The sequence below is a fragment of the Dendrobates tinctorius genome, unplaced genomic scaffold (assembly GCF_039654945.1).
Source record: "Dendrobates tinctorius isolate UK_male_01 unplaced genomic scaffold, ASM3965494v1 ptg000035l, whole genome shotgun sequence".
NCBI classification, from domain to species: Eukaryota; Metazoa; Chordata; class Amphibia; order Anura; family Dendrobatidae; genus Dendrobates; species Dendrobates tinctorius.
The window spans coordinates 67635298-67690976 of record NW_027361703.1 but is presented as its reverse complement, the minus strand read 5'-3'; the positions used below and the strand labels follow the sequence as shown (position 1 = coordinate 67690976).

The 55679-nt window shown below is 44.9% G+C and overlaps 1 protein-coding gene across 2 annotated transcripts; it reads right to left on the bottom strand.

Annotated features, from left to right (window-relative positions):
* Positions 1-5277: 5277 nt before the first annotated feature.
* On the bottom strand, positions 5278-40867 carry SYPL1 (synaptophysin like 1). Of its 2 annotated transcripts, XM_073573586.1 has the most exons (6): positions 40628-40867; positions 40471-40542; positions 30306-30424; positions 17453-17654; positions 11472-11654; positions 5278-7611 (listed from the first exon to the last, which is right to left on the bottom strand). In XM_073573586.1, the coding sequence occupies exons 1-6, from the start codon at positions 40643-40645 to the stop codon at positions 7486-7488; spliced, it is 720 nt and encodes a 239-aa protein (XP_073429687.1). In that variant the 5' UTR covers positions 40646-40867; the 3' UTR covers positions 5278-7485. The 2 variants fall into 2 exon arrangements, with proteins under 2 accessions (XP_073429687.1, XP_073429688.1); XM_073573587.1 differs by lacking the exons at positions 40471-40542; positions 40628-40867 and adding an exon at positions 30558-30751.
* Positions 40868-55679: the final 14812 nt, after the last annotated feature.

Genomic DNA, 55679 nt, shown 5'->3' with positions numbered 1-55679 from the left:
CAGAAACAGAATAGAGTCCCTGGAATGGAGGCTAGAAAGAAATAACTTGTCTAGAGGGGTCCCTTGGGAGTATAACATTACCCGCGTGGTCACCACGGATGCAAGTCCTTCCGGTTGGGGGGCGCATATGGAGGCAATTCTGGTCCAGGGCCTATGGGAACGGGATCAAATACAAATGTCTTCTAATTTAAAAGAATTGACAGCGGTAGCACACGCAGCTAAAGAGCTCCTTATGTATCTACAGGGCCATCACGTACGAGTTCTCTCGGACAATCGAGTGGCCGTGGCCTATATCAATCACCAAGGCGGAACTCGATCCAAAACTCTGATGAATGTGGCAGGACAGTTGTTCCAGATAGCGGAGCGGCATTTTTTATCTCTCACGGCTCTTCACATAAGAGGGAAAGAAAACGTCGCGGCAGATTTCCTAAGCCGCAATCTGTTAAAACAGGGAGAGTGGACCTTAAACACCTCCATTTTTGTTCAGATCATACAGAGATGGGGTCAACCAGAGGTGGATCTATTCGCCACCAAAGAGAACTCAAAAACGAGACAATTTTGCTCCCTAAACCCCAGGGAGATTCCTCTGGCAGTAGATGCGCTACTAATAAAATGGGACTTCAGGCTAGCCTATGCCTTTCCTCCCCTATCTCTACTTCCTCTGGTGTTGAGGAAGATCAGGAAGGACAAGGCAAGAGTCATAGTCATTGCCCCGTTCTGGCCCAGGAGAGCATGGTTCTCGAACCTCAGGATCATGTCGATAGACGATCCTTGGGTTCTCCCGGACATCCCGGACCTTCTGTCCCAGGGCCCGGTCTTCCACCCTCAGGTGGCTGGCCTACATCTCACGGCGTGGAATTTGAGCGGTCACTCCTAAGGGGTAAAGGTTTCTCCCCAGACCTAATTGACACTCTACTAAAAAGTAGGAAAGTGGTGACAACTAAGATCTACGTCAGAATTTGGAAAAGATTCCTCCAAAGCTCAAATATAAATAATGACGATTCCGTCCCTATAGGCCAGATCTTGGAATTTTTACAAAAAGGGCTGGACCTGGGTCTCTCCACCAGTACCCTTAAAGTACAGGTATCTGCCTTAGGGGCCCTCTTTAGCTGCAGCATCGCTGCTAATTACTGGGTCAATAGGTTTATCAAAGCAGCAAGTAGGTCCAGACCAATAGTAAAGAATAGACTCACGCCATGGGATTTGAACCTAGTCCTCACAGCTATGACAGAAGTGCCATTTGAACCCATCTCGGCAGCCTCTATTAGGAGCCTGTCCCTCAAGATAGCTTTCCTGATAGCCATAACGTCAGCCCGTAGGGTAAGCGACATTCAGGCATTGTCCAGGCGCCCACCTTTTCTTCAGGTAAAAGAGGATAGGGTAATACTTAGACCTGACCCAGCGTATTTACCAAAAGTAGCCTCCAGCTTTCATAGGTCGCAGGAAATAGTCCTCCCATCCTTCCTCCCTAAACCAACTAATGAGAAAGAGAAGCTACACACTTTAGATGTTAGGAGATGCCTCTTAGAGTATCTAGCGGCTACCGATCCCTGGAAGGACAATGCCCTCTTTGTCTCCTACCAAGGCCCTAGGAAAGGTCTTAGGGTGTCCAAAAGTACTCTAGCCAGATGGATTAGAGAAGCAATCTCGTTAGCTTATACCTCAAAAGGTAGAGTAGCTCCGGAGAAATTGAAGGCGCATTCCACCAGAGCCATGGCGACCTCGTGGGCCGAGAGATCGGAAGTCTCCATCGACCAGATTTGTAAGGCGGCCACTTGGTCCTCTCCGAGCACTTTTTATAGTCATTATAGGCTAGACTTGGGTGCTTCTGCAGACCTCTCCTTCGGTATCAGGGTTTTGCAGGCTGTAGTCCCCCCCTAAAGTAGTGATTACTCTCTGTAATTCTCTCAGGTGGTGCTGTCATGGACGACCGAATAAAGTCTTAGTTACTCACCGGTTAACGGTATTTTTCGGAGTCCATGACAGCACCCGTATATTCCCTCCCTTAAATTTAATTGGGGTGTGCACGTCTATTTCTTGTATGCTCACTGGTGATAAAAGTTTATAATTATAAAGAATACTGTACATAAATCATGCATTAACCTTGGAAGTCTTCTTGTGCTCTGTAATCCAACTGATGCGTGGGAGAGGTGCCACCCTTTTTGTATCTGTAGGTTTCCTGTTCCTAAAGGGCGGCTCCCCGCTCTCAGGTGGTGCTGTCATGGACTCCGAAAAATACCGTTAACCGGTGAGTAACTAAGACTTTTTGCATCGCTTTATTCTGCGAGCTATAACTTTTTAATTTTTTCGCTGATGACGCTGTGACGGCTCGTTTTTTGCGGGACAAGATGACGTTTTCAGCTGTACCATGGATATTTATATGCGTCTTTTTGATCATGTGTTGTTGCACTTTTTGTTCGGCGGTATGATAAAAAACGAAGCAAAAAATGATTTATTTTTATTTTTTAAGGGGTTTGCTAAAGGGGTTACAGTTGTGGCCAAAATTATTGACACCCCTGCATTTCTGTCAGATAATACTGTTTCTTCCTGAAATTGATTGCAAACACAAATTCTTTAGTATTATCTCCATTTAATTTGTCTTACATGAAAAAACACAAAAAGAATTGTCCTAAAGCCAAATTGGATATAATTCCACACCAAACATAAAAAAGAGGGTGGACAAAAGTATTGGCACTGTTCAAAAAATCATGTGATGCTTCTCTAATTTGTGTAATTAACAGCACCTGTAACTTACCTGTGGCACCTAATAGGTGTTGGCAATAACTAACTCACACTTGCAGCCAGTTGACATGGATTAAAGTTGACTCAACCTGTGTCCTTGTGTGTACCACATTGAGCATGGAGAAAAGAAAGACCAAAGAACTGTCTGAGGACTTGAGAAACCAAATTGTGAGGAAGCATGCACAATCTCAAGGCTATAAGTCCATCTCCAAAGACCTGAATGTTCCTGTGTCTACTGTGCGCAGTGTCATCAAGAAGTTTAAAGCCCATGGCACTGTGGCTAACCTCCCTAGATGTGGACGGAAAAGAAAAATTGACAAGAGATTTCAACGCAAGATTGTACGGATGTTGGATAAAGAACCTCGACTAACATCCAAACAAGTTCAAGCTTCCCTGCAGTCCGAGGGTACAACAGTGTCAACCCGTACTATCCGTCGGCGTCTGAATGAAAAGGGACTGTATGGTAGGAGACCCAGGAAGACCCCACTTCTTACCCCGAGACATAAAAAGCCAGGCTGGAGTTTGCCAAAACTTACCTGAAAAAGCCTAAAACATTTTGGAAGAATGTTCTCTGGTCAGATGAGAGAAAAGTAGAGCTTTTTGGGCAAAGGCATCAACAGAGTTTACAGGAGAAAAAGAGGCATTCAAAGAAAAGAACACGGTCCCTACAAACATGGCGGAGGTTCCTGGATGTTTTGGGGTTGCTTTGCTGCCTCTGGCACTGGACTGCTTGACCGTGTGCATGGCATTATGAAGTCTGAAGACTACCAACAAATTTTGCAGCATAATGTAGGGCCCAGTGTGAGAAAGCTGGGTCTCCCTCAGAGGTCATGGGTCTTCCAGCAGGACAATGACCCAAAACACACTTCAAAAAGCACTAGAAAATGGTTTGAGAGAAAGCACTGGAGACTTCTAAGGTGGCCAGCAATGAGTCCAGACCTGAATCCCATAGAACACCTGTGGAGAGATCTAAAAATGGCAGTTTGGAGAAGGCACCCTTTAAATATCAGGGACCAGGAGCAGTTTGCCAAAGAAGAATGGTCTAAAATTCCAGCAGAGCATTGTAAGAAACTCATTGATGGTTACCGGAAGCGGTTGGTCTTAGTTATTTTGGCTAAAGGTTGTGCAACCAAGTATTAGGCTGAGGGTGCCAATAATTTTGTCTGGCCCATTTTTGGAGTTTTTTGTGAAATGATCAATGTTTTGCTTCATTCTCTTTTGTGTTTTTTCATTTAAGACAAATTAAATGAAGATAATAATACCAAAGAATTTGTGTTTACAATAATTTTCAGGAAGAAACTGAGTATTATCTGACAATTGCAGGGATGTCAATACTTTTGGCCACAACTGTAACTAATGGGACAATTCTATAGGGCGGGTCGTTATGGATGTGGCGATACCAAATGTGTACTTTTATTTTTTTTTATTTCCAAAAAATAAATTAGGGAAATTTTTTTTTTTTAATTTTGCGATTTTTTAAAAATTATTTTTACACTTTTTTTTTTTAACTTTATTACATTGTCCCAGGTGGGACATCACTGTCCTGTGACAGATCGCTGATCTGTCACATCACAGATCAGCAATCGGTCACAGGTAGTGCTGCAGGCTTCCTCCTTGCCTGCGCTTTGCAGGCAGGAGGAAGCCAGCTCCCTGCAGGCCCCCGTCGCCATATTGGATCCGGGGACCTGAAGGGAAGGAGCCCCCCGCAGCAGCGCTGCACATTGCGCTGCTGTGGGGGGCCTCAGGGAAGCACGGAGGGAACCCCCCTCCCTGCCGATGCTTCCCTTTAACCCCCGGTACACCGCGATCGTTTTTGACCACGTGGGTGCCGCTGATCGCTATGACGCAATATTCCGTCCATGGGAATTAGGTCCCAGATCACATGGTCGGAATATTACGTCCATTGAAGAAAAGGGGTTAAGCAGCCATAACCAGGTTTTCACTGATATGGAAGTATGAGGTTTGTTTTATGTGGAACAAAGTGTATTATGATAATGTCTATAATGCATTGTGGCATTAATGGCACTATATGTGTATATTCTATTTTACATAAATAGAATTTTTTCCCCCTTTATTGTTTACCTTTTCCAATGTAACTGGTGATAGGAGCCCCAGTTTCAGGGAAAAGCAGCCCACTACAGTGACAGATGTCACTACCAGAATTGATCAGTGCATGGCAGGACCCAGTAGCCAAGCTACTTTCAGGACCATGTGATAGCCAAGCCATACAGCAGCATCTGCAGAGCAGATGCTCCCATCTACTGCAAAGCGCATATTGAGCTATGCAGCAGGTAAGATAGAAGTGGTAATAAACCATGCCTGTCTTCTCTACGGCGGTAGGAGGACTGGATATGTTCCAGATGAAGTTAAAATTTCTAAAATCTAACAGTTTACAAGAGCGTGGGTTTAAATCCTGAGACTAGGTACCATAAATGTACAGTACTTGATTGGTTTATCCTGGTATGCTAAAATAATGGCAGCTCGCATTTAAAATAAAAAAAAGCTATCATAGTTCAATCACACATACACAACGGGTATTGAACAGTTTGTTTTAGCACTTCATTGTACGGATAACAAGAAAAGTAACAAATGAATCACCCATTTACAGTTTAACAGTGTTGTACAGAAGTAAAGTAAAGTTGGCAAATGATTATTGTAGATCTTTAGTATATAAAACAAAACACACTTAATGCACCTGTATTAAAAGAGTATTCTGTATTAGCAAATAAGCATATATTTTAATGCAGTAAATATTGTTTTTTGAAATAAACTTTGTAGGAATACATTGTTTTCAATATCTCTACTTGTTGTCATACAACAGAAACCATAACGGATCACTTCCAGGGAATAAAAATCTGTCTTGGTCACATAATGGAACATATAGGTGCACAGCCTGTTTCAGCAGTACAGAGGTAGTGGTGGGCATACGGCAGAGGTATGTGTGTGATGTGGACACATCCTAAACTGCGGTGGCTGTTAATTTCCCTGTAATCTTATTAACATACCACACCTACATTTTGTCACTACCTAAATGTATTGTAACAAACTGTGCACCTGCGTGACCATTATACAGGTCAAACTTTTGTCTACCAAAAGTAAATCTAGACTTATGTTAAGTAAACACAAACAGATACAATAAAGTAATTTGGAGACTAACACTTCACCATACAGTCAACATTTATTTGCCAGACTGGAATAACCCTTTAATTACTCTAACAGGTTATAAAGAAGTGCAAATAAAGAATGCATCTTTGCTTCTAAACAAGAGGAAAAAAAATCCAAAATGTGCTAAGGAAAAAAAGCATGTGCTCATAGTTATTGCAGAACATTCTTATTACAGAAAATAGTATTACAGCAGTTTGGTAATCTTAGTACAGTACATCAATGCAAGACGTTTGACATAGCTGAACCTATTTACATTAAGGCTTCACAAATTCTTAGTGTCACTTTAAGAACGTTGTACTTTAATCTTTGGATGCGGGCTAAGATTTTATTTTTTATAATAGCCATGTAAAAGACAAAAAAAAAAAAGTTTGCCAAAAGAACTATAACACTAACGCATTCACTGAGCCATCAAAATTCACTTCATACCAGAAGTAGATACAAGTGGTGTAACATGTACATTTCGCAGAAATTTTCAAATAAGTATTAGATTAGGATTACCCCGCACTGCCCTATATTTGGACTTTTTACATAACATATTCCTATTAACAGATTCTGATTATATATTTGGCACGAGACCAAATATTTAAAACCATATAATCAGTAATCACTTACTATTTTTCTTGACAAGTAGGACGGTATGCAAGTAACACATATTGCACACATTCTGAAAGCCTGAGTTTAGTAAAAAACAAAAATTGCATTCTTTGGAGGCTTTATGACATCAAAATAGCAATTCTCATACCTTTTATACTGTATTATTTTATCATTTGGTTGAAGCTCAATTAGTAATTAACAGTTTTCCACACTGTAGTGTAAGGAATTTGTTTATACACACTGTTCAATATTAGAATACAGGGTTGTCTCTTACTTTATGCTGGGTTTAGACATGCTGGCCATTGAAAACGAATGCCGACATGCAGGTCAAATTGGCAGGCGGCTACAGTTCCAAGCACACAAAACGATTATTCTGTGCGCATAGAACGCCATCGACAGCACATCTCGTTTACACAGGACGATGTGCTGCAAATAATGAGGATTTTTAAGCAAGCTTAAAAGTAATCTCACGTGAACAACAGTTTTGCTTGTTCGTTAGGATTTTATTAGACAGCTTGTATGGGCAGATAGTTGGGAACAAACTTTCCCTATAAAAGCTTGCTCCCCCAATTATAGACCTGTCTAAATGAGCACTAAAAGATGCTGTTGTATGTAGCATCATTCCATTTCCATTCCTTTAAAAAGGATTGACTTTATAACTTTTTTTTATTCATATACTTTAGATGGAAGTATTATTTGAAAGTAATGTCTCAATTACATTTTAGGTACTGAAAGTGAGGGGTAACTATTTTGACATTTTATATAGGAGGCAAGATTCACCTCCAAATGACCTTTACCATGAAGACGTACTATTTAATCACATTGTAAGGCTTTTATATAACTTTTATAAAACAAGAACAAATAAAGTATCACTAGCTCAGTAGAAAATTCCTAATTCTACCCATTTTTTTGGCTACTTGCACCTAAGACAAAATTGGCAAGTTTTTTTTTTTTTTTTTTAATAGATGGACGTTTGAACTTTCGTTACATCGAAGAAGGTGGTGGGCCTTGTTCAGGGTTGTCTGGCTGTGGTGGAGTGTGTAGGTTGGTTTCTTTATAGGCAAACCATGCATTTCCTGCCCACAAAATCAAATTCAAGAACCCAAAAGCCTGAAAAAACAAAAACATGCAATTAAAATCAGTTTGAGAAACACAGGTTATACGGCATGTAAGGTCAATATATTTAAATGTAATTTCATGCAAAAATTGAAAATCAGCACCAAGCCAAATTAACAGTACTTGTAACCTGACCTAACACTTCTTGTGTAGGAAATGCATGAACTGTTGATTGCAGATACAAGAAATAGGTCAATGTAATTTTTAGATAATTTTATTTTGCAAACTGAATAGCCACTGCTATTACATTCAAGTTTCCAGTGATCATCAGTGCAGTGGAGTCATTGTCCATTTTGATAGAGTCGGTATAAAAAGGACCACCTTCTAAAATATATAATAACGTGGGTACAGTAGTACAATACAGGATGTGCTGTAAAGGTTTTCATTTCAGAAACTTATGAAATGTCCTATAAATGTCTGTTCTGTTCCTGATCTAAGGATCTCAGCTTTTAGTGATGAATCTGTGTTGCACTTTATGTACATGCTCGGTAGTGAGGAGTGCTGAGTCAGAGTCGTGGAGTCGGGAGTCAGTGAAATTGAGGATTAGGAGGTTTGGCTTACTGACTCCACAGGCCTGGTAGTCACACTGGTCACTAGAGCAGAAACAGTTTTGTTTGAATTCAGGGATAGGATCAGCTGCTTATCTGAAAAGGAGTCAACGTATTGATTTTAATGGGAAATGCTCAAAATAACATTGAAAAACAAGAAAAACAACCTCATGTGCACTATAGGTGTGCTTGCCCTATGAAATCAATATGAAGACAATTCAAAGTTGGAGTGGTTTCAGAAGTGGATTTTGTAGCAGAATCCACTTCCAAATTCTTGTCAAAAGATGTGTGAACATACCCTTAAAATATATTTGTCGTGAACATACCCTTAAAATATATTTGTCTCTAAAATATACCTTAATGCTACATATATATACACATACACACACAGCGGTGTGAAGAGAAAAAAAAAAAAAAAAGTGTTTCCCCCTTATTTCCTATTGTTTTGCATGTTTCTCACACTTAAACGCTTCAGATCAAACAAATTTAAATATTATTAGACAAAGATAACACAAAATGCAATTTTTAAAATGATGGTTGTAGACACACAAGGGCTGGGGGGGCAGGCTCCCCAGCTCACCAACCAAAACTGCATGGACCAGGGATCGTCTTGTCAAATGCCCATTCTCCCTTTAACGTGGGCATAACGCTACTCAGACAACACAGGGTGAGGGTAAAACAGTGCATCAATGCTTTATTGAACCATAAAACAGGCAGATAACATGTAGAACAGTCCCTGCAAAATACCCAAAGATGGTGCACATTACAGAGTCTCACCCTTCCGCTGACTCTCTGGGATAATGGCAGCTGTTACTTCAGAGATCCCAGGGTTGACTACGCTGCCTGTGGCACACACAGAAAGGAGGTAATGACAAGCTTAAGATGATGACAGTCCATTGAGGTACAAGGTCAGTTGACTTGAGGGTCACAACCTGGCTTCTCCGAACATATCCATTGTGCCAGGAAACGGGCAAGTCCTAATCCTGACTTTCTCCAAACATATCCATGGTTCAGTATCTGTATTCTTCCAACTGGGGCAGAGGTCCCCTAGATTGTTTCTGGTAGAATGATAGACCCGTGTCCCTCGTGATGGACCCATGATGTATTGGCAGCTGTCTTGTAGGGTCTTCTGGAAGTTTGGAGGTCTTGGCAGAATCTCTGGCTGCCTCCCTCTCTTTCTATACAGAGGTATGTAACCTATTTTTATACTTAACAAGTGTCCATTATTCAGTATTTCAACTCCTGCAGGCCCTAGCAGTGCAAATATTTAAATAGGAAGGAAAAAAAAACAAACATTCTTTCCATCTCAACAGTTCATTTGAAGGCCTTCGAAAACAAAGTGGCAGATTTTCTAAGCAGGGAAAACATCTGGTCCTCCAGATTGGAACTAAATCCAGAGGTGTTTCATCAGCTAAACTAGAGAAGGGGTGTTCCACATATAGATCAATTTGCAACACAAAGGAATTCAAAATTAGCAAGTTTCTTCTACATAGACCGAAGAGACAAACCAGAGGGAGTATGCCCGTCTCAGAGTTGGGAAGCAGATCTTGTATATCCATCCCCCCCATTTCCTCTTATACTAAAGGTCCTGAGAAAGATCTAAGAGGATCGAGCCAGTTCCCCTTCTGGACAGATACGACCTACTGTGTGTCCCAGGGTCCCCTCCTACTCCAGGATACACACTTTCTACACCTGGCAGCCTGGATCCGGAGAGGCAGATCACAAGATCCAAAGGACTGTTGGACAGGGAAAAAAAACATGCAGGCAAGTAGAAAACCGGTAACTTCAGCCATCTCTGCCAAGGTATGGAACAAATTTTGCTCATATGTAGGAGAATCCATCACAGAGTCATCCTGTCCTGATATTCCTAAGATCCTAGAGTTCCTCCAGATAGGATTCGAGAAAAGCTTAAGGCCTTACAGATTAAGGATACAGATATCTGCCAATAGCACTTTTCTAGATTCCTGCTAGCAGGCAACCTGTGCGTTACGAGATTTATTAGAGCAGTTACCCGGTGGCAGTCACCGCTGCAAGACAAGTAGGGAAGATCAAGGCGGTCAGAAAGGGATCATTATCTACTGGACCCTTCTTTCCTTCCGAAAGTGGGAACTAAGGCAAATTTAAACAAATAGATTGTTGTAACATCTTTTTGTCAGCTACCAAGGAACGAGAAGGAAAGGTTATTCCACACTCTGGATGCAAGAAGATCACGGACACGAAGTTCTTCAAGCAGAAGTACCAACCTGACATGTAATTTGGTATTTCTCCTGTCGTGCTCTCATGAGGGACGCCCTAGGAAAATATAATCATAAAATGTTACAGTTGGAAGGGACCTCAAGGGTCAGTGTCCAACCCCCTGCTCAATGCAGGATTCACTAAACCATCTCAAACAGATTTCTGTCCAGCCTCTGTTTGAAGACTTCCATTGAAGGTGAACTCACCACCTCTTGTGGCAGCCTGGTCCACTCATTGAGCACCTTCACTGTCAAAAAAGTCCTCTCCAATATCTAATCTGTATCTCCTCCCTTTCAGTTTCATTCCATTACTTCTTGTGTTTCCATGTGCAATTAGAATTAGTCCAACAGGTAATTGTATTTCCAGGAGTCCATCATGACAGCACCATACCATTCCCTCCCCTGAATTTCAAATACTTATGTGAAATTAACACGCGTGTGTGGGAATGCAATAAAATAAAGTTTCATCCATCCTGGTGTGATGATTGGTAAAACACTGAGGGTAAGGTGGAGTGGGGGCTTTTAACCTCTCATGTGTTTCCTGTCACTAGAGGAGGAGTAGGACTACCTCCTGTCGTGCTGTCATGATAGACTCCTGGAAATACAAATTACAGCTAGGACTAATTAATATTTTCCCTTAATAGAGATCTTCATTTAAAAACTGCATTTTGTGTTTCCTTGTGTTATTTTTGTCTATTTTTTAAATTTTTTGGTGATCTGAAACATTTAAGTGTTACAAACTGCCACGCACACAGCTAAAAATTGTTTTTCCAATTAGGTTTCACTAAAGGGAATTAGGGAGAAACTTTTACACCTCCAAGCCATTTATATGAATGTATAGTTCTTTAAACGACAAGTTGATCTCTTTAGGATTCCAAAAGCAATGCTCTAAACCGCAAGAAAGTGTGTGTGTGTGTGTGTGTGTGTGTGTGTGTGTGTGTGTGTGTGTGTGTGTGTATGTAGAGGAAGCCAAAAAATACAAACTCCATATGGCTGCATCAATGGAAGGAGGTCACAGTCAGCAAAGTGAGGAGATTATCTCTTACAGAGTTATGATGTACAATATACATACCACGGAAATGTTTAGACTTCCCATGCGCGATTCAGATTCTGGAAAGCACTGGAATTTTGGAAGACACTGATGTGATGCAATATGCTCTGGGTTGGTTGCGATTTTAATATCAGTCAATCCTTTAGCCCATGCAGAGGAACTCACAAGCCACATAAAGGCAAAAATGACTGTTATGATGAAATCCTTAAAAAAATTAAAATAAAAAAAAAAAAAAAAGAATGATATGGTCCATACACAATTTTTTTTTTTTTTTTTAATTACAGAGCAAATTACACTACAAGGCAACCAGTTAACAGATTTATGTGGCTGAAGCCATTGATGTGTTTACACAGCTCAAACATTAGCTAGGAACTGAGGAAAGTCAAAGGGGCAGGTCCCCCGTGATCCTCTCACCCCTAATAAGCCTCTTAGTGACAGGGCCAAATTTTTAAAATATGACAGTTCTGGAATGTTTCAACATATCCCACCGCTTTTGAGATTTTTTCATGACACATTCTATAATAATGGTCAATTTGAGTCAATACTTGTATAAATAAACACAAAACATATCAGAAATTTGACAAGTCTCTAAATACTCGTACTAGCAATTTTCAAACTTTGAATGATTATCCCTTTAATTCAGAGTCAAACCACACAAAATAGCTAACATTTACATCAGGTCTACGTTACATCAGCACCTTCTGTAAAATGTTCTTAGATTTTGTTAGAATCTTCCAAGCTTTAACACTGTAGCAGTAATTTTTCACAAAAACTTTCAGCTTTTTTGGGGGACCTATTCAGTCTTGAAGTGACTTTGGGACACCTATATATTAAAACCCCCCAAAAAGTGACACCATTTAAAACAAAACAAAAAAAAAAAAAGTAATTAATGCAAAGTGGCATGACTAGAAAGAAAAGTTATTTATCCCCACCTAAATATCACTATAGCTGGCCTTTGCCAGGGCAACCAAAAGAACCACCATGATCTCAGGGTGCCAATGGGGTTACATAGGAGTCTCCACACTCAACCATCTAGATGCTACAGTCACTGACAGCAGCACTGAAGGGATTAATCTGACACTGTCCCTGCCAACTCTGATCGTGACTGATGCAGCTGCTGCATTTTCAATTATCGGGGTATGCTATTCACTTATCTCTCAGGTCAGTTTTAAGTCGCCCACACCTGGTATGAGATACTATATCACTTCCCTAAGCCACTCCCTTTTAATCAAATAGGAGAACAAGGAAGTAACAAGGGTTTGGAAAATGGTCATATAAGAAATGGTAAGAACATACTTCTGAATGCAAAGCTTACTTACCACTAACATCCATCATATAATCCAAGCAGCAATAAGAAGAAGAACGTAGATCATTAGTTTCCTTTATTGTATGCGCCTTACAGCACCAAACTCAATCAAGGAGAAAAAAAAAGACAAGCCATCTCCCAATATGCCCTCGTTTTCCAAGTGCCTATTGTGCACTATGCTGCCATTAGTACTACGAATATATGAACTGTCCTAACCCGCCATCTTCCTCACAATCCTGTGTTAGGCAGTAGAAAAGCGATTAGTGCTGGGGTCCTGGCGTGAAATCCCACCGAGGATAATATCTACAAGGAGTTTTTTTGTGTGTTCTCCCCACGTTTGTGTCGGTTTCTGCCATGTTAGAGTATGCTGTATTCCTCACACACGCCAAAGACATATTAATAGGGCATGTAGATTGTGAGTCCCATTGGGGATTCTGTGTTGAGGCTACTTAGACCTGAAATAACATTTTCAAATTGGATACAGACAAAAGTGGAGCTTGATGAAAGGAATAGCTTTTTTAGGAAAGCAGTGGGTCGACAAGGGGATACTCTGATAATTAGTAGAACACATTCCTTTGTACATGTATAATCCTTTAAATCAAGTATCCAAGAGTGATAATCATGTACAAGAAGTATAAAACTAACCACAGTTTACATTCTCTCAATGTTAGATGGGCATCAATACAGGATGTGCTTATTTTCTGTGACTTGAAACACATTTTAGGAAATTAAAAAATAAAAATGTCCAACTGGTGAACAATGGGGAGATTCTTGAATGCGCTGCAGAAATGCTGTATGGAAATGACTTGGGATACCACCATTACCTGGTAACAGTCAATGTAAAAAAAAAAAAAAAAAAATTCCCCTGCACCGACTCCAGTTCAATTTGAGTCCTAATTGGTGGCTGAAATATTTATCATATGCTAAACAGGTGCAGAAATATTTGGACAGTGACCGAGCCTTCATTATTTGGGTTCTACATGCCACTATTTAAAATCAAACAACTTAGATGCAATTGAAAAATAGACTTTCAGGTTTAATTAAAGGGGTTGAACACAAATAATCTGGGAAATGTTTAGGAATAGCAACCACTTTCTACAAAGCCTCCTTATTTCGGGGGCTCAAAAGTCATTGGACAAATTAACTTTACCAATAAATAAAATGTTTATTTTTACCACTTTATAGAGAATCCTTTTTAGGGTATGTGCACACGGTGCGCATTCTGCTGCGGTTCCGCAGCGTTTCTGCTGCGTTGTACAGTACCTTTATTTACTATGGAAATAAAAAAAAAAAAAAAAAAAAAAGCTGTGCACATGCTGCGGATTTTTCCGCGCGGTTTACAATCTGCAGCATGTCAATTGTTTGGTGCAGAAACGCTGCAGTTTTACACCTCATCCATTATGAGGTGTAAAACCGCAGGGCAAAACTGCAGGCAAAACTGCAGATAAACCGCAGGACTTCTGTCCTGCGGATTTACCTGCGGTTTTCTCTATAAAATCTGCACACCTAAAAAACTACGTGTGCACAAAGCCTCAGGCAATGACTGCCCGAAGTCTGGAAGCCATGGACATTACCAAACTGGGTTTCCTCTTTTGTGATGCTTTTCCAGGCCTTTACTGCAGCTGACTTTCGTTGTTGCTGGTTTATGCGCCTTTCTGTCCAAGTTCTGTCTAAGGCTAGTTTCACACTAGCGTTTATGAGCGCAGCGACGGCCTACCGGCGCATGACGCTGCAAGCGCCCAGCGTCCCCTATCTTTATCCTTTTGACGGTGCGCCGACCTGCGCCAAACGCAACCTGCTGCAGTTTGGTTGTGCCGGCGCACCGTCAAAAAGGCGCATGCGCCGCCAAACGTATACTGCGCATGGCCTGCGCCCCCAGTGATAAAGATAGGGGACGCAGGGCGCATGCAGCGTCATGCGCTGGTAGGCGGAGCTACCGGCGGAGGCGCGGCAGGGGGCGGGTCTTAGCGGCGGCCGTGCGCAGGCCGTCACTGCGCTCATAAACGCTAGTGTGAAACTAGCCTTAAACATGTGAAATACATGCTTAAAGGGGGATGAGATCTGGTGAATAACTAGGCATTTACAGAATATTACACTTGCTTGCCTAAAAACAAAAAAAAACAAAAAAAAAAAAAACTCCTGGGTTACTTTTGCAGTGTTTGGGTTATTTTATTGTCCATCTGTACTGTGAAGCGCCATCCAAATAACCTTGCTGCATTTGGCTGAGCAGAAAGTATCGCCCTGTGCACTTCAGAATTCATCCAGCTGCCTGTCTTCAGTCAGATCAATAAAAACACTAGTGATGTAGTGCCACTGGAAGACATGCATGCCCATACCATCACACTGACTCCACCATGTTTTACACAGCATGTGGTGTGCTTTGGATTGAGCCATTCCAAGCCTTCACATCATTCTGGTACAGGTTAATCTTATTTTCATCTGTCCAAAGAGTGCTTTTCCATAACTACGCTGGCTTCTTTAGATGATTTTTTGGCAACGCTAACTAACCTATTTTTAAAGCAGATTAATGGTCTGCACCTTGTGGGGAACACTCTGTATTTGCACTCATGAAGTATTCTTTATGGTAGACTTAGATTCTGTGACACCTACCGTATTTTTCGGACCATAAGACGCACTTTTTTTCCCCCAAAATTTTGGAGGAAAGTGGGGGTGCGTCTTATGGTCGCAATATATTTACATCCATCCATGGCTGGTGCCGCGGGGCTCTGTGGTGCGGTGGTGGCAGCGGGCTGTGCTCCGGTGCAGGGGTAGCGGCTCTCTGTGCTCCGTGGGGGGCTCCGCCGGCATTTCCTCGAAGCCCGGAGGCCCCCGCACATCAGTTGCTGGCTGCTGCCATGTTGCGGTGGCCTCCGGGAAGATGGCCGCTGGGAAGATGGCCGCTGGTCCGGGGACAGCGCATGCGCAGGTTCAGATCTCGTCCCGAGATCTCGGGAGAAGAGATTCAAATCTTGGCAACGAGATCTCGCCCGAGATCTGAACCTGCGCATGGGCCGTCCCCGGACCGGCGGCCACCGCAACATGGCAGTAGCCAGCAACGGATGTGCGGGGGCCTCCGGGCTTAGAGGAAATGCCGGCGGAGCCGCCGCCCCTGCACCGGAGCACAGCTCGCCGCCACCCTCACCCCACAGAGCCCACCTGCACCAGCACAGCTGCCCCAGCTGCCATCACCGCACCAGCCTGGACCACTGAATGACCACTGTGACCACTCCTCCACCTGTGCCGGATCGCTTCCCAGGTAAGCCGAATTCGGACTATAAGACGGACCCCCATTTGACACATTATTATTTTTTTCCCTATTTTCCTTCTGAAAATTGGGGTGCGTCTTATGGTCCGGTGCGTCTTATAGTCCAAAAAAATATGGTACTTCCTGGAGCGAGTCCTTCACTTGGGTGGATGTTGTGAAGGGGATTTTTTTTTCACCACGAAAAGGATTCTGTGATCATCCACCACTTGTCTTCTGTGGACATCCAGGCCTTTTTGCATTCCCAAACTCACCAGTACTTTTTTTTTTTCTTTTGCAAAATATACCAAACTGTTGATATGTCCACTCCTAACATTTCTGTTATCTCTCTGATGGGCTTCAGCTTTTTTTTTTCCAGCCCAATAATGGTCTGTTTCTCTTCCATTGAGAGCTCCTTTAAGTGCATGTTTCGAGTTAGAAAGAAACAGCTTCCAAATGCCACACCTGGAATGAGCTCCAGACCTTTTACCTGCTTAATTGATGACGGATTAATGAGTGGGTGAAATAGCCCATGCTGCCTAATATAAACATAAGGGAGGGGAAGTAAGGGTGCTGTTCTGAGGTAGTACCTGGAAACAGACTTCCTGGTGGGTCCAATTCGATTTTTCCAGTATGTCTGTCCAGACAGCATACCAGGAGTAGTACCAAAGAACAAGCACCAGGGTGGATTACAGCAAAGAAAAAGCAGCAGGGTGGATACAGAAGCCCTAAAAGGATCACAGTCCTGGGCAAAAACCAAGCTATAGAGACTGATCTGTAATCAGAAGAAAACAGACAATTCTAGAAATCTGCAAAGATAAATCACTGTAGTGATGCCTAATATATGTCTATAAATGCCAAGTATAAAGTATGAATGTGGTAGACAAATTATACAGCAGAACCACTTGTATTTAGCGAGGATGCGCCCACTAGATGGGCTCTAACTCTCAAATTAAAGGAAAAGAATTACTGGTTTTGGGCTGTACTAACTGAAATGATGATCCTTGATCCAATATAAAAAGCGTTTTTTTATTTCACTACGCGTTTCCACACTGAACTGGCATCTTCCTCAAGTGAAAAACCAACTGTACCCAGGAGTTGTGCCTAGAGAACTCGCTCAGGGGAGTAGATTACCTGGTTTTAATATATCATTTTATAAAAGGTATCATCCAATGGTTTGGTGTGCGCCGTTTCCCTACAGTATTTTTCGACCCTCAAATTAAAGCCAAGAGACAGTCCCGACTTTAAGCCCATAATGATTATTTAACTAAATGTTTTGGTAAACAGCTAAAGCGCCAAAACTTGTCCGTGTCCAAATATTTCTGGACCCAACTGTACGTATTATGCTCACGACTATGCAGAGGAATCATTCCATTATCTTACTGGAGTAAATGACTAATATAATTGCACTGTACATGTAATTTCAGCATTACATAATTTATACAAAATACTTACAATTAATGGCAGTTTGCTAGGGTGCTGGTAAAGATGTCTGAATCCAAGATACAAGACAAGTGCACCAATACAGTAAAGAAAAGCAAGAGCTGCAATTGTAACATAAAATTCAGCTGAGGAAGAAAAATCACCACTAAGGTGCCATTCTTTCGGTGGTCCTCCACAGAAGTCTTTAAGATCCTCAAATTTGACATTATTTAATCTATAGGCAAAACATAAGGAAAATGAGTATTGCATTTATATCGATATGCAAAAGATACTATTGATAAGTTTATTATCTGATTACAACCTACATATTCCAGATTAACCCCTTCCCAGCTGAGTTTTTTTTATTGTGCTTTTGCATTTTAGTCCTCTTCTTCCAAAAGTAAAAAAAAAAAAAAAAAAAAAAAATTTTTCAATACACAGCCACATGAGGACTTATTTTCTTTGTAGTATTCAATGACAAAATACATTTTAATATTCAAATGTACTGGAAATCAGGCAAAAAAATCCAAGTACTCTAAAAATGGTAAACAAAAAAAATCCCTGCAATGCTCAATTTTTTTTTCTTACGGCATTCATTGTGCTGTAAAAGCGACTTGACAATATAATTCACTGGGTCAGTACAATAACATTGATATATTTTGGGGGTAGAAATGATAGTTGGATGCTATTTTTTGAGGCGGAGTTGTGGAGACAGACTTCAGCATGGGCGTTTCAGGGTTTTTTTCTTCCTCTTTTCAGGGTTTGGTTTAATTCTTTTAATATTTTGATAAACTTTTTAAAATTTCTTTAGGGTACTTTAACCTGCGATTGTCTAATCACTTGAACCTATGTTCTGCAATAACACAACATTGCAGTGTATAGTAAAATCACAGTCTCCAATGAAGCCCAGCCACATGTTGGTCTTCATTGGAACCTTCAGTAGGCCTCCAGGCTGACATGGCAACCCATCGGCATTACAGGATCATGTTCCGCGGGAAAAGAGGGGCACATGGAATGAAACACTCCTGGTACACAAGCTTTAAATGATGCAGTTAGAGATCTGCATTTAAAGTGAAGCTGTCAACAGGATTTTGCCAAGTAAACTACAGACACTGTCAGATTGGCAGTGTTAAACTGATTAAAATGATACCTGGGGTGAAGAAATCAGTCCTGTGTAATCACTAAGATTTCAGTTAAATGAGATGCCTATGCTCCAGGGTGGGACTGTAGGCAGAGTCTTATCTTCCTGCTCTAAACCAGGGAAGTCAAGGAGAGACCTGCCACAGGCCGCCCAGAAGCACAAACATGTTCCTCATCATAGAGACAGACTGCTTGTGCCTAATCCTAACAGAGGCAAACAATTGATTTGGATACTATCTGGCCTCCAACCAGCAGACTTTTGGGGTGCTGGGGCTCTTTGACCTTTTCCGGCACCAGCGCACTGCAGTACTTAGCTCTGCCCTCAACAGGGCAGAGAAGTATGCTTGCTCAGGAGCGCGGTGCTGAGGAGACTTTGTGGATGACACAGGGACGTGTCGTCCACACAAAGCAAGCAGGAAGGCGGTGATCATAAGATGGGAGGCGCAGGATCAAGAAGAGAGACACCCCTCGGACCGGATTGCCCCGCAGGTGAGTATAAGTTATTTTTCTTCTCTTACAGGTCAGGTTGAGGGCTTATATATAGCATTATAGAACACTGTATATCAGCCCTGAAAGGTGATGGCCATAACTCATATCGGTCAAACATGGTGACAGGCTCTCTTTACATAAAATGACTTGCACATATTTTACTACTGACTCAGTCAATAGTATGAAAGTAAAACGTACATTGGCATCATTAGACATTGAGCATAGATATTCATAACAGGCTTTATACTGACAGGTAGCCTATTACATCTTGCCTTTGACAAGACCCAAAATACTTCTGTAATTGGCAAGCCATTGTCATGGTAGTGATGGAAAATTATTGCTGTGGGTGGGCGAAGGGGTTAACAGAGCGTCCTCCTTATCAGAGTCCTTAAAAGCTCCGGTCACTGTATAAAAACTGTGAATTGTACAGGCACAGCTCCATCTCAACCATCTATATGTATGTCATGGTGCAGAAGGGGTTTAGGAGGTAATTTTGAATATTAATGCATGGATTATGACCAATGAAAAAGACCAGGAATGATGCTTTGGCTAGTATGGCCCAGTAGAAAGATTAACACGCTCAAATTTACATGGTACTCACTGCAACTGAAGTTTGATCATGATGAAGCCAAAACCACACCATTCTCTTGGCCTTCAAATTAACCTCAGCTAAATGCATCTTTATTAATAATGGTTATGACATTTATTGGAAAAACAGGGGTCATTAAAACGAAAACGGTAATTAGACCTACCGGTAATTGTGTTTCCAGGAATCCATCCTGACAGCACACCTGGAGGTCGTCCTTCTCATCCGTAGTGGGAGAGGAAACCACGAGAGTTTAAAAGGACCCTCCCCCTACCATCCCACAGTGATTTCACAAAGTAATACCTCTGGATGGATTCAGACAAAATAAATTTTATTCAAATCAACATTTTCCATACACGTTACATCACAATTGCATGGCCATGTTTGTCGGGAGGGAACTAATAGTGCTGTCAGGATGGATTCCTGGAAACACAATTACCGGTAGGTCTAATTACCGGTTTCCAGGTCACCACCTGACAGCACACCTGGAGTAGTACCAAAGAATATTGGTCCTAGGGTGGAACTACCGCGTGGAGTACCTTTCTCCCAAATGCCAATTGTGCGGAGGCCACGTCTAACTTATAGTGTATAGAAAACGTACTGAGACTGGCCCAAGATGCGGCTCTGCAGATCTGTTCTGCCGAGGCTCCGCCCCTCTCTGCCCACGATGTGGCCATGGCCCTAGTTGAGTGGGCTCTAAGGCTCCCCGGGGGGCTCTGACCCTGTGCTATATACGTTGTGCTAATAATGGATTTAATCCACCTTGCTATTGTGGATTTCGATGCCTTTTTCCCCTTATTAGGGCCTCTGAACTGGACAAAGATTACTATCCTGCCTCCAAGGCCTGGTTGCGTCCAGGTATCTGAGCACTGTTTCCCTAACATCCAGGTTATGGTAGGCTTCCTCCTTGTTATTTTTAGGAAACTGACAAAATAAGGGGAGCACTACCTCCTGATTCATGTTCGAATCTGAGATCACCTTGGGGAGAAAAGCCGGGTCGAGTTTCAGGACTAACCGGTCGTCGAATATTTGTAAGTAGGGATCCTGAACCGATAGGGCCTGGAGTTCCCCTAGTCTTTTGGCTGACGTAACAGCCACTAAGAACGCTGTCTTCGATTCTTGCATAGATAAGGATGGACAGTTTGTCTCTTTGCACTGTCGAATTTCTGGAATATGCATAATTGTGGTGGCCCTCTATATTCCACCCCCATATTCGAAAAAGAAACTGCAGGAGATTTTTGAGTGGATTGGGGGGAGAGGGGATTGTCCAGTGCTAATATTAGGAGACGTTAATAATGTTATGAATGAGTTTTGGGACCGGGCGGGTACTGGGGGAAATTGCTCTAGGAAAGACAAGATGACTCCATTTGGGATATATGTTAGCGAAATGGATATGATAGACTTATGGAGAGTACGTAATGAAGGGAAAAAATGCTTTTCGTGTTATTCGACCTCGTATCACACTTTATCACGAATAGACTTAGCACTTGGTAATAGGGGCATGGACAGAATGGTTGGGACGGTGGAATACTTACAGAGACTTATCTCCGATCACAGGGCAGTTATGGTTAGTCTGAGAGTGGGAATGGGGAAAGGGAAGAGAGCAGGGGGGACAATCCACCCGGAATGGCTCAAATGTTTAAACATGGGAACTATTAAAAATGATATTGTTGAGTTTTTTCAGTTAAACGAAGGTACTGCGGATCCACTTATAGTATGGGATACCATGAAAGCTTACTTGCGGGGATTATTCATATGAGATATCTCGAGGCAGAAGACACGAACGAGGCAAGTAAATCAGGAGGCAGCAGATAGGCTCAGCAGAGCAGAGGAGGAAATGATAGTTAGACCTAATACCGACACCCAAAACGCATTAAAAGAAGCACAAGAGGAAGTAAATAAGTTATACCTACAGGGGATAGATAAGAAAAGGGCATTCCAAAAAGCATTGTTCTATGAAGAGGGGGAAAAGGTGGGACACTTATTATCAGTGATTACTACAGCGCAGAAACAACCCTCACAAATATACAAAATTGTCACTAGAGATGGGGCAGTCCATAAGGATACTACCGAGATTTTGGATTGTTTTAAGGAATACTATGTAGAACTGTATACTTCGGAATTGAGGGCCTCGGATCTGGAGATGGATAGATATTTACAAGAGATAGAATTACCTAAGTTAGATGATATTGATAAACAAAACTTGGAAGAATTATTTACTGTGGAAGAGGTAGAGAAGGCTATCCTATCATTAACAAATGACAGATCACCTGGATCTGACGGGATCCCAGAAGTGTACAAAGAGTTAATAGGAATTGTAGCACCCAAACTTAAGCATGTATTTGAGGTAGCAGTGGAGAAAGGGGTATTGCCAAGATCTATGAGGGAGGCTGTAATCGTGGTGATTCCTAAGGAAGGGAAGGATGCCTCATCCGTAGAATCCTATAGACCAATCTCATTATTGACATCAGATGTTAAAATACTAGCCAAAATGTTGGCGATAAGAATGTCTAGAGTTGTCCCAAAATTGATACATCCAGACCAATCAGGGTTCTTACAAAATAGATCCACCGCCATTAACCTGCGAAGACTTTTTTTAAATATTCAAATCCCAGCAGACAACAGGGGGGAAAGGGTGGTGGTCTCATTGGATGCACGAAAGGCATTTGATAGGGTAGAGTGGAAGTATTTATGGGCAGTACTGAAATGCATGGGATTTGGGCATAGATTTATCTCCTGGGTTAAGTTACTGTATGTAGACCCCAAAGGATTTATTAGGATTAATGGGGAGACTTCGGAGGCATTTGGGTTGTTCAGAGGAACTCGTCAGGGATGTCCATTGTCGCCGTTATTGTTTGCTGTAGCGATGGAACCATTAGCGATCAAAATTCGTAATTCCAAGGAAATACAAGGCTTTAGATATGGGGAATTGGAGGAAAAGATCGCCCTATACGCGGACGATATACTCCTGTTCTTAAAAGACGGCGGAAAAGCACTGACTGAGGTCATGGGCCTTATAGGGAAATTTGGACACTTTTCCGGATTGAGAATTAATTGGGACAAGTCATGTATCATGGGGGTTGATAGAGAGCTGGGAGTTCGAGATGAGGGGGGGATAGCTGGACACTTGAAAGTAGTTAAGGAATTTAAATACCTCGGAATATGGGTATCTATGCCTGTGTCTAGATTTCTCGAACTAAACTTGGACCCATTACTAGTTAAATTTAAAGTTAAGATGACAGCATGGTGTAAGCTAGTGCTATCAATAGTGGGGAGGACAAGTTTAATTAAAATGATTATGATGCCTCAGTTGATGTACGTCCTTCATAATGCCCCGGTTTGGATCCCAAAGAAAAAATTTTACAAAATTAACACCATTTTTAGGGAATTGATTTGGGGGAAAAAGCAAGCAAAAATTAAATTGGAAATACTGCAAAAGGGGAAGGAAGAGGGTGGGTTGGCGGCGCCAAATCCATGGATATACTTTGTAGCAACACAGGGGCAGCACTTTAGGGGCTGGAGAGAAGAGGGGAACTTGAGCGTTATGGGGAGAGTTTTGGCCCAAATGACCAACAAGAGAACACTGGTACAGAGTCTAGAAGCAGGAAACTTCGGGAGATTAGGGAAGGACATGCCCACATTTGGACTAATGCACAAGATATGGCAGCATATCAAAATTCTTAGAAGAGTTGAGGAATTGACGACATACACACCTATCTGGGATAATGTGAACCTTTCTGAACTATACAAACTGCGGGACTTTATTGATTGGGAGAGGAGAGGTTTGCAATATGTGTGGCAACTATTGGAAGGGTCTGAGATCAAGTCTTTTACTGTTTTAAAAGAAGAGTTTGGACTCCCATGTAGTGGGGAATTTCGATATTTTGGTCTCAGGCATGCATTACAAGCGCAGAAACAGATAATGAATATGACTGTACAGAGGGATGTGGTATTGGATTTTGTGTGTGCGTCCGGGGGGTACGAGAGGTGTTATTTCTACCATCTATAGAGACTTATTATATTCTTACTTGGCTGGGTCTCCCTTAACAGTAAAATCTAAATGGGAGAGAGAAGTGGGGGAAATAGTAGATGACACATGGGAGTCTATTTTAGAGTATATACCTAAACTCTCTTTGAGTGAGCCAGGTAGGATATCGCAGCTATATATTGTGCATAGAACATATAAGACTCCAGAACTTGAGAAAAATGGGCTTGAGGGATAATGCGGAATGTCCAAGATGTGGATTTGAACCTGCGGGAATGCTTCATATGCTTTGGTCTTGTCCACGACTATCATCATACTGGGAGGAGGTTATAGGGCTTGTTGAGAAGATATACCGATGTGTTATAGGAAGGGACCCGGTAACGTGTGTGTTGGGGTATGTGGAGGAGGTGTTGGTGGGGAATGCCTATAAGTCCATCATAGCAAAACTCTTATATATTGCCCGTAAGCTGATAGCTCAAAAATGGATCGATGCTGAACCCCCAACGGTTGGGGAGTTTGTTACTCGTGTGAATAACGTAATCAGATTGGAGGAGAGAATTTATAGAAGGCGACATACGGAAGTCCACTTTGAAAAACTCTGGGCCATGTGGTTACAGTGGAGACAATCACATTGAGAAAGTCTGTATTGCAGCTGGGGAAAGGGGGGAGGGAGGTGGTTGGGTTAGTTTATCTTCTTGACGGGGAGGAAATTGAATGTCGTGTAAATTTCTATATGCAATGGAAATGATTTGAAAGATGTGCTTGAATGTAATTATAACGACATTTGAATATAATAAAAATCTTTGGTTTAAAAAAAAAAAAAAAAAAGAACGCTGTCTTCAGAGAAAGGTTACCGATAGATATTTCTACCCCTAGCTGGTATGGCTGTCTACATAGCGCGTTAAGCACTAGATTAAGGTCCCAAGGAGGGACAGTCCTTCTTATCAAGGGCTTAAGTTTCTGCACAGCCCTTGAGAACCCGGCTATCCAGGGGTGAGATGATAGGGTTGTGTCATAGAACACGCGCTTAAGGCCGCAATCTGCACCCTCAGGGTGCTGGGTCTGAGGCCCTTTTCGAACCCTGCTTATAGGAAGTCAAGGATCTTCGGGATGTGGGGTTGGTCAGTTTCGACTGTCGCCTCTCCACAGAAGCTGCAACATTTTTTTCAAATTTTGTTATATATTGCTGCTGTTACGGGCTTCCTACTTGCTTGTAGAGTGGATATAACTTCAGCCGATAGACCCTTTGTTCTTAGGACCTGCCGCTCAGGATCCAGGCTGATAGCGTGAGGGCTTCTGGCCTTTTGTGGAAGACCGGACCCTGGTGAAGGAGGTCTTCTCTTTCTGGCAGAAGAATGGGATCTTCCCGTGATATCTTCCTGAGTAGAGGAAACCAGCTTCTTCTTGGCCAATAGGGAACCACCAATATGACCCTGGCTCTGTCCTCGTAGATCTTCCTGAGAACCCTTGGGATGAGAGCTAGAGGCGGGAAGGCGTACAGTAGGCCCGTGTTCCACGGCTGCGACAGAGCGTCTATCCCTGTTGGGTTTCCTGCCGGGTTTAGGGAGTAAAAGGCTCTGACCTTTGTATTCCCCTTGTATGCAAACAGGTCTATTTCTGGTTGTCCCCTGCGATCGCACAGGCTGCTGAATACTTCTTCGTTGAGCACAAAGGCCATTGCGGTTATTCTTCTGCTGAGAAAGTCCACAACCTGGTTGCTGGTGCCTTCCAGATGTACTGCTGAGATTGAGAGGACCTCTCTTTCCGCCCATCTGAAGATCTGGTCTGCTAAGCCCTGTAGCGCCGGGTGCTTTGGTCCGCCCTGATGGCGGAGAAAGGCTACTGGTGTGGTATTGTCCGAGAATATCTTGACGTGCCTGTTCTTCACCTGAGGCCAGGCGACGAGTAGTACCTTCCAGACCGCTTTTAGATCTCTGAAGTTGGAGGACCTGTTGCTGTCCTCTCGACTCCATCGCCCCTGATAATACTCCCCTCCGATGTGTCGCCCCCAGCCGTACAGACTTACGTCCGTGGTTACTACGATCTCTTGGGACTGAATCCATGAGACACCGGTTTTTAGGTTTCTCGGGACGGTCCACCACAGTAGCGACCTTCTGACCTGGGGGATTAACTGGATTTTCTTGTCCAGTGAGTCCTGCCTTCTGTCCCAGGCCGCTAGGACTGCCCGTTGTAGTTTGCGGGAGTGGAATTGACTCCATCTGACACAGGAGATACACAGAGTCATCAGTCCCAGAATCCTCATTGCGTCTCTGATCGACACACGGTTCTTTGAGAATTGGCGGATCTTCTTTGGTATGTTGGTCTGCTTTTCTTCTGGAAGATAGGACATTCTTCTTTCCGAATCCAGCATGACCCCTAAAAATTTTATTCTGGGCTTGGGTATAAGATCTGATTTCGACCAATTTATTATCCAACCCAACTTTTGCAGTGTGGCGATTGAGGACTGACAGTCGACTCTGAGCTGGGCTGCTGAATCTGCTACGATCAAGAAGTCGTCTAAGTAAGGGACCACCGTGATGTTTTTGGCTCTTAGACAGGCCACAACCTCTACCATTACCTTCGTGAAAACTCTTGGGGCTGATGCTAGGCCGAAAGGGAGACAGCGAAACTGGTAGTGGTGAACCCTGCTCTCCTTTTCGACCGCAAACCTGAGATATTTTTGGTGGTCTGGGTGGATGGGGATGTGGTAATATGCGCTTTTTAGATCTAATGTGCACATTACCATCGCTTCTCCCAGGAGTGGAATCGTGGATCTTATTGATTCCATCTTGAAGCGTTTGTACGATACCCACTTGTTTAATGGCTTGAGAGTTATTATGGTCCTGGTCTCCCCCAACTTTTTTTTTTTTATATCTCGAAGAGGCTCGAGTAGTGTCCCCTTCCCTCTTCTTGAGTGGGAACTGGTATGATTGCCTCCATTTCTAGGAGGTCCTGGATATCTAACCACATGGGGTAGGCCGCACAGAGTCGAGAGCTGGTCACTAGGAACCTGTTTGAGGGTAGGGAGCTGAATTCTATCCTGTATCCTTGAGAAATTACTTGCAGTACCCTGGGGCTGGTGGTAACCTCCCGCCATTCTTCCCTGAACCTGAGCAGTCGCCCCCCTACACTGGTGGCGTCATTTCTTCCGGGAGCTAGACCCTGGGCCGGAGAAGATGGTATCTCTGCTCCTATTTCTACCCTCACCCCCTTTGGGGTAGCTCCATCGACCCGACTTCCCCTTCCCTCTGTAGTCCGTTCTCTGATTGTAACAGGGTCTACGAAAGGGCTGATACCTCTTACGTTTCTCTTCAGGGAACCCCTTTTTTTTCATCTGACGCCTTCTCTAAGATATCATCCAGCACAGGTCCGAAGACTCTACCCCCTGAGAAGGGGATTGAGCACAGTTTATTCTTTGACTGCATGTCACCCGACCAACTTTTAAGCCAGATAGCTCTTCTGGCTGTGTTGGACAATGATTGGGTTCTGGCCGTAAATCTAACGGACTCTGCTGAGGCGTCAGCCAAAAACCCCGTGGCTAGTTTTAGTAAGGGAAGGGACTTTAGAATAGTTTCCCTCGGAGTTCTAGCTGACAGATGCTCCTCTAAATCATCTATCCATAGATGCATGGAGCGTGCCACTGATGTCGCGGCTATATTTGTTTTTATGACTGCCGCTGAACTCTCCCAGGCCCTCTTCAAGAGCCCGTCTGCCTTCCGATCCAGGGGCTCCTTTAAGCTTGAGGAGTCTTCGAACGGAATGGCTGTCTTTTTTGATACCCTTGCTACTGGGATATCGATTTTAGGGACCTCTTCCCAGACCTTGACCTCTTCTGGGTCAAACGGCAGGCGAAGCCTGAAGTCTCGGGGGATAGTCAATTTTTTCTCTGCTTCCTCCCATTCATCCAATATCATGGCCCGTATATGGGTATTTACTGGGAAGACCATTAAGGTCTGGGACCGCAGACCCCCAAACATCTCATCCTGTATTGAGAGGGTAGTCGGGGGTTCCTCAATCTGCATAGTGTGCCGCACTGCCCCCAATAGATCATCCGTATCGCCGGATGCAAAGAGATACTTTCTTCCTCTTTCTGGGTGCTCCCTGATCTCCTCCTCCTCCTCTGCGTCTGATTCGGACAGGATGTCCTCAGAAGACGTGTCTGACTCCCTCTGCCTCTTTCTGGATGCCTGAAAGTTCATCTGCGGGGCTTGGCACATGGCTCCGGACACCGAAGCTTGTACTTCCTCTCCCGGTGACGCGACTGGAAGTGACGTCCGGGTCGGAAGCCCGCCTCCTGGATGGCGCGCGCACGTGCTCTGTATGGCGCTTCTGGCTCTCCCAGGCATGGCGCCGTTACCGCTTACAGCGGGAAGGGGGAGAGGTGCGGTGATCCTCTGCCGGGGTCCGCTTGCGGGGCACGTGGAGTCCGTAGAGGTGGCCCCGGTCCAACATCGGTGGTGGCATTGGCGTCCGGGGTCGAGAGCCCCCCGTCGGGAGGAAGCGACCCCTTCTCCAGGAGCAGCGCTACACTGGAGGGGCTGAGGGACCCTGTGCCGGGTTTCAGCTTGCAGAGTTTTCCCGGTAGGAAGGGAAAGGCTGAGCCCCCCGATCCTGACCCTCTGTGCGGAACGGCTGGATCTTCCTCTCGTCATTCCTATCCGCAGTGGGACAGGAAAAACACTGTGGGATGGAAGGGGGAGGGTCCTTTTAAACTCTCGTGGTTTCCTGTCCCACTATGGATGAGAAGGACGTCCTCCAGGTGTGCTGTCTAGTGGTGACCTGGAAAATGGCTTTTCAGTTGCTGTTAACTTAAATAAGTGCTGATATCCATATTGGCAAGATCTTGACCACAGACACCTCCACGAGTGAATCCAGTATGAGAGAACTGGGCAGCCCCGTCCATTTGTCTTAGGACAGCCTGAATTCAACAAGGTGTTGTCAACATTCCTTGGAGATTCTGTTACTTGCTGACATAAAATCAACACACTGCTGCAAGTCTATGGTTCTGCCAGATCCCAAAATCTGCTCTACTGCAATGACTATACAAGCCAACTACCACACCATTAGGCCACCAGCAGCCCAACCATGAACACAGGACAGGGTGGATACTTGTGGTTTATTACTAAATGCTCACATTACATGAAATAAGAGTTTTGGCAGGTAGGGTCATTTTTTTCCCCAAAATGTAACTATAGCTTTGGAAAGGTGTAGATCTACAATAACTTCCTGTTTTGTTTTTTTTTTTAATAAAATCAGCTTCTGACACAATCTGATATTTTCTGATTGCAGATTTTGTTCTATTTTAAATACAGGAACATACTCTGATCTGCGCAAGGAATGCAGGGACGGGGCGAGTGCTTGCCATCATCTTTTGTAAACTGTGAATCCTTTGCCTTCTGCCTAAAGCTTTATAAAAGATGGTGACACCGCACACTAATACTGCCTGCAAAACTGCCAGGGAAAAAAAAAAACAAAAAACAACACCTTCAACAGAACAGGAGATGTCAACCTACAATGAAGATTAGACGTTGGTTCAAACTATATCCAAGCTTGAAGGGTTTGCCCACTACTAGGACAACCCCTTCTTAAATGAAACGTTCTACCCAGATAAAATAAAGTCTGTACTCACCTCCCGAGCCGGAACTCAGGGTCCCAGGGCTGTGATGCTGTGGAATGACATGTGATACCTGGCTCCTAGTCAGTGCTGGCATCACAGTCTTCGGTAAAACTGAATATGAAGAGGAAGTCCGGGCTGAAGTTGATCCCCGACTTCCTCTTGATGTTCAGTTCGTATAAAGGTGGAGACCGTGACTACGGCGCTGATTGTGCGCCGGCTTCACAACACCGCATCACAGCCCCGGGGAGCGTGAATGCGAACACCACGGGAATGGCACCCACATAGGCAGAAAGTATAGGCTTTATTATTTTATCAGGGTTGAACATTTAGTTTAAGAAGGGGGTTCTGCTAGTAGCGGACAGCCCCCTTTAAAGCAAAAGCATTGAACATACTGGCAAGCTGGCCATTTTTTTTTTTTTTTTTTTTTTTTTTAGTTTTAACGTTGCTAGATGTGCACAATAGGTGAAATGATCACTTTATTGTGTGGGTGGTTAGGATTCATTTTTTGGAGAAAAGATGGTGGGGAGAGTTGAGCTCTTAGTTTTGCAAAATAAAAAACATTTAAGATAAACAATATGTTATTGTATTCCATAATCCATAACCTTTTTATTTTTACACTGACTTGTAGGACGGCATATATTATTTTTTTTTAAGTTGAAACTTTAATTGGCATCATTCTCAGGTCTTTTATGACTGGGCTCATTGTCAAGTCTCTCCCTATTTCGGTGTAGGAGGCGTCTATGCAGATACTTCTACCAGTTTGAGTTCTTCTCAAAATTAAATGTTGTGCAAGCCCATGAGTCACACCCCAACAATAAGGCAAATTTACCAAGATTGGCACTTCATATGCTAGTCTAAAATCACTATACAGTGCAGCAAAGGGCGTTACACTGACATATTGTATGGAATAAAAATATATATGCATAAGAATTATCCGCCATGGACACGGTCACAACTTCGCCATGCGCACAAGGCCTTAGCTTGGGGCTGTTCCTAGAGCATTTTCAGGATATTTATTATATGCACACATCACAGCTGGTAAACCCAATACCAGTCTGACATTACTTACCTAAAAGGATACCCAAATGAGGCTTTGATAGTAAAGTTTTCAGTCTTATTGCAGTACAATCTTACACTAGTTTTTCCACTGTATCCACCACAAGTAGCAAAAGAGAAGATTGAAAAAAACTATACAGAAAAAAACAAAGAAAAACACCTTGTATTATCAAGTTATACAGGAATCTTAACGTAACTGCTGGCACAGTGGTAAGCCCCAGGGAATTATCAATACAACAATACTCAAAAAGACAGAATTACCTACATTCAATTGAATAATTAAAGAGGATATCCACCACGATATTGTTGGATCCGTTGGGTTCAGACAGCTGTCCATCAGCTGTTCTGTGTCGGCGGATGGAACTGCATGATTGTAGAGCTGCTCCGTCTTCTTCTAGTGGCCGTGGCAGGGTACTGCACATGGCCCTCCTATTCAAATCAATAGGAGGCCGATGTGCAGTACCCTGTGGCGGCCACTACCAGAGAGATGAGTTCCAACTGGCGGCTGCCGATACAGAGAACAGGTGATTAGCGGAGGGGACAGGTGTCTGATCCGGACCGATCATAAATTATGGATCTATCCTAAGGATAGGTCAGCAATGAAAAGAGTATTGGACAACCTCTAAAGATAAAATATGTTTTAGTCAGAAAAAAGAATTACATGATGGCCATTAGCGATCAGGATGACAGATACAAAGAATGATACAAAAAAATCAAAGACTAAGTAGACCTAGTTGTAGTGGATTAAATAAATAAGCTCACCCACCCAGAAACCACCCAGAAAACACCAGACGCCCGTTTTCCAGTTGCAAGGTCTGTGGTGGGTCTTTTTTTTTTTTTTTTTTTCTACTCCAAGAGAACCTCTTTAAAAGGGAGATCTGCCAACGGTTTTTTGCCACCAAACCTGGAAACAGCATGATGTAGAGTCAGAGACCCTGATTCCAGTAATGTATCTCTGCTGGGCTGGTTTCTGTAGTCTTGATTAAAGATGGGCATAGACACTGAACACGTATTTCACCAGAAAGTCCATGCTACTGTTCGGGTTCGCCCCCCTTTCCCCAAACACCGGGTGTTTGTCGTGCTGTCACGTGCATGACAGCACGGCAAACCCGGCTTCTTATCAGCAGTAAAATCATCACCGCCGGTCAGACAGCTGCGCTTCCCATACAGTCAAATGACAGCGTGAGCCCACAGCTGTGATCGGAGGTATAAAGTTTACCTCCGGTCATTGGTTTCGGCTGATGGGACTACTGATCCCATTAGCCTATGCCTCTTGCCACTAGTAACAGTGAGAGCAAGAGCGGCTGATGGGAATGTTTATCAACTGATGCCTGCACTGTATATAAAAAAAAAAAACAAAAAAAAAAACCACCATGTGGATTCCCCTGTATTTTTGAAAACCAGCCAGGCAACCCACAGCTGTCAGTTTCAGCAAGGTTGGTTATCAAGAATAGAGGGGCCCCCACGCTTTTTTAGTTATTTAAACAAGTCATTTTAAAAAAATGGAAAGGGGGTCCCCCAATTTTTGACAACCAGCCTTGCACATCTTAGCGCCGTCGAGGTTGACAACTATTTATCCCCCAGACATGGATTGCGGCGTGGGACAGAAGGACAGACAGGTGAGGGATATCGTTGTTTTATTACAGGAGACAAGGGATTCAATGCAATGAGCATTAGAAGAGTATAACTTTTAAAATTAATAAAAAGGAAAAATATGTTTTGTTTTTATTTCAAATAAAAGACTTTATTCTGGCTGTGTGTTTATTTACCATACTATAGGATGAGTAATCGATAGGTGGCTTATAGATGCCTCTACATCACTAAGCCGTGGGCTTGATGTCACCGGACAATACAAACATACCTCCCAACTTTTGAAGAAAGGAAAGAGGGACAATGTTACGGCTTGCAGAACGCACCTAATAATATAAAGAAGAGGCTAGGTGCGTTCGCAGCCCGGGGGTCCACCGTGCAGAGATGGTAAACTGCTGCTAGTAATGGTGCACGTGATATGGCAGTATAACAGAGAAACACACGGGGTTATCTTCACCGTGTGTACAGAGGCGGACTCTGTTACCTCACAAAGCCGCACGGCCGCCAAATATAAGTGCCGTGTCCTGTTTATGCTCACAGAGCACGGCGGTGTGAACACTGGTGTAGTCACAGGACTCTACCCCTGAGACACTGGGTCAGAGTCCCTCTAGACACACTAGTGTTCGGCACCGGAACTGCAGTGCCAGGAGAAAACAAATAGATAAAGCACACTACGTGCGCAAAGCATCGCTCTGGCGAACGCCACTAACCACCCAGACTAGGGAGGAACGCGATAAACTTACCCACGGTGCCGTACAGGCGGTACTGTAACTTGCCGATGTTGCCCGCTGCAGGGCACTACCATCGGACGCTAGTGTGTGCAGAGTACCAGGAGCACAGTGGCGTGAGCACAGCCATCCAGTGGTGCTGACTAACTCTGAATCCCTAAAACAACAGACAACCAAGAGTAGGGGTTTCACAAGGAGTCAGTCACTAGATACATGCATCCATCATCATACACACCATAAGCATTTGAGTCTATACTAGCGCATGGCCGTGCGGCCATGTGACTCTTATAGCAGCGTCCTTCCGGGACCTTCCTAGTGGTCCAATGGGAGCAGCAATAGGACCTGAGCATGTGACTTCAGGCCTCCAACGAGAGGACTTCCCATGGCATGCTCAGTGGACCGAAAGAAGGACTTAGTCCCAGGAGCTGTTCTCTGCTGGCTATTGCAGGTTAATATAGCTGAACCCTGATTAGCAGCAGTAACCAAGCCAACAGTAGTAGACTGAGCAAGACGCCGAGAACGACGTCTTTGCTGAGCAGGTTACTCTGCGGCCGGAGAGGAATGGGAGACTGCAGACGGCAAGGCTCGAGATTCCTGCTGTGCAGAGGCAGGAACCCGACGCCTAACAGACAAATGCTGCGGCAAATTTTAGGCCACGAGCCAACCACACCCATTTCACAATTAGTCACACCCATGTCCACGCCCAACCGCACCCATTTAGCACTGTTGATGACACTGACTGGTACTGAGGGCACAGTGGCTGGTACTGTGGGCACACTGGTACTAAGGAAAAGAAAGAAAACAGAGAAAGAACAGAGAAGAAAACAGAGAAAGAAGAAAGAACAGAGAGAAAAAGAGGTGAAGGAAAGAAAGAACAGAGAGAGAGAGAGAAAGGGGAAAGAAAGAAAACAGAAAAAGAGAGGGGGGAGAAAGAAAGAAAGAACACAGAAAGAGGGGACAGAAAAAAAGAACAGAGAGAAAGAGAAAGGAAGAACAGAGCAAAAGAAAGGGGAAAGAACAGAGCGACAGAAAACAGAAAAAAAAAGGGGAAAGAACAGAGAGCAAGAAAGGGGAAAGAAAAAAAGAAAGAACAGAGAGAGAAAATAGAATTAGACTTACCGGTAATTCGGTTTCTAGAAACCTTCCACGACAGCATAGGAGGTTGTCTCCATGCCCTAATGGGGGGACAGGAAGCACAAGAGGTTATAAGGTCCCTCCCACCTCCCTTTTACCAGTGACTTATAACTGACCACCATAGCACCGCTTACCTTAAGATTCTCAGAATTTGTCCAAGAATGCAGGGAGGGAAATAGTGCTGTCGTGGAAGGTTTCTAGAAACCGAATTACCGGCAAGTCAAATTCTATTTTCTCTAGCAACCTTCCACAACAGCATAGGAGGCATAACAACCTATACCGCACTGGGGGGGGGGTTGGACAACGACCTGAAGAACCTTTCGGCCAAAGACTAAATCCCTGTTGGACACAAGGTCCAACCTGTGATGTTTAGTAAAGGTATGTAAGGAAGACGAAGTTGCTGCCCTACTGATCTGCTCTGATGATACGCCTGCCCTCTCAGCCCATGAGGTAGATCGTGTTGAATGCGCCTTGATCCCGGTAGGGGGAGTGATGTTCTGCGCTAGGTATGCCTCAGAGATGGCTTTTTTAATCCAATTGGCAATAGTGTTCTTTGCCACCTTCTTCCCTTTGTTTGGACCATACACATGGATGAACAGGTTGTGGTCGATTCTGTAGGGTTTGGTATTGGTATACTCCAAATAGTGAAGAATTATGCATCTTACGTCCAGCGTATGAAACACCTCTTCTTTAGGGTTCGCTGGGTTTTGACAAAACGAGGGAAGAATTATATTCTGCAACCTATGGAAGTCAGACACAACCTTTGGTAGAAAAGATGGATCGAGGGAGAGAACTATGGAATCGTCCCTGATGGTTAGGTAGGGCTCCCTAATAGAAAGAGCCAGGAGCTCTCCTACACGCCTTGCTGAGGTTATTGCTATAAGGAAGGCCGCTTTACAGGAGAGAAGCTGAGAAGTACAAGACGCTAAGGGCTCAAAGGGTGGTTGAGTGAGCCCCTTAAGCACCATGTTCAAGTCCCATGGTGGAACGACTACTTGTTTTTTTAGATGTAGCCTAGTGGCTGATGTCATGAATCTTTTTATCCATCTTTCGCTGGCCAAGTCACGGTCAAACATAGAGCTTAAGGCCGATACCCGTACCTTCAGTCTGCTAGGCTTTAGACCCAACTCAAGCCCCCTCTGTAAGAAATCCAGGATACGGGAGATGTTAGGATTTTCTGGGTCAGGCAAATTTGGCAGACACCATGAGGAAAGTTTTTTCCATATTTTGTATAATATATATATATATATATATATATATATATATATATATATATATATATATATATATATATATACACACACACACACACTGGTGCCCGGTTTCCGAGATTTCTGAAGGGTTCCTATTACGGCCTCTGATAGACCCCTGGCCCTCATGATCTGGGTCTCAGTAACCAGGCCGCTAGCTTCATTCCCCGAAGGTTTGGGTGATGTAGAGGGCCCTGCAGGAGGAGGTCGTTCTCAAGGGGTAGGAGGAACGGCCCGTCTACCTGGAGTTCTGTAATTAGAGAATTCCAGCTGCTTTTCGGCCATACCGGAGCTACCAGGATGGTTTGGGTTTGATCTTCTCGGATCTTCCTCAGGGTTGTGGCAAGGATTGGAATTGGCGGGAAGGCGTATGCTAGATGAAACCCCCACTTGTGGGCAAAGGCGTCTACACCCAAGGATTTGTCCCTGGGGTTCAGGGAGAAGTAGTTTCTTACTTGAGCATTTTTGCTCGATGCTAGAAGATCCACCTCTGGAAGACCCCACCTGTTCATCAACTTCTGAAAGACTCTTCCATTCAGACTCCACTCACGAGGCTGGATACATCTTCTGCTAAGGAAGTCTGCCTGAAGATTGGAGGTACCTTTTAGGTGGACTGCTGAAATTGAAAGATGTCTTTCGGCCCAGAAAAATATTCGGCCTGAAAGGCCCTCTAGGCTGCTGGATCTTGTGCCACCCTGGTGCCTGAGGTGAGCCACTGTCGTCACGTTGTCGGAGTAGAACCTTGACATGATGGCCCTAGACTAGGTGTCTCGCAGCCAGCAGAGCTTCTTCCACTGCTTTCAGCTCTCTGAAGTTTGAAGATTTTGTACTCACTTCCCGGTTCCACAACCCCTGGAATGGCTGCCGGGACACTACGGCTCCCCAGCCCTTCCTGCTGGCATCTGATGTTACCGTGACCAAGGGGATCTGGGACCAGCTGACTCCTCTGCGCAGATTTTTGTGGTCCAGCCACCATGCTAGTGAAGCTTTCACTTTCCCTGGGGTCTGGACTCTTCTGTTCAGGCAGGTGTGGTCTCTGTTCCAATTTCCTAAGATATGGGACTGGAGTATCCAGGAATAGGACTTCGCCCAAGGCACAGACTGGATGCAGGTGGTCATTGACCCTAGTACGGACATGGCTGACCTGAGGGTCGGGGACCTCTGTTTTTTGAAAATTGAGAACTTTGATATTATAGACATCTGATGTTCCTCCGGAAGAAAGGACATTTGTTTTCTTGAGTCTAAGAGGACTCCTAAGAATTTTATTCTCTGAGAGGGTTGGATCTGTGATTTTTTTTTTTTTTTTTATATTCGGTATCCATCCCAGAGATCGGAGAATGCCCAGAGTTTGAGTCACCTGGTTATCCAGGATCTGATAAGAGGCCCCTATTATCAATAGGTCGTCCAGGTAGGGTACGATGCATATACCCTGGCTTCTGATGTGGGACACAGCTTCCGCCATAATTTCGGAAAATACTCGAGGGGCAGAGGATATCCCGAAGGGAAGTACGTTGTACTGATAGTGCCTGATCTCAGGACCCTGACGGATCACAAACCTTAGATACTTCCTGTGGGAAGGATGTATGGGAACGTGGAAATAGGCATCCTTCAGGTCTATGGTTGCCATGAAATCTGCGGTAGGCGATGTGTTGGTTGAGGCCTTTCAGGTTTATTATTATTCTCGCTTCTCCAGTGGTTTTTTTTTTTTTTACTAAAAACAGTCTGGAATAATGCCCCTTTCCCTGCTCGCTCACAGGGACCTGAGAGATGGCGCTTGATTGGAGGAGTTGAATGCCTGATTCTAGTACTAAAGCCTCCCAAGGTGGTAGGGAGGTGACTTATGCCCTGTGGAGGGAAGGATTTGAATTCTAGAAGAAGGCCCTCCTTGATCACGCTGAGGATCCAAGGGCTGTTGGAAATCAACTGCCAGGAGTGAAAAAACTTCAAAAGCCTTCCCCCCCACCGGGGCCAAGTCATTGTTTTTCTTGCTGCTGTTGCTGGGGGACCAGGATATTCCTGCCTCTTCCCATCTTTCCCTTCCCTCTCGGCTGGGATGACTGGTTCTGGGGGGCTTGAAAAACACACTTCCTTGGGTTTTTCTGCTCCGGAAGCACCTTCTTTTTGTCTGTGGCCTTTTCAAGGATTTCATCCAAGGGCAGGCCAAAGATATGTTCACCCTTGAAGGGTAAAGAGCAGAGTTTAACCTTGGAGGTAATATCCCCGCTCCATGTTTTAAGCCAGAGGGCCCGTCTGGCAGAATTAGACTGTACCATAGCTCTGGCAGAAGTATGGACCATTTCCATTGATACATCCGCCAAGAAGCCTGTGGCTCTCTGTAATATGGGCAGGGAGTTAAGGAGGTCGCCCCTTGAGGTCCCTTGAGAAATATGATTCTCTAGCTCCTCTATCCATTGGAAGAGAGATCTAGACACGCATGTGGAAGCAATTCCTGATTTTAAAGCAGAGGTAGAGGTTTCCCAGGCTTTCCTTAGGAGACTTTCTGCTTTACGGTCCATCGGGTCTCTAAGCTGGGATAAATAGTCAAATGGAAGGCCTGTTTTTTTCACTACACTTGCCAGCTGAACATCGACCTTCGGGATGTCCCATTTAAACGCCTCTCCCTCCAGGGGAAATCTATGCCCGAGTTCCGAAGGAGCTGAATAGCGATTTCTGGGTACTCCCATTCCTGGGAGATCATATCTGCTATGCTCCTGTGTACTGGAAAACCTGTTTGTTTGGGTCCCTCGAAACCCCGAACATTCGGTCCTGTGCTGATTGAGGGGCTGGTTCCTCCTCTAGTCCCATGGAGGTACATACTGCACTGACCAACTCCTCCACATATTCCACGGAAAAGAGGTATCTCCTATTTTCAGCTGATTTAGAGGTCCCTGGTTGTTCCCAATTTTCAGAACCTGAGTTGTAGGAATGTTCTGACTCGGACTCCGAAATCTGAATTTTCCGCATCTTTGCGGAAGGTGAGCCCACAGTCGGAGGGAGTGGAGGAGGTGGAGGGGGGGCAGGGCGGCTAGAGAGGTCTGAACCTGTTGAGTGACCAGGCTGCGGATTTCGTCAATCAATGACGGTTGCTCAGACCTGACTACCCCGTCCGTGCATGTCTGACACAATTTTTCCTCCAATTTGAGGGAAGTTTTGCGCTACATATGGGACATTTAGCTGGCTTGCTGGTAGTATTCGTGCTTTTGTGGGCAAACTTTTCTCCCTATAAAAGAGAAGTATTTTGAGGACCTCTATACCCAGATCGCACCACTAGGACCCACCCCAGGTAACACTCTCTGTGGCTGGGGCAGCACTGGGCTCTGCAGACGCAGGGCAGGAAGAACCGTCCATGACAGCGGATTTGCCTTACCTGTCTGCTTCTTCCGGTGGGTTAATAAAGGGTTAACCCAACCCTCAGCGCTGGTTTCTCTGTTTCTCCCCCTCCTTTGGGTCCCGGGGCAGGCACAGCACCGCTGGCGAGCACCATGCGCTATCAGCAGAGCGGGGGCCGCCATGGCCGGATGTCATCATAGACATACCCCGGGAGTGACCCGCGCGTGACGTCACTTCCGGGTCACCGACAGCGCAGCAGGAGGAGGAGATACTAGAGAGCTGCGGGAGGCCTCCGGTCGGGGATCACTGGCCCGCTTTACTCCCCCTAGGGGAGCGCGGGTGGGCCAGGAAGGTCCCAAGTTCCAAAGACGGGAGCAGTCTGGAGGAGGGGAGGCAGCTCCGCCGACCACCACTGCCCGGCTAGATCATCCAGGTACCCTTTTAACCTCTTGTGCTTCCTGTCCCCCATTAGGGCGTGGAGACAACCTCCTATGCTGTCGTGGAAAGTTGCTAGAGAAAAAGAAAGAGGGAAAGGGCGAACGAACAGAGGGAAAGGGCGAACGAACAGAGGGAAAGGGCGAACGAACAGAGGGAAAGGGCGAACGAACAGAGGGAAAGGGCGAACGAACAGAGGGAAAGGGCGAACGAACAGAGGGAAAGGGCGAACGAACAGAGGGAAAGGGCGAACGAACAGAGGGAAAGGGCGAACGAACAGAGGGAAAGGAAAGATGAGAAAAAGAAAAGAGAAAGAAAAAGACAGAACAGAGAATGAGAAAGAAACAGAGAGAAAGAAAGATTCTATTTAGATACTATAGCAGCCCGACTCCCATTGTAGTGCCCACCTGAGCCTCCCGATGCAGGACATATCATGATCTGCTCACAGGGCCGGCATCCCCGATTCCAAGGCGATCCTGCTGTCCGCGCTGTCGGAAAGGGACATGGTGATGGATCTGAAGCATTCCTGGTTCCGTCACAATCTCCTCATGAAATTACCTCATTTCCGGTCAGCTTCCAGCACATCACTTCCGGTGGAACGTCATGTGCGAGTTTTAAAGTGCTCCTCGGGGCTCCGCCGTGTACTCCTGTGTCCGTGGGAAAAGCCCGCTTTGTATGCCTCGTACACACTTGGATCCGCTCCGTACGCCCCATCCATGCTTGGCCCCCGCTCTGTACGCCCCGATCCTCATACACACACAGCTCTGCTCACCTCGTACACACACAGATCTGCTACATCCACACTGTAAACCCCTCCTTACCCCACAGAAACTTCACGCCATCCAGCACCATGACAACCGGCACAGCAGAGTCCTGCAGACACGGAGGCCCCTGATCACGTGACCCCTGACTCCTCCCCTCCTGTGACCTCATCACAGGTCCTGTCCGTGCAGCCACATCATTGCAGGCTGCGGTGACTCTGGGAGGGCGAAGATGGGGTCGGTGCATGAGGGAGCGTGGCGGCTCAGTGTAATGCGGGAAAAATAGCGTCCCGGACGGGACGCGGTGGGGGTCAAAAATGGGACTGTCCCGGAGAATCAGGACGTTTGGGAGCTATGTACAAGGGTGACATCAACCCCACAAATATTACCACACTTGCCACCGCTACAGGGCAAGTGGGAAGGTGGGCAAAGCGCCAGAATTGACACATCTAAAGATGTGCCTTTTACTGGGCGGCTACAGGCTGCTATTTTTAGCATGGGGACCCCTCTATTTTTGATAACCAGCCTTGCTAACGCTGACAGCTGAAGGCCCCAGGCGATTGGCAGTGTTCTGCCTATTTATACTGTGCATAAAAAGAAAGCTGCCAATCAGTGGTGTGTGTTATACAGACCTCGGCGTTCAGATTTCACCAAACTACAGCACGCAGCTCAGCAAGCGATATCCTGGGAATCAGCATCTCCGCCCCTAGATCATGCTGCTCTTAGATATTGCCCCAACTCTCAGCACATCTCCCCTATCCCAGTGAGGCTGCCCGGTGACGGAGGGGTTACACAGTGGCGCTGCCCCGGGCCGTGCAGCACCTCCGGCCTGTGACAGCAGCTCCACCCTTCCTTGGCACACAGCTGGAGCCAGCGCCCTGCACACCGGGCCGGGGCCTCCTGTCACCGCAGAGGGTGTGCCCGTATCCCGCAGCTGCGCTCTCACTCACCCACTCCAGCACCTTGATGAAGCCCAGCGGCTCCTTTAACGGACTGAAGTTCAGCTGCAGGCCCGCCATTTTCTGAAACGGCACAAGGCAGGAAGTTAGAGAGCGCGGGACAGTAGCGAGCTCGCACCGGAACACTGACGGCGGCCTCCTGTCCTACCTGAGTCAGGCTGTTCATTAGTGACGTCAGGTCGCCACCTCCCCGGGGAGGGAAAAGCACGGACAACCAGGCAGAGAACCACCCAGAACTGCGCACAAAGCCCCGCCCTGCTGCGTTACCGGCAGGGTCTAGAACAGCGGCGACTAGTCGGTGCAGCCGTCAGTAACGGTCCTGGACAGCCTGCTCTGACCGCGGCAGCTTCCTTCCGTGTCGGCACCTGGAGCTCCTGCAAAGAGAGTGCGCGCGACGGGGGCGTGGCGTGGGCAGAATGGCGGCCGGGCCACGCCCTCAGACTCCGCCCACTGTCACATGCTCCGTTTAACTATAACAGCTGTCGCTTCCTGTCAGCCGGCTGCGCTGCACATGACGGTCAGGTGACATGGACGTCGCTAGCAGCGTGCTTTGTGCAGCGGGTCGGTGTGAAAAACGGGTTTGTTCCGATGTCAGAGCTTTCTTTTCTCCTGAGGGAATGTGGTGCGCTGGGACAAGTTACCGTTCCTCCATGGGCGGCCACACAGTACACCGAGGTGGCTGCATCCGGGCTTCTCTGCGCCACTTCTCACCATGGGGTGCTCTGCTACAGGGAACCTGACAGGACAAGTTTACTGTATAAGTATACGGGCATGGTACAAGAAAAAAACCCGCCACATAGTTATCCGATGCGTCCGCGCTGAGAAAGCAAGCTGTAAGGGTGTGTGCCCACGCTGCGGATTCTGCTGAGGTGTACAGTACCCTTTTAGTCTATGCAAATTGGAAAACGCAGTGCCCACGGTGCAGAATTTTCCGCGGATTTAAATCAGCAGCATGTCACTTCTTTGTGCGGATTCCTCTGCGGTTTAGCACCTGCTCCATGACAGGTGTCAAACCGCAGGCTAATCCGCAGATAAACCGCAGGTCCTTTGAGCTGCGGATTTATACAAATCCGCGTGGAAAATTCCACAGCAGAATCCGCAACGTGTGCACACAGCCTTAGGCCTCTTTCACACTTCCGTTTTTGACCATCAGTCAAAATCCACCAGGTTTTGAAAAAAACGGATCCGCCATCTTTTTTGCGGATCCGTTTTTTTCCCCATTGAGTTGCATTACTGGCGGATCTTGATGGATGGCCATCCGTTGGATCCGTTTTTGTGAGGATCTGCCAAAAATTTTTCGTCCACCGGCATGCCTGGACGGACCTTGCAACGTTTTTTTTTGTTGTTGGATCCGCATTTTCCATTGCGCATGCCCAGAGAAAGGAAGTCAGGGAGAAAATTAACCCTGAAATCCTTTCTGGCGGACGAAAACAAATTCTCCCTCTCTCCTCTCCTCTCCTTCCCGGACAGCGGCTCCTTTAAAATTCTTCATTCTGCGGATCCGTCACAGAACGGATCCTGTGGCATCCGTTCACATCAGTTACAAACGGATCCGCTTTTCCGCCTTTTTGGCGGATTTTAACTGACACAAAAAACTGAAGTGTAAAAGAGGCCTTAGGATTACCACGATATCAGGAATGGCTCCGGATTAGACGAAGGTGAATCATAGGATTGTAACCACATAAATAATTCACTTATAGGAAAATAATATAAATTGCCAACATACGCTAAATCTATTATCATAGATAATATATTATACGTGTCTCCTGCTTGATTATGGAACGTATCATTTCTCGAGCAATTCCTCCTTAGTCTAAGGAATTGACCCTTAGGGATCCCTCTTTTCAAAGGAACTGGGTGATGACTCTGCCAGTGTAAGAGGCTGTTGGTACAGGTGGCGGCAAGAAGATGAGTATCATTTACAATATGCCATTATGATATCATGTGCTTCATGTACATATCTGATTGATTATTCATGTCTTCTGGTTGCATAAATATTGAGACCATGTGCTACATGGTGCACTATTGGCAATATAGACAATAATTTAAGGCAGTATCTAAAAGGCTGTTTACGTGGTACAAGCAGGGCCGGATTTAAGAGGTGGATGGCCCGGGGCCCATTTTGGAGGGAGGCCCATTTTTCAAGGTGTTGCAATATGTAATGCAAAACCACAAAATGAAACGAATGCAAGTTTATTTACAAAAATCATTTACGCAGAGTAATTCAGGCACTTTCCTTGATTTTTGTGCTGCAAAATCACTAATGATGTCACTAAAGTCCAATTCACGCAGTATATTTGACTCGATGCTCATGATAGCCAAATCTACAAGTCGCTCCTGCTTTTTGGATGTCCTTAATCGGTTTTCAACTAATTTGAGTTTTGAGAAGGAACGTTCACCACTGCAGTTTGTTACCATCAAAATTAGATACATCCTTAGAGCTATCTCAATATTTGGGAAAGTGTCCTGCACACCCTTTTCCATGATAAGCTTGTACATGAAAAGTTCAGTGCTGATATCTTTTGGCTCCTCGTCTGTGAATAAATTGGCAAATGTTACAAACTGACACAGTTCATTGATAAATGTAATGTCCAAGTCATCTGAATAAGACCTGACGAGTTGCTCTGCTGTGGCGTTAAGCTCGTCTGAAGAGTTCTTTCAGATGGCTTAAAAAGCTAAATTTGCTTGATATATCTTTATATGCTTGAAGACGTTGGTCAAGAGAAGTGATAAACTGATCAATGATAGGCAAGAAAGTTTCTGTTCTGTATTTTTCAGAAGAGCTGAGTTGTACTTCTTACGCATGGCAATAATCCAATGGATTGAGACACACGTTTCGGCGCCTGTGTCAAGTTATCGTCTGAGCATTCTTAGATGAACCAGACAGCTCTTCGCCTTGCTTCTCATAAATTTTGAAGGAGTCACGCTTTGATGCAACAAAGTTTTTTTTTTAAGCTGGTCAGTCACGCCACAGCAGTGTTTAGATCGAGTTTTGCGTGTTGTAGATTTTTACTAGTGGCATCTGTTCTTTGCAGGATATCATTCCAAAAGGTGGTGTTAATACCAATTTCAAGCTGATTCATTTGTCTTAACAGTCCTTCTGTTTCACACCGTACACAGCTTTTTTCTTCAAAGTCATCAGCAATCTGTTTAAGCATCTGTTTAAGTACATCTTTAATCTGCTGACAGTCATGCTTAAGGGCCTTAGTCGCGTTAGCTCTGCAGAATCAACGCGTTGTTGTGACACGTTTGAGAGTCAGTGCTGTTGTTGAGTCAATATTTTTCAAAGCCTCAGTCAGGAGCTGATGCCGATGTGTTGAGACTGTGAAGAAGAGGAACAGCTTTTCAAGGAAGTCAAAAAAATGTAAAGCACTCGAGCTGCTTTCTACAGCATTTTTAGCAACCAGATTTAGAGTGTGTGCCGTACAAGGAATCCAGGATGCAAGTTTGTTCTTCTCTCTCACTTTGGCTTGCAGGTCGTTATATTTGCCACTCATTGCAAATGCGTTGTTATAACTTTGACCGCAGCAATTTCCCATGTCTAGGTCATGTCTCTTCAAAAATTCCAACAAGGCATTGAACATGTCTTGAGCGCCATGGCCTTTGTTTGTCATGAATGTTACAAAGCGTTCCACAGGGCCATCTTTCTCCATATACCTCAATACAAGGGTTAGTTGGTCAACGTGAGCTGCATTGGGTGTGACTGAAGATCAAGAGTGAAGTCCTGCCGCGCTCTGAGGTGTAGAATCCTCTTCTTGTGCCGACAACATTGCTCCGCCTCTTTCTTCGAAGGTAGCTGAACTGAACAAACTCTCATCTGATCTAATCCGAGGGAGCCATATAGCTGAATAGGTAGCGCGGTGCGCCTAGAAGCTTCTGTTCGGATCGGAGAAGGCTGCAGCATGCCATAAGCTAAGCATTAGGTACAGGGTACTAAGGAAGTTTGGCTAGCCAGGTCAGTGGATGCTGACGCAGGAGCCATGACTCTGCTGCTCTGCGCCAGCTACTGAGATGTAGAACTGTAGCCAGGTCCCTACACTTTCAATAGTTTCTCTTTTGTTAAATGTTCCTTATCATTAGAAACGGTTCACAGCAAAGAGAAACGTGTATTTTATATGTTTTGAGATATTTGTCCCTATATTGGTGGGAGGCCCCAGCTTGGTGGGTGGCCAGGGCCCCCCCCTAAATCCGGGCCTGGGTATAAGGTATTTCATCTGATATTGCAGGCTCATTCATATGTTGGCAATTTGTACTATTTTCCTTTAAGTGAATTATTTGTGTGGTTACAATCCTATGCCACCGTTATCATGAAATATTAATTGTGGAAAGTTTCCTAATGATCTTGCATTACATTTTTGCCACCGATTGCCTTATGTGGTGTTTGTCTATTGTTTTTATCACTGTTTTGGGGTCTAGGGCCTCCTTAGGCATAGGACCGGTCTATGTTTATTGGTAGGGGTCCCTCTAGAAGATTGGGTAGAGGGTCTCCCTAGTGGCTGCAGGGCTTTGCAGGGTCCCTAGGGACAGCCATCGAGGAGTGGGGGCGCCACAATGTTCCCCCCCTAGGGTGCCAACCTCCGCAGTCAGGAAGGAGTGAGCTTAGGTTGCTTACTAGTGACTTCTAGTATACCCAATCCTGGTATGCATGGTCCCCTCACCCCCCTATCCTGGTATGCATGGTCCCCTCACCCCCCTTTCTTGGTATGCATGGTCCCCTCACCCCCCTTTCTTGGTATGCATGGTCCCCTCACCCCCTTTCTTGGTATTCATGGTCCCCTAACCCCCCTTTGCTGGTATGCATGGTCCTCACACCCCAATCCTGATATGTATGGTCCCCTCACCCCCCAATCCTGGTATGTATGGTCCCCTCACCCCCCTATCCTGATATGTATGGTCCACTCACCCCCTATCCTGGTATGCATGGTCCCCTCACCCCCCTTTCCTGATATGCATGGTCCCCTCACCCCCCTTTCCTGGTATGCATGGTCCTCTTACCCTCCTTTTGGGGTATGCATAGTCCACTCACCCCCCCAGTCCTGGTATGCATGGTCCCCTCACCCCCCCAATCCTGGTATGCATGGTCCCCTCACCCCCCTATCCTGGTATGCATGGTCACCTCACCCCCCTTTCTTGGTATGCGACCAATCAGCGTTGCGGCCCTCTGTCCGCGACCAATCAGCAACGCGGCCCTGTAGCCGCGACCAATCACTGCCGCGGCCCAGTACAAAAATATTAAAAAATTTAAAAAAAAGTTATTCTCACCTTCCGACGGCCTCCTGTCTTCTTTCCACGCGCCCGGCCTCACATTCCCAGTAATGCTTTGCGGCTTAGACCGGTGATGACGTTGGTCTTTTCTCTCGCGAGAGTGACGTCGGTCTTCTTTCTCTCTCTCGCGAGAGTGACGTCATCAGCGGCCTAAGCCACAAAGCATTACTGGGAATGCGAGGCCGGGCGCGTGGAAAGAAGACAGGAGGCCGTCGGAAGGTGAGAATAACTTTTTATTTTAATTCTCTTTTTTACAGATTAAGGCCTGTGCCTGCCGCTGATTGGTCGCAGGCGCAGCTTACCGTTACAAACAGCTGCGCCTGTCGCTGATTGGTCGTGGCCGCCAGGCCGCAACCAATCAGCGGGCCGCGATTTCGGTTACAGACAGACACGATAAGGCGTTTATATATACTGTATATATAGATCCCCAAACATTTTAATATTTTGGTATTGAGCACATTGTTTTTGTTTATATTTTTTGTTTGTCACAATTTGGTGTGAAACAATTTTTTGGTTATTTTAACTATTAAAGTATTTCTGATAGGGGATTTATGATTTTTTTTTTGTATTGAGGCTCAATATGTATCCTACTGTTTAGTGCGCAGGTGAAATCTGCACCAAATCTTTATCTGAGGTCACTGGCAGGTCACCAGCCTTTTTTATATGTTTTTGATGCGTTTTTTCATTGCATGCAGGTTTTTTGTCACTTGAAATAAAGCAAATTGAAAGTTGGCCTCTGGGAAGGAAAAATAATGTGATTTCCTGTTTGCAGATATATTGGGGTATGTTCCCACGGTCAGTAAACGCTGCGGGTTGGATGCTGCATACATCCGCAATGTCCAACCTGCAGCGTCCAGATGTTACAGCATAGTGGATAGGATTTCAAGAAATCCCATCCACTATGTAAGCACCAATGCCCGCGGCTTCCCTGCGGAGACGGACATGTGCCGCATCTTTCCAGACCGCAGCATGTCAATTTATATAGCTGCGCAAATTACCCATTCACTATCATTAGATGCAGTAAAACTGCTTTATCTTCCCAGTGACATGCGTATTAAGTGCAGGAACGCAGCTTACTATGCATGTGTAATAATTTACATAACTGTGAATCTTGTGACACAGCTGGAAGTACACGACACAGGAAGTGGAGGAAAGCACAGAGAGGTCCCCCCCTTTTTATTAAATAATAATTAAAAAACCTGTTAACCAGCCAGAGTAAAGCAGACTACTGGGACTGGTATTTCAGGCTGGTAAAGATCCAGTATCCATGAACCTTACCAGCCTGATAATACCAGACCTCAGCAGTCTGCTTACCTTGGATGGTTAGCAAAAATAGTGGAATCCCCTCAAAAAACAATAGCTTGGGGTCCCCCTATTTATGTTAGCCAGCCAAGGAAAAAGCAGACAGCTGTGGCCTGGTATTCTCAGGCTGGCGAGGCGCCTGGATTTTGGCCCACACCAGCCTAAAAATAACAGCCCGCAGTCACCGAACAATTGGCGCATCCAAAGATGCGCCAATTGAGGCACTTTACCCGGCTCTTCCCACTTGCCCTGTATCGGTGGCAAGTGGGGTCCATATTTGTGGGGTTGATGCCACCTTTGTATTGTCAGGTGATATCAAGCCCACAGCTTAGTAATGGAGAAGTGTCTATAAGACACCTATCCATTACTTATCCTATAGTTACATGGCAAATTAAGACACAGCCAGAATAAAGTCCTTTAATTTAAATAATCACACAGACTCAAATAGATCTTAACTAAACCATATTTACTGCATCACCTAATTCCACCAAAGCCCTTGCTCTCCTGTTAGAGAAATAAAACAAAAAAGCAACATACCATACCTGTCCGCTGAGACAATCCACATACTGTCCCACAACGAGTCCAGCTCTGCTACATCTGGATGCCTTTGGCTGAACGGTGGCATTATGCTACCACTCAGCCTGACATCCAGACACAGCAGAGCTTGAAGATGATGGCCCGAGTTAACTAGGTCCCCGGTGGTCACGTGCACTGTAGTTCTCGCGGTCAGCTGACCGTGAGAACTTGGCTAGTGACCGGAGATAACCCGGTCCCCGGCGATCACGTGCATGGCAGTTCTCGCGGACAGCTCAGCTCATCGCGAGAACTGCAGTGTACTCAAACTTCTGGCTGAAACAAGGTAAGACATTATTTAAATTAGTATACATGCATAGTAAGCTGCTTTCCCGCACTTAATATGCATGTGACTAAGAAGATAATGTGGCTTTACCGCATCTAATGATAGTAAATGGGTAATTTATGCAGCGGAGACGGAGCGTCTCCACTGCATAAATTGACATGCTGCAGTCTGGAAAGACGCGCCACATGTGGGAAACCGGAGGCGTCTCAGGACGTATAGTGGAGATGGGATTTCATGAAATCCCATACACTATGCTCTAACATCTGGCCGCTGCAGGTTTGACCCCTTCCGCCGCACCCATATTATAAGCCCTTCAGCTGTGCCCTTATTATATATAACCCCTTTCCACCCCGCCCTTATTATAACCCATTCCACCAGACCCTTGTTCTGACCCCTTCAGCCACACCCTTATTATAACCCTTTCCGCCGCACCCTTATTATAGCCCCTTCCGCGCGCCCTTATTATAATCAATTGCACCGTGTCCTTATTATAACCCCTTCTGCTGTGCCCTTATTATAATCCCTTCCTCCGCGCCCTTATTATAACCTCTTCGGCCACACCCTTATTATAACCCTTTCCGCCGCGCCCTTATTATAACCCTTCCTCCGCGCCCTTATTATAACCCCTTCCGCCGCGCCCTTATTATAACCCCTTCCGCCGCGCCCTTATTATAACCCCTTCCGCCGCGCCCTTATTATAACCCCTTCCGCCACTCCCTTATTATAACCCTTTCTGCAGTGTCCTTATTATAACCCCTTCAGATGTGTCCTTATTATAACCATTTTCCCTTTGCCCTTATTATAACCCCTTCCACCAGATCCTTATTATAACCCCTTCTGTCGTGTCCTTATAATAACCCTTTCCGCTGTGTCCTTATTATAACCCCTTCCTACGCACCCTTATTATAGCCCTTCCGCAAAGCCCTTATTACCATTTCTGCTGTGTCCTTATTATAACCCCTTCCAAGAGTGTGAGAAAGTTCTTCTGCTCGCAGTACCATCTGACAGGTCCTCCGATTTCACGACCAATTAACTCAGTTCACCTTTCTGACGTCACCGCGAGCGCCATGGGAAAATTTTCCACCACGCAAGCATTGAAGTCACATAGGTGAAGTGAGTTCATTGGCCGTGAACTTGCAGGACCTGTCAGACAGCACTGTGAGCAGGAGAAAGAACTTTCTCACGCTCTCGGTGCGCTCAGACAGGGAATAGCAGTTCAAAGGCAGACACTGAGCACACGGTGCTCAGTGTCTACTGGATGACAGGCTGCATGGTCGCATCATGCAACCATGCAGTCTGCCATCTAGATGTAGCAGAGCTAAACCCGTCATGGGACAAATGGATTAGCAGCATCTCCTCGGAAAGGTGAGGAATATTGTTTTTTATTTTTTAACTCTTTTGCAGCTGACAAGGCCCTTCGGTGGAGCGGGCGATTTCATAAGTACACTACCATGTAAAAGTTTAGGGTCCCTTAGAAATTTCCTTATTTTTGAAAGAAAAGCACAGTTTTTCCAATGAAGCTAACATTAAATAATTCATAAATACACTCTATACATTGTTAAAAAAAACATCTGGTTTGTAATGCAATATGTTCATAGGTGTATAGAGGCCCATTTCCAACAACCATCACTCCAGTGTTCTTATGGTATTTTGTGTTTGCTAACTGTGTAAGATGGTTAGAATACCCTTGAAAACCCTTGTGCAAGTATGTTAGCACAGCTGAAAACAGTTTGGCTGATTAGAGAAGCTATAAACCTGACCTTCCTTTGAGCTAGTTGAGAATCTGGAGCATTTCATTTGTTTGTTCCATTAAACTCTCAAAATGGCCAGAAAAAAAGAACTTTCATGTGAACCTCGACAGTCTATTTTTGCTCTTAGGAATGAAGGCTATTACATGCAAGAAATTGCCAAGAAACTGAAGATTTCCTACAACTGTGTGTACTACTCCCTTCAGAGGAGAGCACAAACAGGCTCTAACCAGAGTAGAAAGAAGTGGGAGGCCCCGCCACACAACTGAACAACAAGACAAGTACATTAGAGTCTGCAGTTTGATAAATCGACGCCTCACAGTTCTTCAACTGGCAGCTTCATTAAATAGTACACGCAAAACGCCAGTGTCAACGCCTACAGTGAAGAGGCGACTCCGGGATGCTGGCCTTCAAGGCAGAGTGGCTAAGAAAAAGCCTTATCTGAGACTGGCTGATAAAAGGAAAAGATTAATATGGGCAAAAGAACACAGACATTGGACAGAGGAAGATTGGAAAAAAGTGTTATGGACAGATTAATCCAAGTTTTAGGAGTTTGGATCACACAGAATAACATTTGTGAGACGCAGAACAACTGAAAAGATGCTGGAAGAGTGCCTGACGCCATCTGTCAAGCATGGTGGAGGTAATGTGATGGTCTGGGGTTGCTTTGGTGCTGGTAATGTGGGAGATTTGTACAAGGTAAAAGGGATTTTGAATAAGGAAGGCTATCACTCCATTTTGCAATGCCATGCCATATCCTGTGGACAGCGCTTGATTGGAGCCAATTTCATCCTACAACAGGACAATGACCCAAAGCACACCTCCAAATTATGCAAGAACTATTTAGGGAAGAAGCAGGCAGCTGGTATTCTATCTGTAATGGAGTGGCCAGCGCAGTCACCAGATCTCAACCCCATTGAGCTGTTGTGGGAGCAGCTTGACCGTATGGTACGCAAAAAGTGACCATCAAGCCAAACCAACTTGTGGGAGGGGCTTCTGGAAGCATGGGGTGAAATTTCTCCAGATTACCTCAGCAAATTAATGCTGTAATTGCTGCAAAAGGAGCATTCTTTGACAAAAGCAAAGTTTGAAGGAGAAAATTATTTCAAATAAAAATATTTTTTTCTAACCTTGTCAGTGTCTGGACTAGATTTTAAATTCATTTGGCAACTCATTTGATAAAAGTATGAGTTTTCATGGAAAACCCAAATTTTGGGGTCACCCAGATAATTTTGTAACGGGAGTGTATGGTTTAATTAAGATTATTAAAGGAATCTGTGTCTTTCTTTCAATTAAAGGACTTTTTTTTTCTTGGTGTCTGTGTTTTCATAAAATGTGACTATGGGGTTAGTAATGGGGACGTTTTATTGATGCCTCTCCATTATTAACCTCGGGGATTGATGTCACCTGACAATACAAAGATGACATCACCCCTCCTCCAACTATCACCCCACTTGCTACTGCTACAGGGCAAGTTGGAAGGCGAGGCTAAGTGCCAGAATTAAGGCATCTTAGAGATGCACCTTCTCTGGGGCGGTTGAGAGCGTATGTTTTTTATCCTGGGGGGGCAGTATCCTTGGCCATTTCCTAGGCTATTAATATCAGCCTGCAGCTGTCAACATAGCCTTTGCTGGTTATTAATTATAGGGGGACCCTATATCATTTTTTTTAAGGTCTCCCATTTTAATAGCCAGGAAAGGCTACTAATACAGTTGTGAGCTGATATTAATAGCCTGGAGCCTGGGAAGTTCCATAGGTATTACCCCATTCCCAGACTTTAACCCCTTCCTGCCATCCGACGTACTATCCCGTCCACGGTACCCGGGCCCGTATGACCGGGGATGGGATAGTACGTCGGCGCGATCAGCGGCGCCCACGTGGTGAGCGCCGCTGATCGCGGCCGGGTGTCAGCTGATTATCACAGCTGACACCCGGCACTATGTGTCAGGGGCGGTCACGGACCGCCCCCGACACGTTAACCCCTTGCACACCGCGATCAAACATGATCGCGGTGTACCGGGAGTTAAAGGGAAGCATCGGCAGGGAGGGGGCTCCCTCCGTGCTTCCCTGAGCCCCCCACGGCAGCGCAATGTGCAGCGCTGCTGCGGGGGGCTTCTATCCTCCAGGCCCCCGAATCCAAGATGGCGACGGGGACCTGAGGAAGCTGGCTTCCTCAGTGCCTGCAAAGCGCAGGCAAGAGGAAGTCTGCTTCAATGCCTGTGACAGATTGCTGATCTGATTTTATATAAAATAGTTTTCATTGCATAAAACCGACAAAAACATAAAAAAAGACCTAAATGAGGTATCGCTGTAACCGTACTGACCCGAAGAATAAAACCGCTTTATCAATTTTACCGCACGCGGAACGGTGTAAACGCACCCCCCCAAAAGAAATTCATGAAACGCTGGTTTTTGTTCATTCTGCGTCCCAAAAATAGGAATAAAAAGCGATCAAAAAATGTCACGTGCCCGAAAATGGTACCAATAAAAACGTCAACTCGTCCCGCAAAAAATAAGACCTCACATGACTCGGTGGGTCAAAATACGGAAAAATTATAGCTCTCAAAATGTGGTGATGCAAAAACTATTTTACAATAAAAAGCGTCTTTTAGCGTGTGACAGCTGCCAAAAATAAAAACCGCCATAAATAGTAAATCAAACCCCCCGTTATCACCCCCTTAGTTAGGGAAAAATAATAAAACTAAAAAAAAATTATCTCCATTTTCCCGTTAGGGTAAGGCCGTGTGCACACGCTGCGGATTAGGTGTGGACTCATCCGCGCGAATTTTGTAAAATCCGCAGGTGAAACTGCAGGTCAAAAGACCTGCGGTTTTACCTGCAGATTGCTCTGCGGTTTTGTCCTGCGGTTTTTCATCTCAATAGAGGAGATGGCAAACCGCAGGAGAATCCGCAGAAAGAATTGACATGTCAATTCTTTCTGCGGATTGAAAACCGCAGATAATCCGCGCGGAAAATTCCGCACCGTCTGCACTGCGGTTTTTGATTCCCATAGGGAATCATGGTACTGGGGTCCGCAGCAGCCAAAACCGCTGCGGAACCGCAGCAAAATCCGCAGCGTGTGCACACAGCCTTAGGGCTAGGGTTAGGGCTCAGATTAGGGTTAGGGGTGTGTTGGGGTTAGGATTGGAGTTATAATTGGGGGTTTCCACTGTTTGGGCACATCAGGGGCTCTCCAAATGCAACATGGCGTCTGATCTCAATTCCAGCCAATTCTGAGTTGAAAAAGTCAAATGGTGCTCCTTCCCTTCCAAGCTCTGCCATGCGCCCAAACAGTGTTTTACCCCCACATGTAGGGTATCAGCCTACTCAGGACAAATTGCAAAACAATTTTTGGGGTCCAATTTCTCCTGTTACCCTTAGGAAAATAAAAAATTGGGGGCAAAAATATCATTTTTGTGGAAAAAAATGATTTTTTTATTTTCACGTCCGAGTGTTATAAACTTCTGTGAAGCACTTGGGGGTTCAAAGTGCTCACCACACATCTAGATAAGTTCCGTGGGGGGTCTAGTGTCCAAAATGGGGTCACTTGTGGGGAGTTTCAATAGTTTAGGTACATCAGGGGCTCTCCAAACGCACATGACACCCGCAGACCATTCCATCAAAGTCTGCATTCCAAAACGTCACTGCTTCCCTTCCGAGCCCCGACGTGTGTCCATACAGTAGTTTTCTCCCACATATGGGGTGTCAGCGTACTCAGGCCAAATTGGACAACAACTTTTGGGGTCCAATTTCTCCTGTTACCCTTGGGAAAATGAAAAAATTGGGGACTAATTGATCATGTTTCTGGAAAAAATACGATTTTTTTATTTTCATGCCCTGGCATTATAAACTTCTGTGAAGCCCTTGGGGGTTCAAAGTGCTCACCTCACATCTAGATAAGTTCCTTAGTGGGTCTAGTTTTCAAAATGGGGTCATTTGTGGGGGGTTTCCACTGTTTAGGTACATTAGGGGCTCTCCAAAGGCAACATGACACCTGCAGACCATTCCATCAAAGTCTGCATACCAAAACGTCACTACTTCCCTTCCGAGCCCCGACGTGTGCCCATACAGTAGTTTTCACCCACATATGGGGTATCAGCATACTCAGGACAAATTGGACAACAACTTTTGGGGTCCAATTTCTCCTGGTACCCTTGGGAAAATAAAAAAATGGTGACTAAAAGATCATGTTTGTGGAAAAAATACGAATTTTTTATTTTCACGCCCGGGCGTTATAAACTTCTGTGAAGCACTGGAGGGTTCAAAGTGCTGACCACACATCTAGATAAGTTCCTTGGGGGGTCTAGTTTACAAAATGGTGTCATTTGTGGGGGGTTTCCACTGTTTAGGTACATTAGGGGCTCTCCAAAGGCAACATGACACCCGCAGACCATTCCATCAAAGTCTGCATTCCAAAACGTCACTACTTCCCTTCCGAGCCCCGACGTGTGCCCATACAGTAGTTTTCTCCCATATATGGGGTATCAGCATACTCAGGACAAATTGGACAACAACTTTTGGGGTCCAATTTCTCCTGGTACCCTTGGGAAAATAAAAAAATGGTGACTAAAAGATCATGTTTGTGGAAAAAATACGAATTATTTATTTTCACGCCCGGGCATTATAAACTTCTGTGAAGCACTGAGGGGGTCAAAGTGCTCACCACACATCTAGATAAGTTCCTTAGGGGGTCTAGTTTCCAAAATGGTGTCATTTGTGGGGGGTTTCCACTGTTTTGGTACATCAGGGGTTTTCCAAACGCGACATGGTGTCCGATCTCAATTCCAGCCAAAAACGTCAAATGGCATTGCTTCCCTTCCGAGCTCTGCCATGCGCCCAAATAGTGGTTTACCCCCACATGTGGGGTATCAGCGTACTCAGGACAAATTGCACAATAACTTTTAGGGTCTTGTTACCCTTGGGAAAATAAAAATTGGGGTGAAAAGATCATTTTTGTGGAAAAAATATGATTTTTTAATTTTACCGCTGTACGTTATAAACTTCTGTAAAGCCCTTGTGGGTTCAAAGTTCTCACCACATATCTAGATAAGTTCCTTGGGGGGTCTAGTTTCCAAAATGGGGTCACTTGTAGGGGGTTTCCACTGTTTAGGTACATCAGGGACTCTCCAAACGTGACATGGCGTCCGATCTGAATTCCAGCCAATTTTGCATTGAAAAAGTCAAACGGCGCTCCTTCCATTCTGAGCTCTGCCATGCGCCGAAACAGTCGTTCCCCCCCACAAATCAGGTATCAGCGTACTCAGGACAAATTGCACAATAACTTTTGCAGTCCAATTTCTCCTGTTACCCTTGGTAAAATAAAAAAAATTGAACCTGAAGTATTTTATTTGTGAAAAAAAGTTAGATGTTCATTTCTTTTTAAATATTCAAAAAAATTCCTGTGACGCACCTAATGGGTTAATAAACTTCTTGAATGTGGTTTTGAGCACCTTAAGGGGTTCAGTTTTTAGAATGGTGTCACTTTTGGGTATTTTCTATCATATAGACCCCTCAAAGTGGCTTCAAATGTGATGTGGTCCTAAAAATAAAATGGTGTTGTAAAAATGAGAAATCGCTGGTCAACTTTTAACCCTTATAACTTCCTAACAAAAAAAAATTTTGGTTCCAAAATTGTGCTGATGTAAAGTAAACATGTGGGAAATGTTACTTATCAAGTTTTTTGTGTGCCGTATCTCTGTGATTTAAGGGCATAAAAATTCAAAGTTGGAAAATTGCGAAATTTTCAAAATTTTTGCCAAATTTCCATTTTTTTCACAAATAAATGCAAGTTATTTGAATGAAATTTTACCACTAACATGAAGTAAAATATGTCACGAGAAAACAATGTCAGAATCACCGGGATCAATGGAAGCGTTCCAGAGTTATGACCTCATAAAGGTACAGTGGTCAGAATTGTAAAAATTGGCCCGGTCATGAACGTGCAAACCACCCTTGGGGGTGAAGGGGTTAAACATCCCCCAGCCATCGGCTTTTCCTCTGCTGGTTACGAAAACTGCGTGAGAACT

Coding starts and splice junctions, on each gene's coding strand:
- SYPL1 (XM_073573586.1), bottom strand. Junction 17,655..30,305: donor TCATTTGGGTATCCTTTTAG/GTAAGTAATGTC, acceptor TTTTGCCTATAG/ATTAAATAATGTCAAATTTG. Junction 7,612..11,471: donor GAAGTCTAAACATTTCCGTG/GTATGTATATTG, acceptor TTGTTTTTTCAG/GCTTTTGGGTTCTTGAATTT.